The 70,193-nt window shown below is 46.6% G+C and overlaps 7 protein-coding genes across 7 annotated transcripts in view; 1 reads left to right on the top strand and 6 right to left on the bottom strand.

The window, feature by feature from the left end:
• Positions 1-9,726, bottom strand: part of l3mbtl1 (L3MBTL histone methyl-lysine binding protein 1) — a gene marked incomplete at both ends in the record, with an annotated part of 15,324 nt that extends 5,598 nt beyond the window's left edge. The window contains 11 exons of the mRNA XM_079742155.1: positions 107-258; positions 1,680-1,771; positions 2,741-2,876; positions 3,246-3,350; positions 4,025-4,113; positions 5,139-5,187; positions 5,274-5,412; positions 7,113-7,299; positions 8,685-8,814; positions 9,037-9,221; positions 9,492-9,726. Of these exons, the coding sequence (XP_079598281.1) occupies positions 107-258; positions 1,680-1,771; positions 2,741-2,876; positions 3,246-3,350; positions 4,025-4,113; positions 5,139-5,187; positions 5,274-5,412; positions 7,113-7,299; positions 8,685-8,814; positions 9,037-9,221; positions 9,492-9,726 (1,499 nt within the window). The remainder of the gene's footprint in view (positions 1-106; positions 259-1,679; positions 1,772-2,740; positions 2,877-3,245; positions 3,351-4,024; positions 4,114-5,138; positions 5,188-5,273; positions 5,413-7,112; positions 7,300-8,684; positions 8,815-9,036; positions 9,222-9,491) is intronic.
• Positions 9,727-11,917: 2,191 nt separating this feature from the next.
• Positions 11,918-15,585, bottom strand: LOC307079596 (serine/arginine-rich splicing factor 6-like). The gene is made up of 6 exons (XM_079742029.1): positions 15,400-15,585; positions 15,015-15,154; positions 13,513-13,631; positions 13,163-13,335; positions 13,008-13,064; positions 11,918-12,487 (listed from the first exon to the last, which is right to left on the bottom strand). The coding sequence occupies exons 1-6, from the start codon at positions 15,504-15,506 to the stop codon at positions 12,118-12,120; spliced, it is 966 nt and encodes a 321-aa protein (XP_079598155.1). The 5' UTR covers positions 15,507-15,585; the 3' UTR covers positions 11,918-12,117.
• Positions 15,586-16,802: 1,217 nt separating this feature from the next.
• On the bottom strand, positions 16,803-22,598 carry eif2s2 (eukaryotic translation initiation factor 2, subunit 2 beta). The gene is made up of 9 exons (XM_079740708.1): positions 22,503-22,598; positions 21,749-21,932; positions 21,181-21,281; positions 20,249-20,381; positions 19,192-19,292; positions 18,561-18,709; positions 18,347-18,403; positions 17,898-17,983; positions 16,803-17,632 (listed from the first exon to the last, which is right to left on the bottom strand). The coding sequence occupies exons 1-9, from the start codon at positions 22,515-22,517 to the stop codon at positions 17,457-17,459; spliced, it is 1,002 nt and encodes a 333-aa protein (XP_079596834.1). The 5' UTR covers positions 22,518-22,598; the 3' UTR covers positions 16,803-17,456.
• Positions 22,599-22,924: 326 nt separating this feature from the next.
• Positions 22,925-29,101, bottom strand: LOC307079593 (charged multivesicular body protein 4b-like; the record flags this gene model as incomplete). The annotated part of the gene is given in 6 exon segments (XM_079742026.1): positions 22,925-24,332; positions 25,484-25,544; positions 25,546-25,611; positions 26,300-26,414; positions 27,934-28,111; positions 28,918-29,101. Coding segments are annotated over 6 exon segments (678 nt in total). The 3' UTR covers positions 22,925-24,258.
• Positions 29,102-29,444: 343 nt separating this feature from the next.
• Positions 29,445-36,422, bottom strand: LOC307079724 (vesicle-associated membrane protein-associated protein B-like). The gene is made up of 6 exons (XM_079742222.1): positions 36,153-36,422; positions 35,014-35,166; positions 34,537-34,640; positions 33,978-34,058; positions 32,828-33,016; positions 29,445-31,345 (listed from the first exon to the last, which is right to left on the bottom strand). The coding sequence occupies exons 1-6, from the start codon at positions 36,208-36,210 to the stop codon at positions 31,169-31,171; spliced, it is 762 nt and encodes a 253-aa protein (XP_079598348.1). The 5' UTR covers positions 36,211-36,422; the 3' UTR covers positions 29,445-31,168.
• Positions 36,423-37,913: 1,491 nt separating this feature from the next.
• On the bottom strand, positions 37,914-55,470 carry gnas (GNAS complex locus). Its single transcript, XM_079741886.1, has 12 exons — positions 54,022-55,470; positions 51,730-51,802; positions 48,463-48,517; positions 47,967-48,086; positions 46,280-46,377; positions 44,591-44,645; positions 44,396-44,469; positions 43,831-43,889; positions 43,216-43,336; positions 42,676-42,806; positions 41,680-41,747; positions 37,914-41,249 (listed from the first exon to the last, which is right to left on the bottom strand). Exons 1-12 carry the CDS (start codon positions 54,158-54,160, stop codon positions 41,103-41,105), a joined length of 1,140 nt encoding a protein of 379 aa, XP_079598012.1. The 5' UTR covers positions 54,161-55,470; the 3' UTR covers positions 37,914-41,102.
• A 5,177-nt stretch (positions 55,471-60,647) lies between these two features.
• Positions 60,648-70,193, top strand: part of LOC307079773 (piezo-type mechanosensitive ion channel component 2) — a gene marked incomplete at both ends in the record, with an annotated part of 44,394 nt that continues 34,848 nt past the window's right edge. Inside the window, 6 exons of the mRNA XM_079742280.1 lie at positions 60,648-60,711; positions 61,995-62,090; positions 65,508-65,614; positions 67,292-67,456; positions 68,042-68,258; positions 68,759-68,972. Coding sequence (XP_079598406.1) covers positions 60,648-60,711; positions 61,995-62,090; positions 65,508-65,614; positions 67,292-67,456; positions 68,042-68,258; positions 68,759-68,972 — 863 coding nt within the window. The remainder of the gene's footprint in view (positions 60,712-61,994; positions 62,091-65,507; positions 65,615-67,291; positions 67,457-68,041; positions 68,259-68,758; positions 68,973-70,193) is intronic.

The following is a 70,193-nucleotide window of genomic DNA, read 5'->3' as shown; positions in this document are numbered from 1 at the left end:
AACACTATAGATGAAAACCGATCGTATAAATGTATATTATTACACGTATAAACAGGACAATATTTATATCGCGACATTGTTTCCTACTGGTTTGCCAGAGCCTCACCAGTAGTCATAGGTGTCGTCCCAGTTGTCAAAGTGGACCAGGAAGTGGTCGTCCACCACGTCGGTTACGGTTGCTACGCAGATGAGGGAGGGGTTCATGCGGTCGACGGCCTCCAGCTTCATGCCCACCTCGAACCCGCCCGGCATGTCGATCTGAGCAGACAGACGGGTCAGCACCTCCCCAGACAGACAGGTCTGCACCTCAACCGTCTGTCTGTCTGACCACAGACAGACAGGTCAGCACCTCCACTGACAGACAGGTCTGTACCCGCCCGGCATGTCGATCTGAGCAGACAGACGGGTCAGCACCTCCACAGACAGACAGGTCTGCACCTCAACCGTCTGTCTGTCTGACCACAGACAGACAGGTCAGCACCTCCACTGACAGACAGGTCTGTACCCGCCCGGCATGTCGATCTGAGCAGACAGACGGGTCAGCACCTCCCCAGACAGACAGGTCTGCACCTCAACCGTCTGTCTGTCTGACCACAGACAGACAGGTCAGCACCTCCACTGACAGACAGGTCTGTACCCGCCCGGCATGTCGATCTGAGCAGACAGACGGGTCAGCACCTCCACAGACAGACAGGTCTGCACCAAAACCGTCTGTCTGTCTGACCACAGACAGACAGGTCAGCACCTCCACTGACAGACAGGTCATCACCCGCACTGCATGTCGATCTGAGCAGACAGACAGGTCAGCACCTCCACAGACAGACAGGTCTGCACCTCAACCGTCTGTCTGTCTGACCACAGACAGACAGGTCAGCACCTCCACTGACAGACAGGTCATCACCCGCACTGCATGTTGATCTGAGCAGACAGACAGGTCAGCACCTCCACTGACAGACAGGTCATCACCCGCACTGCATGTCGATCTGAGCAGACAGACAGGTCAGCACCTCCAATGCAGGTCGATCTGACCACAGACAGACAGGTCATCAACCGCACTGCATGTCAATCTGAGCAGACAGACAGACAGGTCATCACCCCCACCGCATGTCTGTCTGACCACAGACAGACAGGTCAGCACATCCAATGCATGTCAATCTGAGCAGACAGACAGGTCATCACCTCCACTGTGTGTCTGTCTGGCTACAGACAGACAGGTCATCACCCACACTGCATGTCGATCTGACCACAGACAAGACAGGTTATCACCTCCAATGCATGTCAATCTGAGCAGACAGACAGGTCATCACCTCCACTGCATGGCTGTCTGACCACAGACAGACAGGTCATCACCTCCACTACACTGGCCTTATACCAAGAAACAGTTACTACAGAAAGTAAGAACTGGGTGCCATCATTGTATTGAACTGCATTATATAAATATGTTGTAATAAATGTAAGAGAAAAATGAATTTACATTGAGTATTCCTACAGGATTTGATAACTGTATTCATTTCGTTTTTGAACATATTCCTCCTCCATTACACAAACGCACGCACATGAAAACACACACATGCCCACAAGCACGCACACACATGCACGCACACACACACAAATGAATCATTTGTAATGAGTGTTCCTGCAGGATTTGATAACTGTGTTCATTTGGTTTTTGAACATACTCTTCCTGGAGTTGCAAACAGCTCCTTGGGTGCCACTTGTGCTTTAGTCATCTTCAGGTAGTTGTTCCACGTGAACTCCTCCTCTTTACAGCCTGAAGAAAAGCAAACACACACACACACACACACACACACACATTATACTCACATAATATATGTGTGAGTGTGATTAGCCGTTACAAGCCGTTTTGAAAATCTGGCTAATTATGACATCACAAGTGGGCGGTTTACCCCGATGTGTGACGGTTAGATGAGCAGCGTTTTCAAAAGGGCTTGTAACTGCTAACCACACTCCCACCTGGTGGCATGTCATGGGACCTTTAAGCACAAGATACTCACACTTAAAGCTGTGTTTATTCATGTAACGCTGTGATGGCGTCGTACCAGGGAACATGAAATCGTATCGACAGAGGCAGGTGGCGCCCGTGTCCAATCGGAGACGAGCTGTTTTAATTCACCACGGTTACCGTGAACATTTGGTAACCCTGGTAAAAAGCGTCTTTGAGCGTTTGGAAAAGCGCAATATCAATTTGATGCATTATTATTATTATACTATCGCCTAGGCTAGAAGCCACTTCCTATGGGGAGCAGCCTTTCACCTTGGACCAATCACCTTCCACGATGAGCAGCTCAGGGCGGCAGTGGCTCAGGAGGTAGAGCGGCTTGACCTGTGACCGTAAGGTTGCTAGCTCGACCCCCGACTCCTCCTAGCTGAGTGCAGAGATGATCGAGACGCCTCACCCTGACTGCTCCCGAAGAGCTGGCTGTCGCCCTGCGTGGCTGACTCTGACGTCGGTGTGTGAATGTGTGCATGAACCGTTGTAAATCCCTTTGGACAAAAGCGTCCGCTAAGGTCGCCCCCTGGTGGTTCACCGGGGAGAGCGTGTACCTTTAGGGCCCGGTCCTGACCGCAGCGACCCGGGTTCGAATCCTGCCCGTGGTCCTTTGCTACACGTCCTCCCCTCTCTCTCCCACACCTCCCCGTCTATCTCACTCTACCATAAAAAGGATCAAGCCCTTAAAAGGAGACGCCCTGTTGGAGATGTCCGGGTGCGGGCGCTCACCTTTGGGCGTGTACAGCTTGTGTCCGGTGCTCTCACACCAGCCCGCCTGGTGCACGTCCGGCGAGTTGGCGTTGACCCAGAAGTCGTGGCAGTCGGAGTAGCCGTCGAAGTGGAGACGCAGCCGGTAGCCACAGACCTGAGGGGGGGGGGGGGGTACAGTTACACCAAGAGGTCCGCCGAGGGGCTGTTTTGATTGGTTGTAAGTTTATCGTGTACTCGCTAAGCTGAGCTATGGATGAACACTAAGCTTTTGTCGAAAAGCGCACCGGAAAAAACGTCAAACCAATCAAATTCGGAGATAGAGAAAACATCTCATCGGATATAATCTTCAACTCCGATTTAATCTCTACACACCGGATTCAAGATCCTGACTCTCCTCTTCGTAAAAGAGTGGAAAAACCTCAGCTTCAAAATAAAAGCACCCATTGGGGGAGGGGATGCTGTCTGTCTGTCTGTCTGTCTGTCTGTCTGTCTGTCTGTCTGTCTGTCTGTCTGTGGCCCTCACCTCAGCCACCGTCAGGACGAAGTACATGGAGGGGTGCTGGGGGTCGATGCCCTCCAGCTTCATCCCCTGTTTGAAGCTGCTCTTCACAGTCGGGACGCGCTGGGCCTGTTCGCGCACACACACACACACACACACACACACACACACACACACACACACACACACACACACACACACACACACACACACACACACACACACACATGCACCCACACACACGCACACATGCACACACACGCACGGACACACACACACACACACGCACGGACACACACACGCACACACATGCATGCACACACACGCACACACATGCATGCACACACACGCACAAACATGCATGCACGCAGACATGCACGTATGCACACACACACACACATACGCATGCACGTACGCACACACGCACACACACACACATATGCACACACATGCATGCATGCACGCACACGCACTCGCACACGCATGCATGCACGTGCACTCACGCACACACACACACACAAGAAGAAATAGAACAGACATTACGATGAGAATCAACGTTCAACAAGCAACAGATAACAGAATATTGATGATTTAAAGAATGTATTTATAGAATACATATATATCATCATGTACTGATCGATGTGACTGCTTCAGCCGCTTCAGTTTACCTCAGTTAACCTACATCAGGGAAGGGGGTAAAGAAACAGGAAACAAGAAGGGTCACCCTGCACACACACACACTCACACACACACTCACGCACACAAACACACACACACGCACACACACGCACGCGCACACAGACCTCCTGGAAGAGCTGGTCGGGCGCTGCGATGGCGCTGCAGTCCTGCAGGTACTCGCTCCAGGTCCACTGCTCCGTCTTACTGTCCCCCGCTGGAGGGAGACGGCACAGAGGCCGGCCATTAGCCGTTAGCCGTTAGCTGTGAGCTGTTAGCAGGTAGCAGTTAACTGTTAGCCGTGAGCTGTTAGCCGTGAGGCGTGAGCTGTTAGCAGTTAGCTGTGAGCAGTTAGCTGTGAGCCATTAGCTGTGAGCTGTTAGCAGGTAGCAGTTAACTGTTAGCTGTTAGCTGTGAGCCGTTAGCTGTTAGCTGTGAGCCGTTAGCTGTTAGCTGCTGGACGGACGACTCCACGGCCTTACAGCAAAGGCCCTGACTCACTTCAAACTACATGGACATGGTCACCCCAAGTACCCCATTGAGGAGGGGGCCACCCCATTGACCCAGTACCCCGTTAAGGAGGGGGTCACCCCCATTACCCCAGTACCCCGTTAAGGAGGGGGGTCGCCCCCAGTACCCCGTTAAGGAGGGGGTCACCCCCATTACCCCAGTACCCCGTTAAGGAGGGGGGTCGCCCCCAGTACCCCGTTAAGGAGGGGGTCACCCCCATTACCCCGTTAAGGAGGGGGGTCGCCCCCAGTATCATAGTACCCCGATTAGGAGGGGGGTCGACCCCAGTACCCCGATAAGGAGGGGGGTCGCCCCCCAGTACCCCGATAAGGAGGGGGATCGCCCCAGGTACCCTAGTGTACTCAAATATATCAGGAGCTCAAGGTTACTTGCGGTCAGATGGGGGTTAGGGAGAATGGATGGGAGGGAGGGATGGGAGATGGGCAGCAAGGGAGGAGGGAAGGGAGGAGGGAAGGGAGGAAGGAAGGGAGGAAGGAAGGAAGGGAGGAGGGAAGGGAGGAAGTAAGGGAGGAAGGAAGGGAGGAGGGAAGGGAGGAAGGAAGGAAGGGAGGAGGGAAGGGAGGAAGGAAGGGAGGAGGGAAGGGAGGAAGTAAGGGAGGCAGGAAGGGAGGAAGGAAGGGAGGGAGGAAGGAAGGGAGGAGGGAAGGGACGAGGGAGGGGAGGAATGAAGGGAGGAAGTGAGAGAGGAAGGGAGGGAGGAAGGGTCTTCACCTCCTCTGATGTGTCGGCTGTCCGTCTTACAGTCGTCTGCTTTCTCCTCCTGGGGGGAGAGATGAAACAGAGCGGGGGTCAGCGCGTTCCACCGCAGCGCGGGCGTCACGGCAACAGACTCAGGACCACGCCTACCCCGGCCTCCATGTCCGAGTCGTCCTCCGAGGGGCTGAGGTACTCCTTCCTCTTCCTCTTCCTCATGGGCTTCAGGTGGTCCGGGTTGAGGGAGGGGACGCGGCCGCCCGCCGGGATCTTCTCCACGCCGATGATCCGCCTGGGGGGGGGGGGGGGGGTGTTATTGAACACGTGGGGACGGAAGAGAAACCAGGAGTGGACCTGGGAGAGGAAGAGTGTGGAGGACAGGTTCTTCTCTGCCCTGCTCCTCCGAACCTGGAGGTCCCACCACCGGAGACCCCCTGGTGATACCCCGACCGGACACAGGGCCGGGGGGGGCAGGAGGGTAGGGGGGTAGGCTGGGAGACTGAGGCCCCGTCCACGCGGGCGAAAAACGATCTTTTCCCCTCCGTTTTCCGTGGCTGCTTTTCAGGAATATCTCCGGTATGACGGACTCATTGCAAAAACGCAACTAGCTGCGGAAACGCTGTAGTACGTATTCAAGGCCACTCTGTGGTGCTGGTTCTCCACAAAAAAGGGACGAAGACATCGCCAGAGAATGGCATCCAGCCTGCGCACTGTATACAAACAAACAGTTGAGGAGGAGGAGCAGTTTTTAAACCTTTCAGCTTGAGCAGAAAATAATTTTTAATGTCAGTTAGTAATTCAATTGACCAAGGGGTTGTATTTAAAGCTACAAAAATTTATACAAATCAAACAAAAAATATTAGACAGAAGCCCTAAATGGTGCCCAGCTGGTGGGAGGGCGACGACGTCATCACCTGCGTATCAGACGACCACACGAATCCAAACACGAATATGCATAGGGATGTTTTTTTATCTTTTCCACCCTGGCACCTGGCTTCAAAAAAAGCGTGTTTTCGGCCCCCGGAAACGCACAAGACGACGTGCGTTTTCACAAAGAAACGGTTTCCGTGTGGACGGGGCCTGAGTGTCCATCGGTGAGGTGTGAGAGTAGGAGATGGAGTTGGACGGGAGCAGGGCCTCGCCGGCCTAGCCGCCACACTCAGGATATAGTAAATACAATCCTCTAAGAAGGAGTGTGACTGTTCCATGACGTGATTGTCCTCACGTAAACAATCCACCCTGCTGGAGCTAAGCCTTCACAGTTATACTCCGGCTAGACTTCTACAGTGTTGAGTAGTGTAAGATTCCCATTGATCATTTAGTTTGAGGTTCAGATTAGTCTGTAAAAGGCCATATGGATATGATTATCATCATGACTGTGTGTGTGTGACGTGTGTGTGTGTGTGTGTGTGTGTGTGTGTTTGCTTGTGTTTCATTTTAATGTAACAACCCAAAGCTATAATGCGAGGGAGCGGCAGGTATGCTAACAGTCACTGTTGAGCGACAGGAATCGGCTCGATTAGGGATGAGCATTATGTTGTGTTGTGTTATGTTATGTCAGATATGTTGTGTTATGTTATGTAAGTTATGTTATGTTGTGTTGGGTTGTGTTATGTATGTTATGTTACATCAGTTATGTTATGTTGTGTTGGGTTGTGTTATGTCTGTAATGTTATGTCAGTTATGTTTTGTTGTGTTATGTATGTAATGATATGTTGTGTTATGTTATGTTGTGTTGGGTTGTGTTATGTATGTAATGTTATGTTGTGTTATGTATGTAATGTTATGTTGTGTTGTGTTGGGTTGTGTTATGTATGTAATGTTATGTTGTGTTGTGTTGTGTTGTGTTGGGTTGTGTTGGGTTGTGTTATGTATGTAATGTTATTTTATGTTGTGTTGTGTTGTGTTGGATTGTGTTGGGTTGTGTTATGTATGTTATGTTATGTTGTGTTGTGTTGTGTTGTGTTATGTGTGTCGTGTCGTGTTCAGTACTTCTCTGTGATTGGTTCCCTGCGCAGCTCCTCTGGGTAGGTCCGCTGGGCTCTGGGTTCGTGGTTCTGCTGCCGCGGGCCGGCCGGGACCCCCGCCTTCACCGGGACCCCCGCCTTCACCGGGACCCCCGCCTTCACCGCCTCCACTGGGGGGCCGCAAACCGGGACGGCGGGCGCTGCCGACACGTCTGGAGCGGGACCATGGAAACCGTAGAGCTTTGACCAATCACAGCCAACCAGTTCAACAGACCAGTTCAACAGACCAGTTCAACTGACCAGTTCAACAGACCAGTTCAACTGACCAGTTCAACTAACCGGTTCAACTGACCAGTTCAACCGACCAGTTCAACCGACCAGTTCAACAGACCAGTTCTATATCTATAAATCTATCCTTCAACCCCAAAAAAACCCAAAAAGACTAACATTTTGAGATGTTAATGACATTAATAACTTCAGTATCTGCTGTTTTGTTGGGATTCTCTAATATTTGGACAATAAACACTTAGTTGGCCCTCCATTAGTGAACGAGTGGGGGGGCATGCAGCAACTCTGTGTAAAGACTATATTTTCATGTTGTGCGTCTTAGAATAACAGCTCGACAATTTTTGTAACGCTATGGTGCCTGCACACCAAAATACTTTATTTGACGCAAATGCATCAAATCCGTGTGTGGACTATATTCATGTTGTGCAGCTCGGTATAACTGTCACTCATATTAGAAACGCAACGTGCACACGGATTGAAATACTAAATCTGACGCACATGCACCACAAGGGGAATACACCAATAGGCTAGCTAGCGGTCTTGGCAGCGTGCCGGTTGAAATCCCCTTGCTGCCTTGTATCAGGGTGCCTAGGTAGGCCCACCCCTTACAATCTATTCCTGCGATGCGCACCATATAACTACATTATTTCGCTTTTTTAGCACTTCCCGGAAGAAAAAAACTAAATAAATCTTCTTTCCATGAGCATACATTATGAATTAATATTTAATACCAAAAAAAGTATCCGCGAGTTTAAACACGCATGAAGAAGTACTTTACGATTGTAGAATTAGTCCGATATGGGGCTAAAACACTGTCCACATTAAATATTAAACATTGACCAGATTCACACAGACGTTTAGTGTTTGTTTAGTGTTCCATTCTAATGACCTCTCCGTGACCTTGGGTAAAGTCTGCACAGGGATCATATTGGTACTCGTATTGGATGACAAATGCTCTGACTCACTATCGGACTTGAGGAAGTGGTAACACTGGACCATAATTGGCCCATTCGTCTTACTTTATCTGATCTGGTGGAGCCGGGCCTGGAGGAATGGGAAGTTCCTCTAGGTACTGAGGCTGTGTGTGAACGCCAACAGAAACAAGTCCGTTTACCACCTACCTATCTCACTGTACACCACAATGATTCTACACACAAGTAGAAATATGCATTTGATTAACAGACAATAACAAAAACAAAATAAATACACTGAGATTCGAAAATACTAAGTAGCCCAGTGTGTACTGGTGGTAATCCCAGTAAAAACCATTACTCCCACAGCAGGCTAGGTGAACAACTGGGGCCGCTACCTGTCGTGGTCACTGCTGCCCCCTCTGCAGCTGCAGATTTCCCAGAAGCCCCGGCGGCTGGTTGGGGGGTGCTGGTGGCGATCCCCGGGGTGATCAGCGTGCTCAGTGTTCCCACATCGCCAACACAGAACTACATGCACACACATACACACACGCACACACATGCACACAAACAGGCCCACCGATTCAGCATCAATGGGTTAATAAGAGTCACATTCATAATTCCGTAAAACGGAATTCAATTCAAATTTTTGGTATTGCACTCGTCCGTTTGATTAATAAATAATTCTATATTATTCTGTAAACATGCATGACAACATTACAATCACAGTGCGAGGACGGAAAAACTTACTTTAAGGTTAGTGGTGGGCAGAAGAGTCATTCCCTCCTTCCACTCCAGTACGTGGACAATGCTGCAGGCCCCGCCCACCTGGGCTGTGGGTGTGGTCGCCTCTATAACCCCGCCCACTTTCCCGGGCTCTGCCACCACAGTGGCTGAAGTCACCTCCAGCTTTTGATGACCGGGTAGGACTACAGCTTGGTGGGGAAAAGAACAATCGGGTGAAGTCCTTTAGATACACACAGCAAGAAATAAACGATTTATTCATCTTGAGGAAGGAGCTAAAAGAGAAGAAGCCAGCCTATACATTTTGGTCCCGTACCCAAATCCCAGGTGCCCAAATGGGCTCTCGCCCCTCTGGTTGAGAACCCTAAAGTTCCCCATACATCCTGATGAGGAACCACAGAGTGGTAGTCCCCACCCGGGCAGCCTGCCACCAACACATAGGGGCCAGGCCCCCCCCTCACCTGGAAGGAGCAGAGCCGTGGTGGTCGTCGGGGTCAACGGAGAAGGAGCTGGAGGAGGAGGTGGTGGGGGAGGAAGGGGGCCCTTGGACGTCCCCTCTTTGCTGCACACGAGGATGGTGTCGGTGGGGGGCGAGGGGGAGGAAGAGGAGGAGGAGGAGGTGGTGGAGGAAGAGGAGACTGGTGGCGTACGGTCCGGCTCTTTGGTTGGAACGTCCATGTCGACTTTGGCACTCATCGCTGTGTCCCTTCCGTTCCCCTCCCTCCGGAGTGCTGGAGCAGGGGGGGGGGGGTACACAATACCCCGCGAGTAAACAATCAGCATCCCTACCAACGGATGTGTGCGCGCTCTTGAGGAACAGCCAGCCGGCACAATCACAAAGCGTACAATCAACGGCTGTTTGTTTTAATTAGCCGTTAGAATAGCGCTGCTTAATCCATTATTGTGTCATTTCATTGTTGTGATCGCATAGGCCTACTACGACGGACGTGGAGGTCACAGATTGAGACGGAGCGGTTGAATGAATTGAAGACGTGTGTGCGTGTGTTAACACTGTCAGGGTCACAATAAGAAGTGAAAAGAAAAACCATCATTGCGTCAATCACAGGTGTCACAACACGAATAATGGATTTGTGCATCGGGCCATGTTAGTAGATTTAGCTTCCCTAGTTTAGGCCAGGCCTACTGCCCGAAACAGAGCGATAATTAGCCGTGACACCTGTGATTGTCCTCCGATGACGCCTCTGTGGAAAGGGTTAAACTGGTTAAAATGGCCCAAATGAAAAATGCATTCGCTTTCTCTCCGTTCCCCTCACAAAATGGGAGGAACGGACACCTATACAACTAAGTGTATGGGAGAAGAACAGAAAGAATAGCTCTTTATCCTTGGATGGGTGGATGCAAAGCAATTATTGATGTCCATTAATTGATTTGAAAAAGATTTCCATACACATTAAATAAAACATGCCCTATCAAAATGCAGTCTGTGACCCCGAGCGACTTTTCAAACCGCTCCCACTCCTGCACTTAATAAAACAATGACAGCCATCTCCCCAAAAACACGCTAATAGCCAACGTTGAAATGGCGGGGAATCAAAGCGCCCCTGAAGGAGCATACAGGACGCATCTCAACCCCACGGTAGAAAACCCGTTTACTCAATATTAACCCTTCAACCAACATCCCGGTTGTGCTACAGAATGAATGAGAATTATTTTACTGGCGAAACACCGCAAAAAACAAGTGTCATTAATGCACTTGTCATTGTCTGCGGCGGGCCATGCACTTACTGTTGGAAAATAGGTCAATTAAACCCGTTTCCTTGAACATTGTTAACCCCAAATAGCTTTATGGTGGAGTCTTTTCCCTTCTCACATATGCATGCGTTGCATACGTAACCCGCGGGATAAACACTCGGACATCGTGCAATACAACGCCATCTGGAAGACGCCAGCGTCACCCGGGCTTTGCGGATACATGCACAACATAAATAAATTGATCTTTGCTAATAAATTTGGCTTACCAGCTCAATCTCCTGCGGCTCCGGGTCTCCAAAAGCGCATGCGTGAGCCTGATGTACAGTCACTGCTCATACAATGTCACATTTAGACTTCAGCCGACTGAAACCGCTTACATGCATGGAGATAGATAGGGTGGGATAATGCAATTCAGCATCGATCGCTTTGCCCGTCGTTTCATAGACTGTCTTCTCCGAGGAACGGTATACTCACTGAATCATCTGATCGCGGTGGCGTCCCTGTCCACAAATGTCGCCATTTAGTTCTTGAAATTAATGAACCCTCACTGATAAAGCACTTGTATAATTACACGTTAATAGACCTAACCCGTTCATGTATGGAATAAACACACGTTTATATTAAGACTCGTTTTTTTTATTGATACAATACTAAACATTTTTCAAATGAAACAAAAATCAGGCCAATCTCATACTCCCATAAATGTATCTGCAAATAACCAAACCAATTAGGATGTCTCCGATTCAGAGTAAATGTCTCTTCTACTGCAAGATTCTTCAATGCAGTTGTCTTTATTTACCCTGGAAACTAAAAATATTGGGGTTCCTTCCACTGCTTACCTAGCCAAGAAAAATAATCAGAGTTGTATTTATCCACTGCCCTTCAGAAGAGCACCATGTATGATAAGAAACAAAGAAAACCATTATCAAAAAGACCAGCCCCTTAAACATCGGTTATCCATCGAAATAGTGCAATGGGATTGCACTATTTGAGACATACAAATTGAATATGTTAAAGCGAGTGCAGTGATGAACGCAATGCTTAACTCATGCCTGACAAACTTGTAATTTGAAGAATCAAAACGCCATGGCAACTGCTTTGGATGTGTGGGGTAAACCCAGGAAACTAAGGAAAGCACGTATACATCTATGGGATGTAATGTAATGTAATGTACGCGCGTGTGTGTGTGTGTGTGTGTGTGTGTGTGTGTGTGTGTGTGTGTGTGTGTGTGTGTGTGTGTGTGTGTGTGTGTGTGTGTGTGTGTGTGTGTACAAGGTCTGCATGCTTTGCAGTGTGTTTGTTTTGCAGTGTGTGTGCGTTCTTGTTCTGCGGTGTGCGTGCGTGTGTTTGTGCGCGTGTTTACACATTTCCTTTTTAATCCTGAGAGCCGGAACGGGAGCGGGAAGCCGAGCGGCCGTCCCGGGATCCGGAGCGCCGGGCGGAGTCCCGCGGTGACGTGGAGCACGACGCAGGACGGGCTGCGCCCCCCGCCGGCGATGGCGAGCGACTGCGGGAGGCGTGTCCGGGCCGAGCCTTGGAGCGGCTCCTGGACCTGGAGCGGGAACGGGAACGGGAGAGGGACCGGCGGCGGGACCGAGAACGGGAACGGGAACGGGAACGGCGGCTGGAGCGGGCCTTGGACCTGGACCTGGACCTAGAGCGAGACTTCCTGCCCCTGGAGCGAGACTTCCCGCCGGAGCGGGGCGGAGAACGGCGGCTTCTCCTGTTGCTACGGGAACGGGATCTGTTGGCGAGGCGACGCAGGTGCAAAGCGTACAACAGCAGGATCGGACACAAACACTCAAATATTCACAGTAACATTACAACTAAAAACGACAATTTATGTTTATTTTTTAAGAACGTACGTTTTAGGTCATTTCTAAGTCTATACTGGATGCACCTTCTTTGGGAAATATTTATCAGAAACACGTATTTGAGGTGATTTCAGAAAAAGGAATATATAGTTCACAAGCTTCCCCTAAGGCATGCAACAACGACTTTGGATCACTGGTGATTTAAACTTTGAGGAACGTCAACATCTCTAAGAAGCCCATCCCTCCACTGCTCATCAACGATGCTTCAGTCATGGTCTGATGAACACATGATGAAGTGCAACCTAGCAATCCCAGCACCATGTGTTCATCCATTCATGTGTTAACTGCCGTCGTCAGCGTCTCCCACAGTGAGGAACGTTTGATGAACCCAGAGTGGACCAACGGGAAAGCGTCAAAGAGAGAGACGCTGTATTCCTGTTCCGGTCTCACCTGGAGCGGGATCGGCTCCGGGAGCTCCGACTGCGGGAACCACGGCGACTGCGGGACCTGGAAATGGGCGGGAAAAATCAGAGTTGATTCAAAACATCACCCCAAAGCGACCCAGAAGCCGTTGGGGGGGGGGGGGGGGGGGGGGGGGGCATCACCTGGAGCGGCTGGCAGACACCAGGCGGATCTTGCGTCCGTTGACATCCTTCCCGTCCAGCTTGTCCACGGCCCGCCTCATGTCGGAGCGGCTGTTGAACTCGACCACGCCCTCATGGTCGCGCTCCTTGTGGGCGTCGGCAAAGGTCACCTCCCCCACCTCACGCATCAAGTCCTGGGGGGGGGGCGACGAGATCCTCGCGTTAGACCTCAACACAGAGGGCTGCGGGCGTCGGGTAGGGAACGCCGGGTTGGGAACGCCGGGTCGGGAACGTCGGGTAGGGAACGCGTACCCTGACCCTGGTACCCTCCCCCCCGTGCCCTGACCCTGGTCTTTGTCTGGGGGTCGTACCTTGAGGTCCTGCCAGCTGCAGCGGGTGGACAGGTTCTGTACGATGAGGCGGTGCTCCGTCCGGACGGGGGGGCCGTACTTATCTCTTCCGACGTGACTCCGGCTGCTGTATCCACCGCCTTTAGAACCAGAAAATATACATGGGGCCGGGGCCACAGTTAGGGAGGAAACTAAACGGTGGACTATAGTCTGCCTTGAAGAGGTCAGGATCCCCCCCCCTCCCCCCTCCCCACACAAACCTCGGGATTCGAGCTAACAACCCCGATCCCTCTCTTTATTTGTTCCGTGTTTTTTGGTTTGTACTTTTCAGCGCTTTGCTGACTTTTCTGCCAAAAACAAAAACTCCCTGATCCGTTCCAACAACAAGGTCGGCATCCACCAAAATCAAAACAGGTTTTCTTCCCTGCGTTAAAACAACGTGATTTTCTTTGTTCAAATACCTTTGAATCCTGAAGAAATTAATTAAAAATACCAAAAATAATGCATTATTGTGATGCCATCACGGGCCACATTAGCTCCGTCTGAGGAAACGAACACGAACCGATCGAGTTCTCCCTAACCCCAGGCCTGTCTGCGGTAGGCCTGCCCTGAGACTCAGGAGTTCGGCTAGATCCGCTCCACGTTATTGTCAACATAGAAACCAATGGGAGTCCTCACCATCACCCCTGGTCTATTGGCAAAAGGCTGTTGTCGTCATGGCTTCCGGTTAGGTCAGCCAAGGGTCAGGGGGAGGGGCAAAGGTCACACACACATTGTAAAGGTGAAAGCCGAGGCCTCACGGGATAGCGTCATCTGTCCACCCAGTGGACACTCAGCCACAGGTGGACTCTTTCAAATTGAAACATTAAGGACTTTGTTAATGTTTAATATGAAAATAGATATGATATGGATAGATATGGTACACATGAAAAGGTTCAATCATCTGGTTAGGAAATTTACTTTGTACAGTACAGCGTACATGCAAATAAAAAAAACAAAACGATCCTTCAAACACAAGCAGACATGTGAGTTACTTAACTTGCTTGGAAATAAAAATATTTTTGAATGAAATCTTTTGTATGATTTGTATTTTTTGTAAAGATTGGTGTAACTATAGTCAACAAATAAACATACACAGCGCCTTGATTTAGGCGCGTCACTAAAAAGCGACTCCTTCAGTCGAAGAGAGCTCCGTTTTACCACCAGGTATCAATTAGCCAATACAACAACCGTTCATTCTGTCACGAAGACACATGGAGGCCAGATCGGCCTGCCAGGTATCATGAACCGGTGAAAGCCTTCCACACCAAGACTTTGGGTTTTCCAGGGCATGACATGATTCACGCACGCATGATGCACGGACATTAAGCAGCTAAAGTAGGGAGAAACCATAATGCGCTGCACAAATAGTTCAACGTGACCCTAACGAGGTTGAACAACAAAGCGTAACACGTCTGTGTGCGGTCCACGCGTCCACCAAACAAGGGGACCCGGGGGAGGTCCTACCAACAGACCGCACTTACTGCGTCCACCGCCGTCCAGGTCCCTCCTGGATCCCCGGGCGTACTCCACCACCACCCGCTCTCCGCACAGGTCCCGGCCGTTCAGCTCGTACACCGCGTCGTCCGCATCGCGGTTGTCGTCAAACTCCACGAAACCAAATCTGGGACCAGGACAGAAACAATGTGGCTCAGCTCCGTCGGGGGAGCGTGGGTTTGAGTTGTAGTGCAGAACGGAGGCAGGTTAGACCAACACCCCCGGACGGCTCTAGTCTAAAGTTATCACTTCAAGGAGCGAATTACTGTTTTGATGCGACGGGAAACGGAAGAGCCATTTCTTTAGAGGTAATAAGTACTTAACGGCAGATTCCCAGGTGTAGCCGCAGCTAACGTCAGATTACAAACTCACCCGTTCTTTAAATCTATTTCCATGAGCTTTCCATATCCACCGAAAAAGCGCTGGACGTCCTTTTCTCGGACGCGGGGGCCCAGACGTCCGATGTAAACCCGCGGCATGCTGACGTTTTCCCCGCAGAGCCGTCAAACGCACCAACTTCTGAGCTAACAGTTTAGCCGCACGGCGTCGAGGAGTTGATCCTTTTGTATCGCGATAACTTCTGAGCTGATAGTTGAGCTGCATGGCGGCAGGGAGTTGATCCTATAGTATCGCGATATCAGTTTTCAAAATAAAAGCTTCCCATGAATTAAGAACGGTTCACAGAGACCGGAGGTTGAGTAACACCATAAGAAAAAACATATTCCAAGGCTAAAACCTGGTTACCCCGCGCCGTTATCAAGTATATAACTTAACCACTATAACATTGTTATATTGAAAGGCCTGTTTATTACCACCATTCAACTTTCAGTGATTAACCTAACCAGGGGTGTCAAACATACGGCCCGCGACTTGTAGGGCATACATTTCTGAGTATGTAAAAAAAAAGAAGTAAGTCTCTAGCCCATTCCTGTGAGGAGTTATGCATTTTTAAAGAAATAACCAAAATGCTCTTTCCAGCCGCTAGGGGGCAGCCAAAAAAATATATATATAAAGGAAGGAATTCCACATTTGTCCAGCAGAGGGCACTGATATAACAAGAGATCAGGAAATAAACAGCACATTTTAGCAACGCGGTAAATCCACAGAGAAAGAATTTGTTCACCCAGACCAAAGGTTAAGGAATTAGCCAACCATAGTCTATTCCCTAAAACCTGGCTACCCTTCGGCGTTATTAAATATAGAAATAATTAACCAATAGAATAGCACACTCTTATATTGACAGGATTATTATATTACCACCATTAAACTTTCAGTGATAAGCCTAACCATCACATCAGAAAACTGCTCGGAATATGAATGATTAGTGGGTAGGGCAATTGACAATTTGGCAATTCTATTTTGTAAGAGGTTGCAATCTATGTGCCTGGCTAAGTATAACTTATAAATCAAGGCTCAGATTGCTTCAATGGAACCCGCTAATTGTTTAAAGCTGCGGCAAATATTAACGCCCTGTCCTATTAATTCCTTCTCAAGAGGTGATTTATTAACCTAAACCTCATTGTTCACCACGAACAAAATATTGATGTGGCCGTTCAAACACAATCAAAACAAGAGGTCCACATTCAACCACCTGATCGTTACTGGCCTTTGGTGAAGGCCAGTAACGTTGATCCATTGGGATCCTCATAAACACAGCCAAACTACGTCCCAAAATGTTTAACATTACTTGATGACCCTCCAAGTACCCCCCACTCATTCAATGAGCCACGTTCAACTTTCCAGTCAAAGTAGAAAAACAAATTGAATCAATCCAATATCATTGAAGAGTATCTGTATTCATTGAAGAAACAGAACAAAAACTACAGGGGAAGTATTGATAGCGATGGGAATCAACAACAGAGAGGGAGAGCGAAGTACTGAACACTCCCGCGGCCGGAGCTAGCCCGACTAGGATGTGAATGTGGGTCACTGGAATGCCACTTCCGTGTGTGCGCGCGTGTGTGTGTGTGTGCAGGAGAAATCAGTTGTTTATTCCGTTGGTTAATAACGCAGTTATTTTAATAGATGGTCAGATTACAAATCAACAAAATAAAAAGCACAAAAGGAGGGCGTCTGGCCGGCTTTCTTCAGAGGATCGACCATCCAATCACAGCCAGTCGGGGGGGAGGGGGGGGGAACGACAAAAGAATATCTAATAAAATCATATGGCAAGGATCGTCGGTGGCGACGACAAATGCGGTCTTATGGATCACACAACTCTCTCTTATGACGCCTCCATCGCCCTCCCCCCCTCAGCCCGCTGGGACGCACGCAGACGTTGACCCCCTCCCAGAACGCCCTCCCTCAGTCTGATTCAGAGTCCAGTTACAAAACACAGAGGGGGCGGGGCACAGATCCACCTGTACTCCCTCCCTCCCTCCACCCCCCACCAGGCAGGGTGTCGGAGCCCAGAGTCGAGGGGGGGCGTGTTAGTTGGCCTTGGCGCGGAGCTGTGCCCGCTTGCCGGTGACGGCCTGGAAGCCGGTCTTGATGCTGGCGACAGAGCATCGGGAGTGGCACGTCTCGCACTGCAGGAAGTAGAGGCGCGTGTCCTTCTGCAGGATGGTGTCGGGCGAGCGGCAGGTGTGACACGTCACGTACTCCTCTGCGGTTGGTCGAGAGGGAGGAGACGGGTCAGGAGGGGGCGGAGCATGGAGGCTTGGCGTGACGGGAGTGTCACGTCACGAATGTGAATGAAGCATAACTTTGCAATGTTTTACAATTATCAAAGGGAGCACTTCACTTGACAGTCATTCCCCCATCTGGGTTAATTAAGTTTAACGCAATTAACATTCATATGCAATGTTTTTTTTTAAAGGAAATAGTCTGAGTCTTGTGTGTCTGGATGCGCGTCTGTAGAGTTAACTTACTGATGTATCTTCTCAAGACGTTCTCAATCTGCTTCTGTTGGAATCGGCCTTTGATCACCAGCTGGTTGTTTCCGTCTATGGAGCCACTGAGAGCGAGGAAAGACGTGAACATTCAAATCATATCCAACATCAATCATAATCCTGAGCCACAAAGCATAGGAAGCTTATTGGTTCCTTTCCAGGACAAGCCGCAAATTATTCAAGACATTATGAACACCACACTTTATTCTTGGCCTTACATTTTTCATGGTTTCTTTTTCAGGTATTTACACAGGTGTTTATACAAAGCCCATTACATTTCCAAATAGCCTTTCAGCAGAAGGTGATAGCAGATTAGGGTATATCAATGTTTGACTCGATTTGGAAAAACCCAACGAGGTTCAGCAGACTGATAACGTTATGCGTCTTGACCATACATGTTAAAAAGATCCAAAGCAAACGGCTCATACCTGGTTCCCAACTCAGCCAACAGGAAAGCGAGGAGATGCTTAGGTTGACGATGCAACCTGCGAGAAACAAACCGACACGGCCACTTTAGACGAGCAGCTCCACCCGAACATCGGAGACGGACACGTTGCCCGGTGCCGGCAGAAGGCATGGGGCCAAACAGACACACAATCATCATTCACATCTGGAGTGGTTCCGGGTGAGTTGGTCACTCACAGCTTGCAGATGTCTGTGAAGTTGACGAAGGAGGTTTTCTTGGTGCCCACCCGGACCACCTGGGGGGGCTTCATGACGAACTTGCGCTTCTCCCCGGCCACCATGTCGGGGTTCTTCTCCCTCATGATGTTGAAGACCCTGTTGAGCAGCTGGGAGGCCGGAGGGGGAGACCGGGTCATGTTGGGCGGCACACCGCAGTCCGACCGCGTTCAAACGTGCGCCGATGCAAACATCCGTCCGATACGGACGTCGTTTACAATAGATGTATCCGTATCACAAACCACCCCACAAAATGAGACCAAGCTATCTCCGCATGTTCTTCCTAAATCGTGCCTGTGCGTAATTAAAGATTCCAGGATTCAATGAACTGAATCCGTGTTCTGTCCACTGGCTGTGCAACCGTGTGACGCAAAACTAGCTTAGCTTAGCTTGGCTGGCGCGGGTAGGAGGGTTGGCTGTGTCGATAACAAGCCCCGTGTAAACAAAGAGGTAAAGGCCGCCACCGTTTGTTTGGTAGAATGTATCAGTGGTAGGATGTGATTTCATTGAAACCACTATCGATTAGCATTTTCGACCTAAATTTAAATTAAGGTCGTGCACGGGATTTAATGGTAGGCCACAGCCGCGCTACCTCGTCGTATGAGTAGTCTCTCTCCGTCCCGGCCCAGGCCGGCCCGCTGGTTGAACTGAAGGAGATTCCGTCGTTATTCTTTCCCTCGTCGTCATCCGGCACTGAAGGAGGAGAGAGGACACACGTCAACAGTGCTCCAACACTACAGGACACCCACTAGAGGGGGCAATGGAACCCCATTGTAGTTAACACACAATCAGTTCCCTTTAAAAAGGTCCCATGACATGCCACCCGGTGTGGTGGAATTAGCCGCTACAAGCCGTTTTGGAAATCTGCCCCTTATGACATCACAGGTGGGCGTGTCCAACTAGATGTGTGACGGATAGATGAGCAACGTTTGCTAGGGTCCACTGGGTAGGCTGGTAGACTGATCTATCCAGCACAGATCTAGGTGGACACGCCCACCTGTGACGTCATAAGGGCCGATTTCCCAAACGGCTTGTACCGGCTAATCACACCACACCTGATGGCATGCCATGGGAGCTTTTAAGTACACACACACACACACACACACACACACACACACACACACACACACACACACACACACACACACACACACACACACACACACACACACACACACACACACACACACACACACACACACACACACTTTGGGCTTGTATTTCAAACACAGGAAAGGCCTACTGCATCCTTGTCAGATGACCTCCCAGTACCTGACGTTGAGCTGTGTGAACCAGACTCCGGGACATTTTCATCCCACAGGCCATAAGACTGCTGAACTCTCTAGATCACCATTATGCCACTTTACAACAGTCGACATCTGGATAAAAATGCCTGTTAACATTCCACTTTATGATGGCTCTATTTATACCTTAGTTACTATTATTTTTTTATTTTATTCTAATTATTCATACCCAGTATTGTAGTGTACTTATATATTTTTTAGGATTAGCTCTCTTACTTGTGTTTGTTTTATACTTTTACTTTATATCGCACCGTTGAAGGAGCCGGAGACTTAAGAACTTCGTTGCCAGCGACTGCGTCTGTAATTGCTGTGCATACGACCATAAACCATCTTGAGGCGGCTCACCGTCGTCCTTCTCCAGCGTCTCCAACCCCTCCTCGAACTCCACCTTCTTGTGCCTCTTCTTCTTGAAGGGGAGCATCAGGTCCACGTCCTCCTCCTCCATAGGCTCTGGAGGCTCCCCCTCGATCTTCAGCCCCTGAGGAAGGAACCAGCCGCCGGTCAGAGAGAGAGAGAGAGAGAGGGGTTCCTCTGTGTCTCTGTGTGTGTTTGTGTCTGTCTGCGTGTCTGTATCCCTTTGTGTGTGTGTGTGTGTGTGTGTGTGTGTGTGTGTGTGTGTGTGTGTGTGTGTGTGTGTGGTCCTGATGTGCTGGGTGAAATGCTCACAGACCGAGAAGAGGTTATGAAGAAGGTAGGAGTGTGTATGGGGCCGTCCAATCTTTAAAATAGCAGGATTGACCCTTTTTTATACTGGGAGATGGCATTAACCTATACAGTTCATACTGGGAGATGGCATTAAGCTTGACCATTTATACTGGGAGATGGCATTAACATATACAGTTCATACTGGGAGATGGCATTAAGCTTGACCATTTATACTGGGAGATGGCATTAACATATACAGTTCATACTGGGAGATGGCATTAACCTAGACCGTTCATACTGGGAGATGGCATTAACCTATACAGTTCATACTGGGAGATGGCAGTAACCTATACAGTTCATACTGGGAGATGGCATTAACATATACAGTTCATACTGGGAGATGGCAGTAACCTATACAGTTCATACTGGGAGATGGCATTGAACTATACAGTTCATACTGGGAGATGGCAGTAACCTATACAGTTCATACTGGGAGATGGCAGTTACCTATACAGTTCATACTGGGAGATGGCAGTAACCTATACAGTTCATACTGGGAGATGGCAGTAACCTATACAGTTCATACTGGGAGATGGCACTATACGTTCTTATGAGTGTCAGTGAACACATACCTTGATGTCAACTTCGCCTTCATTATCAAGGAATTTCGTGGGCTTCTTCTTTTTCTTCTTCTGATTGAGGAAGTTCAGATCATCGAGGTCATCGGAGGGCTCTGAAAGAGGACATTGTTTTCATACAGCCGCTTGATTCACGTAGAGGGGTCCACTGGTAGAAAAAAAACTCCTGAACCTCAGCAACAACGGTGACATTTTGGCATAAAAGAGATGTTTTCAACAGTCGTTTCTGACTTTTTATTTATTTATACAAAAGGCATCTCATCTAGTGACATCTATAAAGTAACCGAGAAAACACAGATTCAATTGGTGCATCTATTGGATGTCAAATATATCAATAGAAAATGGAATCAATCATGTAATTCTCAATAGAATATGCTTTAACACACAGTCTGTTTTGATGATCTGTCATTTAACTGTATTTATTTAAACCAAAGGCAACATTCTGGCTTTCGGGTTATGGTAAGTAATACAGGCATTATTTTAACCTGACCTTTTGGAAGTATTCCTACTCTAAATGACTATTGTTCCAATTTAAAGAGCCGTCTGCCAGTTGAGACGTTACCTTTTTTCCTGCCTTCGTCTTCCTCGAAGTCCACCTCCTTATCGTCTCCTCCCTCGGGCTCCACCTCCTTGGCCTCTACCTCCTTCACCTCCTCTCCTGCCGTCCCGTCTCCTCCTTCCTCATCTAGCATGAAGGGCTTCTTCTTCTTCTTCTTCTTCTTGGTCATGTTTGGGTCGAAGATCATCTACAAAAAGAGGCGGAGAACAAAAACCCATTGTGAAGATACACATTAAGATTAATTCAAACAGACGGGTGGATAATTACCAACGTTGATTATATTAATAAAGGGCGTTCATAGACTTTGTGACACATTGTGACACTAGGATAAGGTTGGCAAGGGGGTCGTCATCTATTAACGAGCCATAGCTCTATGGAGGACGTGGATGGACGCTTTAGATCAGCGTGCTCCTAGCAGAGGGAGCTAGCGTTAGCATTAGCCGGTATAACTCTGATCATCGCATGATCCGCATATCGTCCCTGACACGGCCGATCGGTCACATGTGCTGTAACTACATGGCCCGACGTGGTCTGCAGAACACATTTTTTTCGATTTACTCTTGAATGAGTGCTCCAGGGAAACGTCCCCATTCTGCTTTAGCTCGTAGCCATGTGAGCCGCAGGGTGACATGAGAGCCGCTGTCCGGAGGCCGCGTTGAGAAACACGGTTAACACGGACATCTTGAAGCGGTACCGCCCGACCCATGTGTGTGTGTGTGGACGTGCTGATACAGACTCGCTCAGGGCGGTAGCTCACCTCGTCTCCCGACATGTTTGCGGACTTAAATTTGCAAGAAAACGGAGAAGTGTCTGTCCCTCTGTTCCCGTGCCGCTGCGCCTGAATTTTCTTGCATCAGCGGAGACCTCGGAGCGCATGCGTTAAACTGCGAAGGTGACGTCAGTATAATGCGACACTGGATGCTGGACGCGTTCAAGAAGCGTTGTTGCTAAAAATGAAATCGTTATTATTTTTTACACTGTATAAAAAAAGCCAGATTAGTATACTTCCGAGTTAAAATTTACCACGATTAATCCAAGGAGTCAAATGTAGTAAATAGCTGCTTCAGCCAGACATGCACATCACTTTAGTGATGAATATAGAAATGATTCATGCTTAGGATCTTATACTTATTCTACTTCTTTAAACAGAAGAACAAAAAAGAGCAGTCATGATAGAAATACAATTGGAAATTTTAATGATTTTTCAAATAATGTGATAAATAAACGGTTGAAATGTAAACATGCATGTCCATTCTGGTGTTACATATTGTATATGTAAAAAATGTACATCATATTTTAGCAAAACTAAAATGACTCAAATCCAAAAACACTGGAAATGTAGGGAAACTAGTCATAGCATATATAAACCATTATCTCTTTGTCAGTTACATTAATACATTGTGAAATGCTTCCTTTTTCTGCCTATTGTACAATTCTAAATTAATAATAAAAACAACTCTCCCATAGTGTCCCAAAGAAAACTGACGTGACCCAGACAGAAAATACAATGAAAGTATCAGGATAAATCTCTGTTGGTTCAGTCGTGCAATGATTTCAATGCCTTCCCTTTGTTGAAACGCTTCACACAGTATAACCGTTCAAAATACTTGCGGTTGTCAGCAAAAAAACACAACTATAACAAACTGAAAAACAATAAAGGAACACATTTTGGATATTAACATCAAATAACCAGTTGGCGGGAAGCTTCTGGTCTTCTGGGGAACAGCAAAAGCCATTGAAGTGTCACAAGGTACAGGCATAGTTGGGAAAGGGCATTAAATGCTTGAACAAACACAAACAAAACCAACAGCAAAGCAAAACCGTTTGGGAAAAACAGTTAACTGGATAACAAAGACCGTTCCAAGCTTCATAACCAAAGCATGCCAAGTCTCAGTCGCAGCTTTTGGGGAGTGCTTAACCAAATAATAAGTATATTACTAAGTATAATATAATTAATATAAGTATATTATAACATATGAATGATTCTAATGAGTTTAAGAATCATTCATATATTTCCTATGGAAAACACAAAAATTCATGTAGGAAAAGGGGTATATATGTTCGTAACAGGCGTTTCAAGGTTCAGCTCCCAAAGATTCCCTTTTCCATTTGTTATTAACATTAGACTAGAGTCGGACAATAATCCAAATATTGAACCGCCGAACATATGACGCGTATGTTCTATTAGCAGCCTATTGGGCCATGAGTGCCGTTGGGAATAGTTGACGTTTACAGCCTTGATGAGGGACAAACCTTTGCCATGCTCTTTAGAATCGCTGGAAACTGAGGATTTTTTCTCTGGAATCGAAGGCCAGAGGGAGAATAAAGGGAACAAAAACAAAAAAACAATTCTGGCAACTTGCCGCTTGACTTCAGCTCAAGCCTTCAAAAACACCCATAGTCGATGTATTACAGGTCCATTATTCTCTAGGTCTCTCTCTGGCGCCGATCCCCTGGTTCTCTGGTTCTCCTGTGAGTGTGGGATGTGGTGGATGCTGGTCAGGTCGGTGTTCTCACATGGCCTCCATTGCCCAGCGCTGTAGATCCTCCATGTCGTCTTCATCCTCCTCCTTCTCTTTCCTGGCTGCTGTGAAAAGAAAAACACCCGCTGTCAACATAATCCGCTGACATTGCACGATTCACTTTGATCATATTTATACTTTCTGTTCTTGGATGGTGATTGGTCGATAGTCCCCAGCCAGTATGGCAGACCCCCTATAGGACGGAGAACGGAGCCGGTCCCTAGTGGATCTATACGTTGGCTCCAAAATGTAGTTGCAAAGTGGGCGGGGCTATATCGGCAGGTCCTGGGGTAGGATGTAAAAACCTGATTCATTTCCCTCAGTGACACTTCACCTTCTCGGGGTTTGGAGCATTTCTGTAACTCATATGTACTGTACACTCCTTGATAAATCACCACTACAAATGCTTGTGAACTGAACCCTATATATATATTAGTGCTTTCCGTGCTGTTAACGCGTTATTAACGGTGTTAACGCAAGCCAATTTTAACGACGAAACGTTAACGACCCACTGGGAATTCTCCCGACTCGATTACCACTCCGCCACCGTGTGTGTGTGTGTGTGTGTGTGTGTGTGTGTGTGTGTGTGTGTGTGTGTGTGTGTGTGTGTTTGTGTGTGTGTGTGTGTGTGTGTGTGTGTGTGTGTGTGTGTAGGCGTTATTCGATAGCCTGGTAATGTGTAAGGCCTACGTACGGTAGGGATATTCATACTGGTTTAAATAATAAATGTTATAGTATTTCCTATCTTTGCTGAGCAAAAGTTTTGTTCGAACGTTCAGTGATTGAAACAAATAAAAGCCCGGGCTATTGAAGTTTTACGGTAGGCCTACCACTGTCATGCACCCGATGTCAAGTGGACCGGGTTGAATTCACTGCGGGTCTCTCTTCTTACATCCATCTTACCAAATATATTTTATTACTGTCCTTCTCAACACTCTCTGATCTCACTAAAAGGCTAGCAGCACAAAATCAAGGGATATTCAGAAAAATGAAAAAAAGTGAGATTAAATCTCAAGTTAATGCGATTAATCGCGTTTAAATATTTTAATCGCTTGACAGCACTAATATATATATTGTTACTGCACATATACAACGAGTGTTGTATATGTGCAACAAGTGTCACAAGAGAGACTGGAAAGTAAGGCTATAGCACATATTTCTGAGTCCCAGTATACGGTCCTCTGGGCTGTATTCGGTCGGAGGCGGCGGTTCTCACCTGGTCTGGAGGGCAGTGAGGTGGACGGGACGCTGGGCAGAGGGACGTTCTCTGCCCCCCCCGATCTCCAGCAGGTTCTTGTCAAGCTCCTCCTGTTCGAGCTCGTCCAGCTCAGCCAGCAGCTCGTCCTGAGAGAGAGAGAGAGGGAGGGAGGGAGGGAGGGGGAGAGAGAGAGAGAGAGAGAGAGAGAGAGAGAGAGAGAGAGAGAGAGAGAGAGAGAGAGAGAAGAGAGAGAGAGAGAGAGAGAGAGAGAGAGAGAGAGAGAGAGAGAACATTTTACATTTACATCTAGCAGACGGTTTGATCGAAAGCGACTTACAATAAGTACATTTGTCAGAAGAAAGAGAAACAACAATATATCGCTGTCAGTACAATAAAGATGTTCATAGAACCAAGTGCCAAGCACTGACAATCTCTAGGTTAACCCCCCCCCCATACAACAAAGATAGCTAGGATAAGATGCTTCACGATGCTAAGTGTTATTTTTAAGTGCCAGGACATACAACATACAAACAGTGCGCAAGTGACCCAGAGGGGAGACATTAAAAAAAAAGCCAATCCTGGGAGAGATAGAGGTGACCCAGCTCCCTTGAGCCCACAGAACCAAGCTTTGTTTGAACAGACTTGGGGATTATCTGTGGTTAGGTGACTGAACCCTGGAGGGCTCATAATCTCTGTTTAATATTGTGGGAGGAAATGTCTTTAGTGCCATCAAGAGACCTTTTGGTGTAATTACACATCTTAGCAGCAAAATATTTCAACGCAAAACACAGGAACTGCGGCATCTCCCTTGAAACCAAACGCTACAAAGCGTACCTCGTCAAACTCCTCGCCGAAGCCCACTGGTTTGGAGATGGCGTCGGAGATCTCCTGCGCCACCTCCTGCTGTTCTGTGATGTCCTGCATGAGGTCGTCCACCTTGTCGATGTCCCTGGAGCCACAAGGAGAGCAGGAGAGCCGTTAACGTTAAAGGCTGCATCAGCGACGCTGGGTGACGTCACTTCCGTCGGTGTCTGAAGCGAGATCCCCAACAAACAGAGCCCGCTCGCCCCTCCCTTCTGTGTTTCGTGCATCCAGTAGAAACGATCGTGAACGCGGCGCGAAACCCCACAGCACCCGCCCCTTGTTGGTGATTGGTTGGAATACTATTTATTTTGGTTTTAAGTGGTTGGTAGTACCATTTGTTTTTGTTTACGATCTCGGAGCGTAGGCTGGCTACAGAGACGCGTTTCTTTGACGGCCTGCTGATTGGGGCGGGCAGCTAGCGGATCGTGAGGGAAGATCAGATGAATGTGATCATTTATGTTTGGGCCTAGAATCGCTGATACAACCTTTAACAGGGCGGCAAAAAGGAAAAATTATAGATGAGCGCCAATCACATGTTAGGTTTTGTCCCATCAGTGGTCTGACAGTGTCCTAAGATACCCACTGGTTCCAAACCAGTGCTGTTTATAATTATGCCGTGTATTCTATTCAGTGGATCTCATCGAAAATGAAACTTTTTTTTTTTAAGAATGGTATATTGGAATAAAAACTTGTTAGTATATAAACCAATTTTTGTACTTTGTACAAAATTAAACTTGACGTCTTTTAAGGTCAGGTTCGGTTTTCTCCATTGATTCATTTGGAGAGATTCAAGGAGAGGGGTAATGATTGACAGCAGCTTTTGACAGCAGCTACATAATTAGACGTGAATATGGAACACAGTTAAGCAGTTCTTTTAAACAGTTAGTTAAACACAAAATGAGCAGTAGTCTTAATTATAAAATCTAAATGTTTTAGTCTTAGATTATATGTATATTTTGGCTCACACCAGCCAAGCCGACCCCCTCTATATATTTTTAAGTGGAACTTTACAGCTATTTCAACTTTCCTCCACGTTAAACAGGTTTCAAAGACCCCCTTAGTGTGCAGATGAGGGCCCAATCTGCAAGAGAAAGACCGCGACTATATGGTCCGATTCACCCTGACCAATGACCGACTTTGAACGCGAAAGTTCTATTTTGTTTAGTTTCCTTTAGTTAGATGTGCTCTTCCAAAATAACTTGGGACGGTGACAGTTTACTCAGAAACATGTCATTTCGTAGTCCAGGGTCGTGGACATCGGAGGGTCGTACCCTGTCGCCTTCCTCTGGGAGTGGAACACCCTGGAACTAGTACCTAGTCACTACCCTATCCTACCCAAACTATCCTGTTAGTAACACGTTACAGGAACTGCACCCGCTGACGAAGGGGGCTGTTCCACTGACACCTCAAGACCCATCCCTTCTCCACTGCCTCCTCCTAGACCCCCCCACCCCCCATCAACTTTGCATTTCTTTTTGATTATCTATTTGTTGTTTGTTACCTATGTGAAGAGCTTTGAGTACGAGAAAAGCGCTACACAAATACCATGTGTTATTATTAACTGTCCGCCACGGTGTCGACTAAGTTGTCGTCCTTTTTCTTACATGTTTTCGTGGGCCGACTTCATGGCCTTGGCAGCGAAGCCCATGTTCTTGAGGACCTCGGTGTTGGTGTTGGCGTTCTCCAGGGCCTCCCGCTGGAACTCGATGGTGGACAGCGTGCCGTCGATCTGCGCCAGCTGCTTCTCGTAGCGCTTCTTTCTTTTCAACGCCTGCAGGGCCGCTGCAGAAAGAGGGAGGGAGGGGAGACGGAGAGATTAGCAAACGGAGGACATGCAACCATTGACACTAGAAAATAATTGATAGTTGGGCGGTCAGAAAACAGCAGGAAAACAACAGTCGATTGGGGGGGTGTAAATATGATTTAATGGTAGGTCCGGGTAAAGGCAGCATACACACCTTAAGATAGGCTTATCTACAAACGAATAGACGCGGTGTGCAGCTTCACAGTGAACTCTGCACTATTCCTGATGTGAAAGCTGAGGGACAATACAATGACTCCCAGCCGAACACAATCACTTACCAAAATATATAAATTAGAGTGTGTGCAGAAATGGTCAACGTGATAAGTCTTACCATGCAACAATCAGTGATCAATACACTAACACATACAGATAATGACATTACCTCATTAAAACCTCTATTTGACTTAAGAGTGATCTTTGGATTTCGTCTTCATTAACAACACACAGTCATGCTATTCTGCAGCCAGAAAACAAACAAATAAACCACATTTTTCTCGTCGTTTTCAGATGCACATCAAATCTGATTGCATTTTCCCAATAGATGTGTCAGCAAGTGGAGGAGTGTGTGTGTGTGTGTGTGTATGTGTGTGTGTGTGTGCGTGTGTGCGTGTGTGCGTGTGTGCGTGAGAAATGAACCAAGTCAGGACACCAGGTGAACCCTTCTGTGGGCAGGAGTCCGCCTGGCAACAGAGTTGGGAGCAGCAGCACCAATAGCCGACCGATGTGGACGATCCTTATTATAAAAACGTATGCAACGCGTTAAACATTTATTTTGACCACCCACCTCGCTTATTTTTGGTGCCGTTTTTCTTCGCAGTCACAAGCTCCTGGTCAATCTTTTTCTCTAGAAATTCCTGCTTCTTCGTTAGCATATCCTCTGTTTCTCGCAGCTTCTGGATCGCCTCCTGCGCGCTGGGCCCCTTCCCTCCCTTTCCCCCGCCGCCGAATATCTTTCCAAACAGCGACATTTGCTTGATGGCGAAACACAAATAAAATGTTAAAAATATTGCCAAATATGAGGGAAACCCTTGCTAGCTACCTATGCTACACTGTCACTTCGCCTTGGCCCAAATTATTTTTTTTCTACTTCCTGGGTAAGGCCGGATGACGTAGGTCTGGGTGTGGGGGCGTGGCTAACAAGCTCTTGATCTCTTCTAGAAAGAGAATAAAAAATAGGAATTAATTTCCTTCTCAAGCCATGGGTAGGCGGGGCTTGATATTTAAATTATACATGTCATCATTTTACATGACTTATAAATCAGGTTTATTCTTCAATTCCGTAAACGGCATTTTGTTAATAACTGACAGATCTCTTCATCATTTGGTTTATTTGATGTATATACAAAACAGTATCCAATTATTCCGTGGTTACATGTGTGGCGGTTATAACTTAATCTGCAAGTATAAGCTGTGTTACAGTTTTTAAAGTGTGTGTATTCAGTCTTAGCAGCTCTGCAAGCTTCCTTCGGCAAGGAAAATACAAACAACAAAATTACTTTAAAATGCTATTTGAATTGCGGGTCACTTGAACTGTATTTTGTTGAAAAATTAAAACAAACCATAATTTTCACATACCATACCAACCACAATGTAGGTGGTCCCTTTTAATTATTTGAACACCCCGAAAAATAATAAATGCAGTTTATTCCATGCAGATTGCAGCGTGGAACAAATAGAGCCCAATGGAGCATTGCAGCTATATGGATTTCAAAAACAATACATATATATGTAGATATAATATCTATACATATATATAGAGATAACAATACATATATATGTATAGATATACATATCTATACATACATATATATATAGATATACACACTATAACCATCAATGGGCAGAATTGAATGAGACGCCAAAGCTACTGTTGTACAGTGTAAAGTGGGGTACTGTGAATGTCCAAATAGGCTTTGCATAACAACTTTTCAGACGAGCAGGCTCCTTATGTTCAGACTGCGCTTTCTTTCCGTTTCAACCTGAGGAAGCAGCTATCAACAGTCTAAGATCACACACACACACACTTTTAAGTGGGCTATACCGATGCCACAAAAATGCAAACGTATACAGGATATATTTTCATGAACTGCTAGGTCACTGTGCAACACGAGAAGATATGCCCATGTCTTCAAGAGCCTGGAAGAACAAAAAGTTCAATTAAAACGCAACAGCTGGGGCAGATATACTTTAAATACTTTTTTAAAATGAGTTTGGGTGCAATTAGGATTGACTACACATGCCTTTTGGTGTGTAGTAGAGGGAATCTGATTGGCCGACCATTCTCTTAACAGAGCCATGGTCACTGTAGCCACTTTTAGCATGGTCATTAACACATTAGCCTTTGTGCTCTTCCTACCTACACAAAACACACAGTTATCGTAAAACTCCTCCACACAGCACTCGCATCTATAGCTAGAGTAAAATAAACCAAAACAAACAAATGTCTTCTACTCGCTCACATTTTTAATCAAGATGCTGTTTAGGCGACAATATGTAGTTTATTTGGGGTAAATAAAGTCTTGCATTGAAAGATTTTACTTTTACTTCAAGTTCATGTATTGTCAGAATCAAACGGAAGATAACATTACATGGCGAGGCGGTCGTCCTCTGATGCATTCTGTGTAGGTAAAGTGGGGAACCAGTGAACTCATTGATATATTAAGACGGGGCTTGGGGATGGGACACACCCCACTCCCTTCACTACATAAAAAGGTTTTCTGTGCAAGTTATAGAAGAAAGGATCGATAGGTAGAATGGACGGAGAGAGACAATCAAAAGATGGTGACCAAAAAAAAAATTTTGTAAATACCTGTGCCTAAATAATGTGTTTGCTTATGGTAAAACACGCCTTCGTTTTTCTTGTCATACATTAAATATCTTTCCCTTCCTACTCAAACCCTCTCGTGATATTGCATCAAATACTGCAAAGAACACACCAGAAAGAACAAGACAAGAGTAGGAACAAAAGGAAGAAGGACACAGAGACATCTCCACGGGCGTCGTCACCCAAGCGGCTTAGCGTCCGTCCCCGGCCTTCACAGAGCCAGCTTGCCGATGATGACCCCGAGGACGAAGAAGAGGACGCAGAAAGCCAGCAGGCGGGTGCTGAGGCCCTCCTCCATCACGCCGGACGTGGCCATGGAGGAGGAGGAGGCAGGGGGGTGGGGCGCCGGCACCGACGTCACCTTCCTCTTCCGCAACACGTCGTCCTCCTGCGACACGTGGAGGTCAAAACATTCAGGTCAAAGGTCGCCAGCGGTGCCACTCGTTCATGCGAATCAATCACGTAGCGTACAATTATAAACCAGGCTAGTTTATAAAGTGTCCGTTTAGGTATCCGAGCTTGGATCTCCCAGGTTATCATGACTAGAGACAGCTTGATGGTTGTTTTGCCAGCTACTGACGGCGCCAAGAGTTGCACAACAAACAAGACTCATTCCTTCAGACACACCCCCTGGGTGCCCGTTCCATTGTCCATTCAACCGTGCTCAAAACAGTGTCAATCATCACCTCCTATTGGCTGCAATTACTGCACTCGGGAAGAATGTCGCTCGCTCACCCGTTGCACAAGTATCAGCTTCAAAACAATAGAAAAACGCTGCTCTGCTTCAGATGTGTCCTGAACAGCTGGTTTAAGGGCTGCGTCATTCAAGTGTGTTCAACCATTCCAGGCCATGCGTAAAGGGGTTTATAATACAACATATCGCTCATGGCTGGTGAATCACAATGAATGAAAGTATATAGAAGCGGTATATTGGTAAATTCAATATAATGCCATTAATGTTACATTAATCCTATAAAAAGAAAAAAAATAATATATATATGCATACAATAAAAAATATATTTTTTAATTATACTGAATCACTCAATGGGTAGCACACACTTTTTCGTGTTATGTACTTTTTTCTTACAACCACTGCAAAGGACGAACTGAGCATGTCTGAGCGGAGTCTGATGTACTACAACCCCCGGACACTTGGCGAGTGGGCGGAAATATGCCTTTCTGTCCTTACACAGTTTCAGACATACTTCCTCAGGTTGTGCATGGTCCGATTTGCACAGCCACCTTCAGAGGGAGCACCACGCAGCCCGAACTTTAAAGTTTCCCCCAGTATCAACCATTCTAAAAGCTGGGGAACAAACAGCAGCTGCACTTCACGACACCGGCCTCTAAGCACGACGTGGGTAACGGAGGCAAGTAAGTTGGACGTCTGATAGCATAAAATGGTTCTGAAATTAAACTACAAAAGTTCAAATCGTGTCTGCAGGTCAAACGTCTCCGTGTCGTCCCAAACGTCCCATTCCGCCGGCCATTCAAATTCACCCTGCAGAAGGGACTGGAGAAGGGGGTCAGCCAATCACCACGCTGGCTTTTCCCCCCGGCGCGCTATCGGCTGGTTTGACACAACGACGACAGGGAAGCGACGGCGGCAAGCAAGCCAATCGCGTACGGAGTCGTTTGAACTAGGCCCCGTTGATCAAGGAAATGACAGCAGCTTCCCCAGACCAACGTGCAATCTACGACGGAGCTCGGTCTGGCGATAGCCAGGCTAGCCGTTCCTCGGCCCCGGGGCCGAGGAACGGCTAGCCTGGCTATCGCCAGACCGAGCTCAATCTACGACAGAGCTCGGTCTACGACGGAGCTCGGTCTGGCGACGGCCAGGCTAGCCGTTCCTCGTCCCCCGGGGCCTCACCCGGATCTGTTTGTTCTCTTCCCGTAGTCGCTGGACCTCCATCTGCAGCCTCTTGCACTCCTCCATGATCTTCTTGACCTCGCCGTCGTCCAACGCCGCGCTGGTGGCCGACTTGGGCAGCGGCGCCCCGTGCTCCGTCTTAACGGGGGCGGGAGAGGACACCGACTGTTGGAGGCTGTCACTGTCATGCTGCGGAGGAGGAGATGGGGGGTGGAGGAAGAGGAGATGGGGGGGGTGGGGGATGAGGGGGTGAGGGGTGGGTGGGTTGGTGGAGGAGTTGAGGGGTGGAGGTGATGTGGGGTGGTGGTGAGAAGGAGCGGATTGGACGTGGTTGGAATTGGGGGTGCAGAGATATGGAGATGAAAAAGAAAGGATGAGAAAATGATCAAAGCAACCAAAATAACAAGTGTAATGGAGGATTCTGGGATGCGATGCTAAAGGAAGTGAATGCTTGTGGATACGAAAGAGAACTCGGACTGCAACTAAGAAATTGCTTTCGTTTTCTATGGACTATTTGGTTGGTGCAGTGGGGGCTTTTTTTCTGTGTTCTCGTTCAAACGATTATCCCTGGACCATTAAAGCGTGTCGACCTTCGTCACGTTAACTTTAGTAATCATAAGGCCACAAAATGCCAGCAAACAGACATCCAAAAGGATACTTAATTGTAATGAGCTGTTAGCACTTTAAAACTAGTTAAGGTCACCTTATTATAGAGATTTGACGTTGCAAATTAATAAATACACACGGTATAAAAAATGCCAGAAATAGATTTCTATTGGCTATTTTTGCATCAGTAATCACTGGCCAAGGTGTTAAAAAGGCATCCTAAAATACACCAAAGCTAACTAGTAATTCTTTGATATAGATTTTTAAAAAGACAGCACCCATTCAAAAACGAGTGCCCATGTAAAGTGGAGAGCCCTTGTAAAGCCCTGGTTCATCCTTTTAAATGTGTCCTTCCTTATGTGATGAAATGTTAATGAGGTGTACTTCCCGACTATCCCGATGGAAAGCACGCAGACCAGGGCTTCCTGGTGGCTTGTAACAGTAATCACGAGAGAGAGACGTGCGATGCTCGACGCTCGGCAGAGACCTTGGACAGTTACAGTTCAAGGTCTTGAGAAGCTACTGGGAGTCCTTGAGAACTTACGGTTTTATCGTTTTCCAGCGGCATGTCGAACGCACACCTCAGCTTGGAGTCCATCAGCTCTTCGGGTTTCGCCTCTTTCCACTGCACACGGGAAAAAACAACCCACAAAACCAACGTTTTATTGTCCACGTTGGGCTGTCAGTGGTCCGCTCGACACTCAGGTCAAGTGTTTACTTCTCTGTTTAATAATTATGGCAAAAGGACATCGCACACAGATTGCAACGCACGGAGAATCTTGGTGAAGAAATCGGCGACGTTGCACGGCACATTTGAAAATAGTAATTCTTAACTTCTACTAGGTCCGTCTTCCAATCATTTCTACCAACGTACGATTGTAAACGGTGCCACCAGGGAAACTAGGTTCCCCTACACACACATGAGTCACGACACCGTCCACAACCATGAGAGTTTAACCTGGTATAGGCAAACACACAACTCGGATAAGGTACAGGATGGAGGAATGCACAGACCTATGCAAAATATCTGAAGATTTAAAAGAGAGGTCTTACTAAATCATTTCACATGACAAATATAATAGAATATGTGCCGGGCCACTCACCACTCCCTCCATGTCCGTCATATCGTATGGGGCCAGCATGGACTGCACCATGAATTTGTGCTTGCTTTTCTCATTGGGGTCATAGTCGAAGGGCTGTAGCATCACTGTGAAGAGCAACAGAATCAAGCACAAGGAGGAGGTTACATTAAGGATACCAATGTTTATGCAGCCTGAAAAGGGAAGCCAGTTATTTATAGACCAATGAAACCCTAACATGCTCATAAATGGCAGACATGTTTTTTTTCGTCTCCTTAATTACATCATCCACACTTTAGAATGTTATTTTTCCAGTTTCTATGGCTGAAATATCTAGGTTGAACAAGTGTGCCATTGTTTTATTACTCCGTGTCCCAGACAGGCCCTGAACCAGCTCCACTTGGTGGAGGCTGCCTGTTGATAAACTAATGAAACACTCGTCAGTTCAGCGACTGGCAGGCAAGCGGCACACCTCACACACAAAAAGTATTTTCTACAAACCAGACACGTTTACGGAGTCTCCAGCATCGATGACACCGCTGTTGGGACGCACGCAATACCGGCGTGGCGCGGTCGTCTTGACTTTGAAACACACATTTCTGTCTGTAGGGTTGCCCAACTTCAGAGTGGCAGTGACAACATCTGTGAATGGGCCTGGACAACACAACCATAAACACACACACACAACCATTCATTAGACGATTAGGAGGAGCACTTCCTGTTTCAAATCAACCACTGAAATAAGAGTGCATTTCCCATATATAGCTTATCAGCTCTCCTATGTCACTTAAACAGTTTTCTGCATACGACTAGTATGGAGAATGTAGTAAGCAGGTTTAACATTCATCAGTGTTACCCAATGGTGATTAATCCACTAAATTCCCCAGCCTATCCCTGATATTGCAATGAACTCCCAAATCAAGGTGTAAACATTTCAAAAAGCAACTAATGGTGCCCATATTCAGGGATATTCAATTCATCCTATCAAACTAAACAATAATAAAAAATATCCAACAGCAGTTTTAAGACCACGTCAACTAGGCCACTATGAGCTGCTAATCCACTAGGGTTTGCAGAACCTTACATTCTTGGATATGCAAAAGGTAGCAAATTATTCAGGCTGGGCCGTCGTTTGAATAATCTCCAAGATCCCCTCCAGCCTCCTTCCTCATGATATTGTGAAACCTCCCTGCCTTGCCCCCCCCCCAGGGCTCCGTGGTTGTGGACATTTCTAGAATAGTCCAAACGTCAATACGGTGACTTGGTCGGCGAATGTCAACGCTTTGCAACACGCACAGCAGGGAGGTGTGAACGGATACGGGCGGCAAATTAGCGGCAGGGCAAGAAATAGCCCGAAAGGCCCCGCTTCACATTTGCAATGACAGCCGAGCCAGTCCTGCAAGCTAGCATCTTTAGCTCGATGCTATCCACTAGGCTAGCATCGTCACACAATCCTGGTTCACCTGTCATTGGCGCAACGATCAACAGTCACACCGATTGAAATCACCGAATCCCTTCATTTTCAGACGCCCCCAGTTCGGAAAACAGCCGCGCAAGGCGACACACGCAGGTATAAACGGAGGTATTCACACCGATGGTTGGTAGCCTGCTAGCTGGCTCCTGGGTGTCGGGGCCCTTACCTCTGAACCTCAGTTCGTGTTGTGGCTCTAGCACTAGCACTTGTTCCTGTCTAGCCATGTCCCCGGGCTGAGGGGGTCTCTTCTGTCCCGCTGACGGAGAGGACGACGGGCCACAGCTGTCAGGGAATGTCGGTATCGTATGCAAGGTGCTGGCTCTCCTCGGGAGGAGGAGGGGGGAGAGTACTACTAAACGTTGCACCGCAAACGACAACTGCCTGATAACGTAATGCTAGGCTAGGCTAGTGAGCAGCAGAAGCGGCAGCGTAGAGAGACGAGAGGAAGGGGAAGGAAACGCCAGCTGACGTCACGTGAGGGGCGGGGAGGAACGTTGGTGACGTCTCACGAGGGGCGGGGCCCTGAGGGGTGACGTCAGGCGAGAGGCGTGGCCCGGTGGGGCGACAGCCGGTGACAGGCAACAGCATCCAGCTGCAGTCCCGGAGCCGAGGCCTATCGTGTGGCAATTGGGCCTGTGGTGTGGCATATCCGTTTTTTATCCGTTATTTTCCCTCTATGTATAGATATATATATATATATAGCCATATATATATATATATATATATATATATATATATATATATATATATATATATATATATATATATATATAGCCATATATATATAGCCATATATATAGCTATTGGCTGCAATATATATATTTATCTATATATTTTTTAATTCGATTATTTATTATTAATTAATTATTTTATTGAAATTTAAGAAGAAAAATGATCTTTGAAACGCTCGACTTGGGCAGTTAGGGGCCGACTGTGACGCAAAACGTCCAAACCGGACCTGCCACACTACAGGCCCCATTGCAACACCATAGGCCCCGCCCACGGGCTGCAGCTGGATCCTGCTCGTGACAGGAGAATACAGGAAGAGCCTGCGTCTGTGAACGAGATACCGATGGAAATGTAACAGATGATAGATAATGGAGAACCGGTTTTACATTTTTGGATGCATGATGAGTCTTTGTAGTGGCAGGCCCTCATAAGTATAAATAAAATAAATATGTATGCGAGTTTTTAATTTAAAGACCTTCATCTCTCCTTTATTCAGGCTCGTGCTCTAATTAAGGAATGGAATATTTGGATTCAGAGTTGATCTCCTCTGCATTGGCAAAAGGGTTACGCGTCGTTGTTTTGCCTGGTCGTGGTTCATAATGTGTATGCTAGTCTAATAGTTGCCTCTAATAAATGAGCAATGTTTAACATTCAAGTTGAGTACAAAATATTTCTAAACATTAAATCGGACGCACATGCAAAAAGTTTCCACTTTTATCTTCCCAAACATCAAAGCTATATGAATCGAAGTAATTGGTGTGTGCAAGAAAACTACAGATTCATTTTTGTCGCCTATAATGCAAGTGCTCTAACAGTTAATTATTAATATTTTCACAAGTTGATTTGAGATCATTTGGTACCTTGCACTAAACGAGTCTGACTAAACCTGCCACAGAATTAAAGCATTGTCATTCAACATGAAAAAGTTCTTAAGTAGGCCAGGTTGGTGTTATGTGGAATGAATGTAGTCCATATTGTGTAGCAAGTGTGTTATGATGAACCGTGTCCTGTGCAGAAGTTCTGCTGAAATTGTCAACCAGCCTAAACAAACGCATCAATGGAAGTCACCTGTATTGAATAAAGGAATGAAAGTGTGTGTGTGTGTGTGTGTGTGTGTGTGTGTGTGTGTGTGTGTGTGTGTGTGTGTGTGTGTGTGTGTGTGTGTGTGTGTAATGACGGATCTGTTTCTGTCTGCACCAAAAAAACTTTTATTTGTCGGAGCTCCTGTTCAGAAAGTAGAGAGACCCATATCTGGTCTACACAGTAAGATGAAGACTAGGGCACAGAAGTGAAAGATGTTAATACTGTACAGGCCGCCTGTCGCGCAGGGCCGGTCGGAGCACACACCCCCCCCTTCCCCCATCAGAAAATAATAAATCAAAATCAATATATATATTTTTGTGTTATTTTATCTTTCCGTAGCAAAAGAAAAATAGTTTGCGTAGAAACAAGCATCGATTTGCATGTGGGTCTTTCACATCACCATTAAAGTAAAAAATAAAATAGAAAAGACAGAAAATAAAATGGTAAATGACACTTGACTCCTCTTAAACCCTTTAAAATGTATTTTGCAGATGTTCCAGATGAAGCAACAGAAACCTGAACACCGTTTTGTTTGAAAGGACTTAACTTAAGTTATTAAGTTATTAACTTAAGTTATTACATAAGTAGTACACACACTACTGAGTGTACAGTTAGTCAAGGTTCATTCAGATTCTAATAAAATACTTTTTTTTTTTAAACCCATATACATTTCATATATCTCATCTTTTCTGGGTATATGGATCCAAAAATAGACATTTAAATAATAAGGACAGGGGGTGGAGAAGGAGGGAGAGAAATAACGAATTGGATGGTTGTACTCCCTGGGGGGGGGGGGGGGGGGGGGAAGAGAGAGAGAGAGAGAGAGAGAGAGAGAGAGAGAGAGAGAGAGAGAGAGAGAGAGAGACACCGATAAAGGGTGGACAGTTAGGAGGGAGGGGATTGGCCAAGCTATACAGCGCAGTGGGACTCCCACGTTAGCTCATTATACACGTACAGCCGTGATCAAGGCACAGGGATCTTCTAAAAGTTCATGTTTTTATCAATAAAGTTGTACAAAATAATACATTTTACAGTCTGTACAAGAATAATAGTTCAGCAGTAAATTAAAGCCGGACACACGAAAAAGCCGCGGGGGGGGGGGACGGGGGGGAAAGGGGGACGGGGGGAGGGGGGGAGGGGAGAGGGGGAGATTAGTGTCATCGTTTTGTGTCATCCTCTTCAGTTTTTTTATTTAGTCGTTTTTTCCGTTTGAAGGATTCGTTTTTTTTCCCCCCACACAAACAAGAAACAAAGACTCATCAGCTGCTCAGTGGAGGAAGTGGTGGTGGTGGGGGGAGAGAGAGATGGGAGAGTAGGAGAGAGGACACAGGATGGAGAGGAGGGGAGAGGAGAGAGGATGGAGGAGGAGGAGAGAGGAAAGTAAGCGAAATGAGAGGAAAGGGGATGAGAAGCGGAAGGGAACGAAAACCTTAGGGAAGAAGAGCAGACCAAGGGAGGAAGGCAGGAAGGCAGGAACATACAAGAACAGGCGGTAAAAGGTGGTTAGGGAGGAGGGGGGAGTGATTGATTGAAAGACACAAAGGCTGAAGAAAAGACTGATAGCTCAAAGGCTACAACGGCTGAAGAGTCCACACAGAAAAGAAAACAACAAAATGAAACATAAAAACCGAGCGGACTGGAAAGTGAAACGGGGTCGACCAGGACGCGGGCTCTGGACCTCATACGGTCCTGTGGCGTAGGAGGCGGCGATCTGCTCTCCCTTGGACCAGTTCTGTAAAAGTTGGCGGGTTTTTTTCGTTTTTATTTATTCTTTATTTTTTTCTTTTTCTTCCAGGAGGAGTTTTTTTTTTTTTTTCAGTTCAACACGACACGACACATCTCGGTTCGGTTCCTCTCTCTCGCCACGCTGCGCTCTCCCACCAACGCAAAGTCCACCGGCTGCACGATCGGCCCGGACCCCTCCCCGGTCAGACGGATCAGTGATCAGCGTCCTCCTCCCTGTCAAAGGGGTTCAAACACCGCACCCCCCCAATGTCCCCCAAACCAAAAAAACAAAATAATAATAATAATAATAATAATAATAATAATACATTGCTGTGGGTCCTTTTTCTCCAGATCGGGACCCGGGGGCCTCTCGGAGCTCAGTCTCCCCACGGTCCTAGAGTCAGTCCGTGGGCGTGGAGACACTGGGGCCCTCGGCGGCGTTTGGCGGCGGGTTCCAGCTCTCCCCTCAAAGCGCTCCGCTGGGAACAGCCCGCCAACCTCCCAGTCGGCCCTCCCAGCTGGACCAGTAGGGGCCCCCGGTGGGCGGCGGTGGCTTGGAGCCCAGCACAGGGTGTGGTTCAGGGCTCCGAGGGGCCCGGGGCCACGGTGCAGTCAGGGATTAAGTACGTGTGTGATCGTTTCTGTGTGCCATGGCCATACTGCGGGTTTATAAGTGTAACCTGTGTGAGTGTGTGTGCGTGTGTGTGTGTATGTGAAAGTGCATGTTAAATGCCAAGCGTTGGCGTTGCCTGTTCATGTTTCTGCCGAGAGATCACTTTCATTCCTGGGCACAGTGCTTTTTTTTTTTTGTTGTCTTTTTTTCTTTTTAGTTTATTTCTTAAATACAGTGAATTTCAGCTGATCTGTGGTGACATGTATATACTCTATATGCAGGATTTCAACAATAATCTCTTTCCAGGTTGCACTGCATTAAGTAGCTCTCTTTTCAAATATTAAAAATCTCCTCCTCCTCCTCCTCCTCCTCAATATGAAACTGAACTCCGCCTTTTGAACAAACAGTGGCGATGAAGTTGGCAGGGGACTGGGATGGCACTGGGATGGCACTGGGATGGCACTGGGATGGGGGAGATGGTCACAATGAGGGGAAGATCATGGCAGAGTGGAGGGGGGGGGGGGAGTCGTTGGCCCAAAGGTGTTGATGTCAGAATACAGCGGAGCATCTCTTTAGCCCTCCCCATGCTCTGCATTAGACTTATCTTCTTAGTGTGGACAGGGGGTGTTGGGGTAAGGGGCTTAGGGCTGGGTGGTGCTGGGGGTTAGGTAGTGAGAGATGGGTGGTGTTGGGGGTTAGGCGCTGAGAGATGGGTGGTGCTGGGGCTTAGAGCAGGGGTTCATTGCGCTGGCACAAGTTCTGAATCGGCAACGTTTCTTTTCTGTGGGGCTCGATTCACACGCTCTCCCCTGCGTGGCTGGGAGAGAAAGAGAGGGGGGGGGGAGGGAGGGAGGGGGAGGACACTGGAGGGGTCGGAGGTCGGAGGGTTCAGAGTACAATCTGTGTGGGTTCTGTTGGGCGGCGCCCGGATCCCTCGGCGCCGCGCCCGCCGTCCTCACCGGCCAATCACAAGAGCTCGTACTGCCGCAGGTGCATGCGCTGGATGATGTCCCGGCAGTCGTTGAAGACGCGGCGGATGTTCTCCGTGTCCACGGCGCACGTGAAGTGGGGGTAGCAGTAGTGGCGGCCGTCGCCGCTCGCCGTGCTGATCCTCTGCACCGCGCGCACACAAGGACGCACACAGGGAGACACACACACACACACACACACACACACACACACGCACAGGGACACACACAGACACGCACACAGACACACAGAAACACAGACCACTCTTTAAGTCATCGTGTAGTGGAGGTTGTGCGCAGGCGTTTGCCCTCTTCTAACTCTGCACATCGACACCTAATTGAAGGACATGTTCCACACACACACTAGACCTGGGCCGGGGCATCGAACCTCCAACTCCTGTCAGTGTTAAAGCCATGTTCCACCAGCGGAGCTGGACGAATGGACATGGGTATCCAGCATCAATATGACACAGTCTCAATACAGCCCATCCATGCACAGAAGATAGTCTGCCACTCCTTTATGCAATAAAGACAGAGGCACCATTCATGTCGTTTGTTTCGGCTCCGGAACGTACCAGGAACTCATCTCTGATGAAGTACTTTGCCCTGGTGACCCGCGGATCCTCCCCCTGCTCCGGTGCCGCTGTAGAGGAAGACGAGCAGACGTTAAAGCATTCATGAGAATCATAACGACCTGAGATCTCCCATCTGGGATGAGGGCCACAGAGTCAGGAAGACGTCTCGGTGTCACCGAAGCGAAAGGGAGACGTTGTTTTATAATCCTCGTGATGAGATCACTGAGGCCGGTACACTCTCTTCCTCTAAAGCACATCAGACTTGAGGTGGGGCCGAGACACCGGCGTCAATGCTAGTCTATTCAAGGCCATTTGCAGGCACTCACATCGATCCGCCTGGATGTCCTTATGGCAACGTTGGCCGGGTGGATAAAGAAAATCTTTAGATATACAATTACAGCGCAAGAGAGACTGCACTCGCTTCTACGGGACAGAAATGGAGGCAGATGATTCTTTACAGGAGTCTATTTTAGAGACGTATCTGGGACGGTGTCTGGAAGTGGGACACCCAAGCACCTGTTGAGGCTCACTAGTGTTTACAGCTGGGATGGCCCCAGGCAGTGTGGGACGTCTGGTCATCCCACTTTTACAAAACGTCATGTCTGTTCGTTTCCTCGAGGGTTTCGCTCATAAACAAAACATGAAGTGTCTCCGTTTAGGGGGAAAATCCATTTATATGGAAAAGAGTTAATCTTGACCATATATGTGTTGAAAACACCGAAAATGAAATGCAAGGGCATAAATAACTTACTATACTGGGTAAAGGAGCCAAAACTAAGCCCACCGTCAAGTTGGGATCAGTTGGACTACCGTTTTTACTTAATCAAACACTTGAATGCCCTTTAAAGTCGCTTCCTATCCGATTACAGCTCTCTGTGGGGGCACATTGGCTCAGGAGAACCACACATAGCTCTAGGTACCACACTGTGTACTCATTTAAACACCCCGGTGCCGGCCTTGAACGCGCCTCAGTGCAGGTCTTGGAGCGCCACTCACCGTCGTCCGGTGTGGTGTAGCGCGCAAACTCGGGAAAGTATTCTTCGATTTTGGACTTTCCCGCCAGAACCTTGTCGGCCAGAAGGTCCTGCTTGTTGAGGAACAGGATGACGGAGATGGTCCGCAGCCACCTGGAGAACGCACAAGGTTAGATCCAGTCGTGTGTGTGTTTGTGCGTGCGTGCGTGCATGCGTGAGTGAGTGAGTGAGTGTTCGTTTGAGGGAGTGTGTGTGAGAGTGAGTGAGTGAGTAAGTGATTGTCTTTGTGAGTGAGTGAGTGAAAGAGTGCCTCTGTGAGTGAGTGAGTGAGTCATTGTCTCTGTGAGTGAGTGAGTGAGTGAGTGAGTGAGTGAGTGAGTGAGTGAGTGTCTCTGTGAGTGATTGTCTCTGTGAGTGAGTGAGTAAGTGATTGTCTCTGTGAGTGAGTGAGTGAGTGAGTGAGTAAGTGATTGTCTCTGTGAGTGAGTGAGTGATTGTCTCTGTGAGTGAGAGAGTGAGTGATTGTCTCTGTGAGTGAGAGAGTGAGTGAGTGAGTGTTCACCTGTTGTTCCAGATGTTCTTGAAGAGGTTGAGGGCCTCCTGTAAACGGTTGGTCTGGTTATCCTCTCTGATCACCATGTTGTAGCTGCTGCTGGCCACCACGAAGATAATGGCCGTCACGTCTAAGGGCCACAGAGAGAGACAGTCAGAGAGAGAGAGACAGACGGGCAGAGGGAGAGAGACAGACGGTCAGAGAGAGAGAGAGAGAGACGGTCAGAGAGAGAGAGAGAGAGACAGAGACAGGCGGTCAGCGGGAGAGACAGACAGACAGATGGTTGGTCAGTGTCATGGGGAGAGAGAGACAGTCATGTTCATGGAGTCATGGAGCCAGACAGACAGACAGACAGACAGACAGACGAAGCAACGAAAGAAAGAAATGAAATAGGAAAGAGAATGAAGGAAACAATTTATGAAGAATAAAGGAAAAAAATAAAGAAACAAATGAAGAAGGAAAGAAAAAGTAAAGAAAAGAACGAAAAGAGTAAAATAAGAACAAGAACGAAAGAAAGAAGGAAGGAGTTTACAAGGACAGCAAATACCCGAATGGGGATAAAAGGCAGCAAAACAGACACAAAAGGCCAGATCAATCATTCAATCGATCGCTGCATCAGGTTACCGTTAAAGCACTGGATCCATTTTCGGCGTTCATCCCTCTGTCCCCCGACATCGAACATACTGAGTGGGTCAGAGAGGGGGATCATCAGCTCAGCACAGGAGAAACAAAACAAATGGCTCCCCCTGGTGGAGAAGCTAGGAACCACTGTGTCGCTGTGGCTCAGGGTGCCTGGGAACCCATCCCAACTAAACATGCATCTACATTTGTCTTAGTGTGTAGTGTGGCTTTGAAGATGTTTGGTGAAGTTGTGTTAGAAATTGAGCTTATTACTTGGCACCGACTCTGGCACTTAAAAATAGTACTTAGCATTGATAGTCCTTATCCTAGCTATCTTTGTTTTATACGGGGAATGGGTTAACCATTCCGATTGTTCATGCTCGGCACTTGGTTCTATGAACATCCGAACTGTACCGACAGCGATGTATTGTTTTTTCCTCTTTCTTCTGACAAATGTACTTATTGTAATTCGCTTGCTTTGGATAAATGGTCTGCTAAACGCCCTCAATGTGATTGTAAATGTGAATGTACCATTTCTTAATTGATTGTATTATTATTTGTTACTCACTGGAAATTGACCTTCTCCACTTGGAATCTTGTCTCAAAGATCCCGGAGGTGAGCACTCTGCATCTGAGTAGATCCTGGGAGAACGACAGTACATCAGACAACTGGTCTCTTGCGTTAGGGAGACCGGTCCCATCACAGAACGGTACCCCGAGCACCTTGCCCCCACTATCATGGTACCCGGACAGTGGATCTCACCTGGTCTGTGGGAGTGTAGTCGTTCTGTTTCACAATGTCGATCTTGTCCAGAAAGCTGTGGAGAGCAGAAAGGAGCCTGGGTCATGTGTGCTCTAAACAGAGACTCCACTCAGGGCCTTCCAACAATTCATCGGCATGTTTGTTCCCTTTCAGCGGACAGATAATAAACATACTTTAAAAAAAATCGCTTGTTATTGTATCTGGGCCGGGTATAAATATAATAAGTAAAGAACATTCGGTTCAGTGTGAAACAAACCGGTTAAACTCAAGACAGACAGACGCGCTCGGACAGACATACAGGCACAGGAACACACATCTCCTGTGTGCCGAGACACACACACAGACAGACAGACAGACAGACAGACAGACAGACAGACAGACAGACAGACAGACAGACAGACAGACAGACAGACAGGGACGGACAGACATAGACAGTGACAGACAGAATGAAAGAGTCTGTCTGTCTGTCTGTCTGTCTGTCATTACGGGGCGGGATTTCAAAAATAGCCCCCAAGCGCCCTGGCCCGCAGCGGGGTAACCACGGCAACCGAACCACGGGGACTATTCTTAGGCTATCGGTTCACAATCTACTTTGGCGGGATGTTTGTTTTTTTTGGGAGAGTTTTTATTATTTTAAGACGGACAGATTGTAAGAAAGAGTGAGACGGACGGACAGAATGCACACGAGAGAGAGAGAGAGAGAGAGAGAGAGAGAGAGAGAGAGAGAGAGAGAGACACAAAGGAAGTGGAGACAATGCAAAAGCAGGATAAGTGTGGAGCCCTTGTGTGCACAGAGGGACAGACTTTACCATTTCAGCTACCTTCCAAAAAGGAGTCTATTCCTCACGTGAACAAACCTTTACATGCAATAAGGAAACCCAAGCCACTAAGATGACACGCCTGTAATAACCACCAGTCCACAGGGGGACTCAAGCCAGTGCGTTGTGGTCTGAAAGAACTGATTTAGTCCTCTTCCCCCCCCCTCCCACACACTCCCATCCAGTCTGCTCTCCCTCTTCTCTTCAGATGACTCAGCCTCCGCCATGTTGGAGCCGGCCTGCTCCGCTAACTGCTGTGCTCCGCCATGTTGGAGCCGGCCTGCTCCGCTAACTGCTGTGCTCCGCCATGTTGGAGCCGGCCTGCTCCGCTAACTGCTGTGCTCCGCCATGTTGGAGCCGGCCTGCTCCGCTAACTGCTGTGCTCCGCCATGTTGGAGCCGGCCTGCTCCGCTAACTGCTGTGCTCCGCCATGTTGGAGCCGGCCTGCTCCGCTAACTGCTGTGCTCCGCCATGTTGGAGCCGGCCTGCTCCGCTAACTGCTGTGCTCCGCCATGTTGGAGCCGGCCTGCTCCGCTAACTGCTGTGCTCCGCCATGTTGGAGCCGACCTGCTCCGCTAACTGCTGTGCTCCGCCATGTTGGAGCCGGCCTGCTCCGCTAACTGCTGTGCTCCGCCATGTTGGAGCCGGCCTGCTCCGCTAACTGCTGTGCTCCGCCATGTTGGAGCCGGCCTGCTCCGCTAACTGCTGTGCTGCCTGAGCCCAGTTTCGGTTGAACAGCCAACCGCAGTCACAGCGTGTTCTGTATGACCCGGTTGTACCATTCCACGCATCCACCGAACCCCAAACAGACACCGGCGTCTACGAGGGTACAAGGCTGCCGTCGTCTTCGAGCAAGGCATTTTGTACTTACTATTGCGCACAGTCGATGAGCTGATACTCGTTGGAGCGCTCGAAGCAGGCTCGCACGCCGTTGTCCTGCCATAGTGACTTAGCATGGTCGTAGAACTCCTGAGAGAGAGCGAGAGAGAGACAGAGACAGAGACAGAGACAGAGAGAGAAACAAAATAATGAATAATTGCTGCTTAAGTGGAGCACTGTGAGAGGCGAGTTTGTAAGTGAAAAGGGGAGGGGTGTGGGTACGGTGGCTGCGAACCGTCCAATCAGGTTAGAGGCCAGGGAGGCTGTGTGTTGACAGCGAACGCTATGCATCTTTGAGTAACTGTGAGGTCTGTGTGTGTCCATGTGTGTCTGTGTATGTACCAAAGTAACTGTTTGTTTATGTGTTAATGTATCTGGGAGTTTCTGTGTGTATCTGTAGCTGTGTGTTTCTGTATCTGTGTGTATACATTGCTATGGAGGACATGATTAATCACACTACGATTATGAGTGAAGACTGCATGTGATGATCATTGTAAGAGAGATTTGTGTGACACAGCAACGTTAGATTTAATTATTGTGTTTCATCAAGTGCACGCTCAGTCTCCAACGTTGGGATGATTAAGGATTTCCATTATTACTATTAGGACCATATAGAGGTGTTGGTACGACCGTGTTTTTAAGAACACACAACTTCTGCATGTCTAACCGAATATAAAGGGCCACCCTAAAGACATGACACCCACTGGGAGTATACGACACGCAGACAATCAATCAGCAGATCATTAGTGAACCTCGACTCCCACTGCACACCTTTACCTGGGCGGAGGTTTGGGAATACAGTGCACGGCGTCGACTGATGCTGATTGAAGCACACCGTTTTAGATCCCATTCGTAGACTAGAGCAACAGGTAGAGTAGGGCTGCTCGATTATGGAAAAAATCATAATCACGATTATTTTGGTCAAGATTGAAATCCCGATCATTCAAATGATTATTTTTGAGTTTGAAAACATGATGTATTTATTCGGCATGTCTCTCCCAAAAACACTTTGTAACTGAGAACTTTGAAATTTCGTCTTAAAAATAATACACAAAAAGAAAATGTTCAAATCTAAAATAATGTACAGAAATGTATCCAGCTGATCTTCGCTTTCTATAAAACATAAAAAAAAAATAATAATAAAAACAAAATCTAAAACTCGATTATGTTAGTTTTGTGATCGTCTGACGCTGAACTCGCAATCGGGATCGAAATTCGATGAATCGCCCAGCCCTAAGGTCGAGCCTCCGGTGGGCCGGGTGAAGACCCTCGGAGGGTGCCTCAGACCTGGGTGCAGGTCTGTGTACAAACGTACTCATTCGTTGCCGCGCGCGAACATTTCTGCGGCCCGCAAAAGAGATACCCATCGTCCCACCAGGCGACACGTCTCCCTTTGCACTACACTATTTTCTTTTGTCCTCCCATTGCTAGTCGAGTCATACGTTCACTGTTCAGTTTTACTTTCTCTTCCTGTTCCAGTCGTCCCGTTCTGGGTGGGAATCGTGTGCAGATCCACCATCAGCCTCAGGGCTTGTATTTGCGTGTGTTCCCGATCAGGTGACCGCTCCGAACCCAGCTCTGCTTTGAATGAATGACTCGGGTTTGTGCGAACGTGCGTGTTGAGGAGAATCAGAGGGAGGCAAAGAGCAAGGGAAAACATTCACCATAATCCAACTCACAGAAGGAAACTCAAAGTCTTTCTGGCTGACGAGTTTGAGGACGTATTCGAGCCGATGTTGGTTCTGTGGGCAGGCGAGCAGCACTGGTGGTCTGAGGGTACTCATAGACGTTATGATGGTCTGCAACACACACACACACACACACACACACACACACACACACACACACACACACACACACACACACACACACACACACACACTTTAGGAAGGAACTGGATTGAGAGCAATTAAGTAGGTAATCCAAGGATGGAGAGATCTTCTGATGCAATGGTTAGTGCAGTGTCATTATGTCTTCATATCAGATCTCGTTTAATTACGTTGAGATGACAAGCCCTATAAACGATCCTTTAGCTCAACGTAATGAATATTCAAGAATATTCTGTGTTTAACAAGGAGAAAACGTGTGAGGCGTTTACACCATCGTTGTTGTCCAGACATCCGATGCTATTATGGTGTGGCGGTAGGCTGGAATCTTTGGTAAACTGGCACTTACCTCAATGGCCTCTTTAATATTATTCTTAATGTCGTGTATTTTCTGTCTTTTTTCTCTGAAAAACATAAGCAAACAAAGACAGAGGATCAGTGACATTGTAACAACACTGAAACAAATGCAGAGTAAAAAAAGATAGAAAGCAGAACCAAAAAAAAATGGCATAAGTTACTTAAAGGCAAGACATGTAATCTCAGCTTCAAGGTTCCGTTTTCCAAAACACAGTGCGATTCAGGGGCCCCATAGGAGCAAGGCCCCTGACCCTGTTCATTGTAATGGAGTCTTTACACTTGATGAAACACAGATGGTTCACTGAGGATCTCCCGCAGGTGTTTGAAGGAGGGCTGGGAGATTCACCTGGAAATGTAGGCTTCACAAAAGTGAAGGCAGATTGTTGACGTTTTTAATCCAGATTTAGCAGACGTTTTGATCCAAAGCGACTTACAATAAATAAATTTGTCAGAAGAAAGAGAATTCACAATACCGGTAGAGTAAGGATGTTCATAGAGCAAAGTCAAGCACTAACAATCGCTAGGTTAACCCATTCCCCGTATACAACAGAGAACGCTAGGATAAGATGCTACATAATGCTAAGTACTATTTCTTTAGTGCGAGAAAGCGAGATCCTAGATGTCCATTAGCTCCATGCCAACATGGCCGCCTACTGGCAGAGTTGGTTTCTAGCTTTGCATATGAAAATATTTAAAAGTTTAAATGGTCGGGCCGCCTCTTAAAAACAGTGAAGTTGAACATCTCTCTGCCTGACTCGGTTATTTTCTGTGCAGTATACCTGTCACAGCGACCGGTTATCTGTCACAACTCAATTTAATTTATGCCAAATCATCCATTGTGTTGATCTTCCTCATTTGAGAACAACAATGGGTGATGTGTCCTCTTGATCCTCATTTAAGTTATAGCTTCTCAAATACCGCTTCCTATTCCTATTTAGTAGACGCTTTTAAGAAGTGACTTACTCAAAGTGGCATACAGTAAAGTCCTACGCATGTCATTTGGTAGCAGACAGCGTTTAGGATTTAGTCTCTACAGGGTAGTCTGTGGATACCTTTTCAGCTGGAATCAAACTGCCTTAGCCAGTACCCTACCCCACACCCTACCCCACAACCACAAAAACTCTCTGACGGCAACCGCAGTTCATCCTGAATTACCTTCGAGATGCCATCAACCCCAACCTTACTTGCTCCTCTGTTTAGAGACTGTTACAAAGGCCTAGCCTTCCCGCCCAGGACATTGGTAAACAGCACAGCAACACCGTCCTATCTAACATTGCTGTCACAGGGTTTCCCTCCATTCAGGGTGCCTAGCAGGACACAGAAGTCTACCTGTAGGCCTGACATACAGCGGCCCAGATATCAGTTAGTTCATAATATCGTTGGTGTCAGTGGTCCAGCAGGTTAAGTTAGGGCCTGGTCATTGGTGAATAACACTGCACACGTTTCCCAGGCTTAAACTGAAGCCAGATCGACTATTTGCAGTTAGGGAATGTGGAGAGTCATGGCCAATTGGAAATCCTTGAAAAGGTTTCTACTGCAGGGGGACACTTAACTAATCTTCATAACGTAAAAGGTCCAAGCAATGCATCAAAACATCCCTGTTTTAAAGACAAAGATGTTTAACTTGGGGATCTTGTGAAATGGCTTATCTAATGAACAGGTCAGAGCGAGCACAGACTGAGGATGTAGCCGTGAGATCCAGGTAGATGTGTTTGATCAGAACATAGGCCACCTCATTTAGACCGCGTCCATTCAATCGCTCAAAGCCACAGTGAGGTGAACACACATAAATACAAACCAAGGAATTCATGCGCTACTATAAAGAGAAGTAAATTATCGATTTGAGATACTTTCCTAAAAATCCGGAAGTGGCTTTTCTTGGGTTCATTTTTTATTTTATATATTTTTTCGGATAGGGAGTCAGACAGAGAACTTAATTCAACAAGTACAGCAGCTATGTACACATTAATAATTAATACCCAATACTTTATGAGGAAAGCTTTATAAAGACTTATCCATCGTAAAATCCTCATAGCAGGATAGTCTGGATAAGCTACCAAATCAAATATACATCAATATATAATATGGCTACCTGGATAAACAGATGGTTGGAGTCAAACTCAGATTTGACCACTGTGCTCTAGATCTGAATCTTTTCCCACTAATCCTAAAATGACAAAATAATCTCACTTGGCACATTTAAGAACACAATAAAAATGCGACTTAACGACTTAAAAATAGGTTTGATTGCAAACAGACAATAATCCACAAACATTAATGCGATGAATTTGAACATAATAACTAAAGAACATACAGGAATAACACTTCACACACAATAAACCACATAGTTTCAATTATTTCAGAGATGGGAGAATAAATTACACAAAGCTCATTGAGGTGGAGTCATGAGCTCGGTCACAAGCCACACACACACGCGCATGCACACACACACACACACACACGCACACACAGTTGTCTGAAACCAAGAAGCAGAATATGATAATGTATTGGCATGTGTTAAAATAACATCATTGTACTACGATGTAATAGTTTCAATCTCAACCCGCCTCACTTGTCTCACCAAACAAGCTAACTTGCTAAACCTTCCCAACAACCCGTCCACATGATTTAATATGAGCTTCATCGTTCAGAGTAACAGTACAAAATAAAAACATACTATCTTACTTCAATAAGTAAATATTGTAAGTAGTAAATATATAAGGATCCCATGTGCCAGTGTTTGAACTAGGGTTCAAAGGTCATGTTTCAACCAAATGGCTCCTGCTGAAAACAGTTCAGGTAGGCCTACAGTTTCCTAGAGCTCTTAAATACGTTTTCTGACCGAACGTGAGGGATGGAGAACAGGACCAAGAAACAAACATTGAAACCCTACCAGTCAACAGAAAACACATGAAGCAAATGTCAGTTGTGGGCGACAGTATATTCTACACACAACCTGTGTCAACACAGCTGTGTGAGGTTTCAATCACAATGCATCATTTGTTTGTGTTGACAACATGTTGTTTTCATTGTTTCTGTTATTGTTTTCCCGCCTCTCAGAAGGGGTGGGGGAGGGGATGCCTGATCAATAAGGGATATTGATAAAGTAGGAGAAGATTCACAGTGAAGACTCTCTAGTCTCCTATATACCATAATAATACTAACACCTCATTATGTATTTAGTGAATTAGTAACTTTGTCATGATCTAACTGCCACAGAGTTAGTCTAACAAACACATTAAGACGTCAATAAACTTACTCTGCATTGAAGCCGTTTACGTGAAGAATCCTCATCTGTTTGACAATGGTGCTCTTCCCTGACTCCCCAGCACCTGAGAGAGAGAGAGAGAGAGAGAGAGAGAGAGAGAGAGAGAGAGAGAGAGAGAGAGAGAGAGAGAGAGAGAGAGAGAGAGAGAGAGAGAGAGAGAGAGAGAGAAATGTTATGAGACTGATGATACGTGAATCAGACGAAAGCATGTGGCTGCGTATCAGAAAACGAGTTGGGCCAAAAATCACTTAGATGTTCTAGATTGAGTATTAACATAATACAGAAGGATCTCCTCAAGTTAAACTTAACAGTTGATTAGCAGGAGGGGGATGTGATATAACCGACCAAGTTGAGGCATACATTGTTAACTTGTAAACCACTGCATAATGAATAACGTACATAATGACTTGTTCTTTGCCATAGATAGATGATAAAAGGTTAATGTTGTTATTATTAATATAGACGATCCAACACAGCAAACGTATACAAGACCTACAATGTGCTAGCTGGAAGAAGTTACAAGCCTATCCCGGATGACATACCTGGAGAGGTGTGTAATCTTTGAAAGAAATGGCATGCGGCATGTAAACATATCTTCATATAACCGTGGGATGATTGTACACATCAAAAGGCCATTGATTAAATTATATGGGATTAGATTGAGAAATAACATCTCAAATCGTGTTGCACTTTGTATAGCCTATACCGGTAAATAAGCATATTAGTGTTCCTAATGGTTAGGTGGTCTTTAATATCATTCAGTACATGTACTGGCCAGTGCACATGGTATTTTGTTCTTTCGAGAAATAATGACTTGCTGGTTTGCTTCAAACACAATTATTTAAAGGAATGACATGGGAAAGCACTGCCATGCAATGCTTAACGAGTTCAGAGGAAATACAGTGCAACAGTCTAGGCAACACCCTCAGCTTGTGTCATAATAGCAAGCTGGCTAACTTTGGCTTTGAATCACGGCAATGAAATCTAAATAGAAACTTCCAAGATCCCCCAAAATAAGTGTAAGATATAGGGACATGTAATACTTTGTATACTTGTCCACATACCAGGAAAACCTCCTCCTGCACAATTGAAGTTCAAATGTAGTCAACACATTTTGCCTATTTATCAAATGGTCAAAGAAAATATATAGGCTACGAAAATTCACAAAATAATTCTGTGGTTTTCGTTTTTCCACAAATATGGACGCCCAATGCTAGCCAAGGATACAAAGCTATCCTGTGCCCTGTTTGTGAGTTGTTTATTCCAACAGGGAACAGTGAACAGGAGTACTATACCAATAATCAAGTAGACTAACTTGGTACTAATATGCCAACTAAACAGGCTAAAAAGATCAGATCATAATTCTGTAAAGCCCATCCTGTAGGCTAAATGTGAAGGACTACAAAAAAAAAAGCATCACTAAGCAACACTCATTGACTTCACAGCACACGTTAAGAACACATGTGAACTAATAACGTGTGGTTTGAGTCAAACCAGCATCTTATACAGTATAACGGCAAGGTAGGCAAACTGTTGATGGCAGACATGTTTGTTTGGGCTTTCTGGTGGACTGGAGCCTGCTATGGGGTCCTGTCCTTCTGCTTTCCAAAGTCATAACTTCCTCCTCGACATCAATACGTGCATGACACCCAGTGCACATGCTCTGTGGGCAGCGGCTCTAATCAATTATTATGATTCCCAGCAGGACATGGTGACTACTCTGGCACGGGGAACCAGGGTCAGACACATACATGGCCACGGTTCAAAGTGGTCTCGTCCATTATGAAAGATACAGGCAGGTAAAAGTCACAGTATCTCTTGCATAACAGGCCTAGTATACAGTCCCTGAAGCGCATTCAATAAACACAAATAAAACACACCCACCCCCATGCGAACCACATGTTGAACCGGATACACGTTCATGCCTTTCGACTCAGTACAGTCTCGTAACGTCACTGAATTTAAGTGTTGGGACTATAATGTACAGTGCTGCTCAGTACAAGAACTATCATATTATGCACGTTTGTCCCTTGAATCGTCGCGTTAGCATCGTGTGTGGCATTAGGGTGTCAGTTCACAGCATAATGTCACTGATCAAGACAACAAGATAAGACAGCAACACAATCTACGGCATGTTCTACAATGGCAAAGTGACCATGTTTAAGATGTGTGGTACAAAACAACACGGCACAGAGAGATCAACATGACATAGAGATCAACATGGAACAGGGGGGGGCAGAGACACACTGTGGGATCAAGGGCTATGTCTCCAAACACACTCACCCAGGAGTAGTAGTCTGTGCGTGGCTCTGTATATCTGCTTGTCCTTCTGGAGCTGCTTGTCTATCTTCTTGTTCGCCTCCCTCTGTGCCTTCTCCTCGTTCCTCTGGTCTTCGGTCTTGCTGTTGCCCAAACAACCCATCTTCCCGCAGCAGAGAGAGCAGGGGTCCGGGGGAAGCGGGACGCGGCCGGTGAATCGATAAATCAACACGAACTCTTTCTAGATTCCCCTGTCGGTCCCGCGCGTTATGGGGGCACAAGTGTCAGCCACATTCACGCGGTTCGACGTCTGCTGTGGTCGGGGTTTGGTAGAGATATTGTGGTCGTCCCCCCCCCTGGTTGTTGTTAAAAACGTGTCCCCGTGTGTTTTAATTGTTGATGCATAACGAGTACGTTGTGGCTGTGTCTACATAACGAGTGTGTGTGGAGATGTTGGTCAGCAGCAGGATACGGCTGATGACGACACCAAGGCCGCCGTCTCTCTCAGTTCGCTACTCCTCGGCTTTTCCCTTTTCCTTCACATGCAATGTTTATTTCTTAACCCCCGTGCCAATACTAAGTGTAATCCGGTGATTTCGAGTCTATGTGAGGACTTCGCCTCTTCGGCTCTCAGATTGATATAGCATTAAGGAGCTAATTTGCATCCCGCGGCCCGGGTCTTGCGTCTCACTGTCGCCCGTGACAGGGACACAAGCTCGGCATGTCAGAACGACTCGCCCGTACGGTGGTATGGGTCTTTTTGGCACGTTTTATAATCCACATTTCGTTATGTTTAAGTATACTTCCTATAGATTTCCCCCAATGCCCGTCTTTGTCCGCGCAGAGACGAACAGTGGACACAAGGAAAATATATATTTACACTTAAAAATAACTACATGGGTGATATTTCCATCGCTTCCGTCGTTATTTAGCCTCGTTTTATGTGCACTAAATCACCCCGGGGATCTTGGATCCAGCCTCGGCTTCTCGCTGATCCCTGGAAATGGTTAATTTCAGCGATTTTCCTTCTTATTTATGATGGCTGTTCCTTGCTGTTTTTTTTCAATCCAAAAGGGCCTTCTCTGCCCTCGCTTTTGTTGCTGAAATGTGTCTCCCCCCTCGCATCATCAATGCTCCGGATTGCGCACAGATAGTCCCCCCATCCTTCTTGGACGGGCTCCGATTCTTTCAGATGTGGCGAAGACGTCCAAATCCTTCGAAATGGTCCCGTTTCTTGGAGGTAAAGCTCCGCTGTCAGCCTCAGCTCTTATATTCCCTTTGAATCCGAGAGGTGGGCTGCGACTACATGTGCATTTACATTCACAAATAGGACACAGGTTGGAACAGCACATTCCACCGCGAAGGCCGCTTCCTCACGGGCTGGTGGTGGAAGGTTTTAGATAGGAATAACCAATCTTGAAGGTATTATTTTCCCCCTTTTCTCCCGGAATAGTACACTGGATAGACAGCGCTGAAGAGACGGGGTGGGGCATACAACGCTCATTGAACCCTGGGAAGGAGCGTTTCATCACATGATTGCACAGAGCGTCAGCATGGCCATATTCTGCGGAGGAAACGGCGCCCTCTTCAAAGAAACTACAGATTCGGGGGACCCTCGCCACAGCACATCAGCACAAATGGGGAGCAGGGGGGCTCGATCCGGGGGGTATTCTGGGTCTCATCACGGGAGGGGTCCGCTTTTCTGTTTCTCAATAATTTTGTATAGTTTGGCAGTGTAGTCCTTATTGTGCGTTGCCTGTATGCCATGTCAACAGTTTGATTGCCGATTCTAAAGTGTGCTATTAACTTGAGAACTACATTAGAAATTGCATTACCAAATGTTATTTGGGTGTCCGCGCCGTGCTCATACATAGATTAAAAAACGATGAAAGATATACTATAAAGTCAAATATTGTAGCATTTATTTTGAAATAGATTCTGCCTTTGAAGCTTAACCTTCTACTTTACGCTTATTTTTACTTTTCAGTTAACTTGTTCACATGATCCTTTGAAACATAACTTATGTGGATATTGGATCTGCACACACTATACATATTGAATGTTCAAAAAGCACAAATACCCTTTTTCTAAATATCTACGCTTTACAGTTATAAAATAACGATAAAACCAGTATGAAATAGCTAACTGCATTTTAGAAAAAGTTATACATTCCCAAGCAGATAATTGTGTTCAGTTTGGCCTCTTTGCCACCAGGTGGCAGTAATATCTTGGCAGTGAGAAGAGAATAACTTTAATATCTCTTGATTCTCAGGCTAATGATTATTACAAGTCCTCCCCTCATGACCTCGTTTTTGCCAGATTCACATTTGACCAAACAAATTAACAAACAAGCACATAATTTTGCACAAATGAGTAGAATACATAATCCTCAATCAATCAGATAAGAAATTTGATTATAATTCGGACACACACACACACACACACACACACACACACACACACACACACACACACACACACACACACACACACACACACACACACACACACACACACACACACAACACACGCGTAAACAAGCTTGTATCTCTGTGCAGGGCCCGCCCATTTGCCATGAGGCTAACATGCCATCCATTATTAATCATCATCGTGCCCATGACCCCAGAGCCAAACTTTTCTCCGGATCGTTTCATAATAATATTCGGATACAATACTATCTTTTCAATGTCCCTTCCAAGTATCATAACTTCTGGGAACTTTAAAGAAGAAATGATCGAGTGTCTGGCCGTTTCTTCTGAACCTTACGCTTCGAGCGACAGTCAGGAGATCATGGGATGGCGATGTTTTTGAGATAATTGGGAGCGAAAGGAAAGGTTGGAGTCTAACGGACCGCGTTGGGGATGTGAAGGGGAGGACAGCGGGATGTCTCCACTCTGTCGCAATGGGGATGTGAGGTGAGGATTTCTAAAGCTATAAACGATTAATTAATCTATTCCATTATCACTATTCTAATCGATATGACCATCAATCTAATAATCACCATTTCGACCCTATTTGTTTTATGTAATAGGCGCTTACCGTTCCTTCCTCTCCCTCTAATTATCCTCTTTGGAACAATAAGCACAGCCTTTTAATTGATAAATGATTAACCCTTAATACACAGTAATTGGTCCGCCAGCAGGGGCGTTGCCACACCAGGGGAACGACCCCAAAAGGAACTCTACTATTCCCACTGGAGCAATCCCAGACACACACACACACACACACACACACACACACACACACACACACACACACACACACACACACACACACACACACACACACACACACACGCAAAAATCATATCAAGTATGATTTCGACCAATGCCAATGAATTGCTGGTAGGTGAAGGAAGCAGTTCTTGATAAATTAGTCATCTAGGAGACGCGTAGCTAATCAAAAGGTCGTTACCGTGGCTCCAGATACATGTCATCGTGGAGGAGCGGGCTAGGCTGGTTATGAGCCGACAAGCAGTCCCGTTAGGGGATGGAACCCAGTTCCGTTAGACTGGGAGTGGAACGCCCGTTGCCTCCAGTGTACAGTCCGCCTCTTATATTAGTCGGGGCTAATATGCCATCAGTTGGTTTAAAATCGTTTTTTTTACTCGTTGAGGTCTAGACAGATTCTCCAACTGTGTTTCTATTGGGATGAATCTAGAACGAACGTCCAATGCAGAGACCGGTTTGAAGGCCCTCCCTAGTAGAATTGTGTTTGAAGGAGCAGAACCCATTGATTCTGTCGTATTATGGGATGGCCTCTGTTTTGTTTTCAGTGTCCCCTTGGTGTTTGGACCTGAAACACTTTGGGGTTCTGCGTGCTGACTAAACAGCATCTGTGCATTCTCTCATTCTACGCAATATTGATAGTGAATACAGTGGTGCATATTTTGCAGTACAATATAAACATACAGATACATACAAATGCTGATGGAAAATCGATTGTAAAAACTTTATTTTATAATTGTATTAAATACAGTAATACTGTAGTAATACAAGGATCTAAACGTATATGCTTTGGAAATCAGTCTGTTTAAAAAAAAATCTTTTTGATCCAGGATGATTGTCTTTATGTATTTTTATTTTGTGTCTTTATCTTGTCTTTATCTGACATTTCCTATCTACTGAGTGCATGTCAACTAGATTCCCAGAGCACCGTTTTGTATACATTTAATATATTAATATTTTATTACACACAGACAATGCCATTTTTATTTATTTGACTGGCATTGACAAATATTGTGACTTGTCGAAATTGTTTAAATTGTTCAGCTGAAGGAAAATTGAAAATGAGTGATGGTATTATGGCTCTCTGAGGGGAACAGAGTCTTATAGCTCAGTTACTTTCCAATACCCACTCAAAATAACAGTATAAATATATATATAAATAATGTGTGTTTTGGGGGGGGGGGGCTGGGAGACACTTCTAAATCTATATTCATAACCTGCTTAGCTATAGGGGAAAACGTTGAAACAGAGGGCTATCTCATCTGATACATACCTACCTATATCATTTATTATATTGTTAGTATGTACATGGTGAACGTTGTTTGTTAACACCTTTAAATTATATTCTTGCTTCGCTCACTCATTTTGCATTAACATTGATAGAGCCTCTCTGGGAGTGTGGGGATACTTTGTGAATCCCACACACGCCTACCAGTATAGGCGTACCGCGCCCAGACTGTCTCCAATAGATCGACATGATACCAATACGGTGACTGCTCTACGTTTGTGAGTTTGTTGCGTTCAAAAGGTCACCTCGAACCCATTGAGGGAGAATAATGGAGTCTTTGAGTCATTGTTGAATTGGTAAACATAAGAACAAAGGATGTGCCCTATGTGCTTCGTAACTGATCGTGTGTACCAAACTCAAACTCAGAGATGGTCCTTCAACAAGCAACGTGGACTCCTCTAATCTCGGGCGGCGCTGGCACATTCAAGCCCGTTTTCAGAAAACCATCTACACTTCCGATGGCTATAAGCGAACAGGAATAGTCCTGCGTGTAGTTACTCTTGAAGATTAAGTTGGTCTTCTTGATGTTGCATTCATTGATCAGCCTTCTGTTAGTCACCGTAGCCCCTAATGGCCCACGGCTATGAATATTAGATCCACTTCCCCTGTGATGGGATGAGCCGGCCTGCAGAGAACAAACAAAGTGCCGTGGATCTCAAAGCGTCGTCCGATGTGTCAGAATAACATCTTCATACGTAAAGCGATACATGCCGAACATGCATGTGAAAACTGACTTACAGGTGCAGGCACGCATACACACAAACACATACACATTTTCCTCTAGAGGGTGTGAAGACGCTTTCTTGGAATATCGGCACACATGTGCACAGGCACACATGTATACAAATGTGTTTGCGTCCTTTGAGGTAGAGATAGGTGGGAGTGAATGAACACCCACAAATGCACAAAACAAACACAAAAAACAGACACTTCACCAACAGGTATAAAGATGCAGAATTGGTATCTCAGCACACATGTGCGCGCACACACACACACAGATTTGTTTGTGTCCTTTTATTTGGGATACGTGTGAGTGCCAGCACATACCCCCCCACACACACACACACACACACACACACACACACACACACACACACACACACACACACACACATATGCTCACACAGGCTCACACATACACATGCTCACACTATTTTAAACTTCAACGCATGATTTATAACTTACACATTGTGAAACAGACAATATTCAGAAACATATACAAATGTGATGGTGAAAAAATCAAAACAGCACCAAGATAAAAACAAGATAAAGTTCCAAATGTCCAAATTTTTAGATCATTTCAATTTCTTTTCAATTGTCATATTGTCACACGATTCCCATTGACATCACTGCCCACTGCTTCTCTGGGTTACATTTGACCCAATATTTGCACTCTTCTATTTTGAGTGGTGTGAGAATTGAGCGGTTTCCCTCTGAGCACACATCAGAGTTATAAAAAAGCTCCCTTATAATAACCCATTATGCCAGCTCCTGAGAGAGAGGTAGTGAGAGAGAGAGGGAGTCAGGAGGAGAGAGATGGAGACGGGGGGGGAGGGGATGGAGAGACAGTAAAGGAGGAGAGAGGAGAGTGAGAGGTGGAAGGGAGGGTGTGAGAGACAGAGAAAAGAGGAGGGCTTCAGCTTGAAACTATTTCATGTTGAGCAGAGGAGCTCTCTGTTCCCCCATTGTCTTGTTTGTCTCCTCTACTGGACTGACACCATCCCCTGCTCAGGGGTCTTCAGGTTGTGCCGTGAGACTATCACCATCATTTCCCCTGTCGCTCTCTCTCTCTTTCTCTCTCTCTCTGTCTTCCCCTCTGTATCTCTGTCTCTCTGTCTCTCTCTAACTCTCTCTCGGTCTCTCTCCCTCTGTCTCTCTGTCTCTTCCCGGCTGTCTCTCTGCCTTCTCGTGGAACGGCCGCCATGTGGGGCCGCGTGGAGCCGCTCCAGAGAGATGTGTGAGTGGGCCAGAGTTCCGCTCTGAGACGTACCCAGAACGGAGGGCTGTCCTGCTCTGCCCAGACGGGGCTTCTTATCCAGGGACTTACAGGGACTGGCCGGCGGGGAGTGGACTGCTGCTGCTGCTGCCGCTGCCGCTGTTGCTGCTGTTGTTGGGCTGGCTGAAACAAGGCAGGCATGGCTGGGGATCTGATGGTGGGCGTCCTCCACAACCTGGTGATGCCACTGCTGCTGCTGGCCGGTGAGTGACAGACCAGCGGGGGGTTCAGGAGACACTGAGCAGGGCCTGAGGTATGGGCTCCCGGATTTGTGTGTTCTGGATTGTATTTGTGTGTTTTGTTTGATAGCGCTCTGTTGGTTGTGGTGTTGTACTTCTGTTTCCATTGTTTCTCTACAACTGTCTTTCTGTCCTGTGTGCGCGTATGAAGGAATTATTGTTTAAGGGCAATATTTGCGTTGTATGTTAAGACAGGTTGTGAAATAACCAATTGTCGATCATTCAGATGTCAAGGGATTGTATTTGCAATGTTTGCTTTAAAAAGGAGGCCATCCGATGTTGGACCTACGAGACCGATTTCGATATTGATATTAAGGATTGAATATAGTTTTATTATTTTAGTTACAAGGAAACATTTTTAGCAAAGATCGAAGATAAATGTAATTATCAAAAAGTACTGAGAGGTGATATCATCACCAACAGTGGTCTCAATACATATCTCCTCTAGAACGAGAACAATATATATATCCTGAAGGTCGGAGATTTTACCATAAAATCATAGTTTGTTCACAAGATTCATATAATACATTCATACATGTAAAAAAATTATGATTGAATGACTACTTATTACACAATTCATGATTAGAATGTGTAAATGAATAATAACTCTTACTAATACAATGACTTTAAATAGAAGTATACATTGAAGAAAGTATGAATGCCTTAATATGTGGCATATGGTTCTAAATAATCCTAATCTCATCTGCTGCTTCTCTGCCCTAAAAAACATATATTTTTAGCTCTTTGCAATGATCAGATAACAGTTTGACTAATCTGTCTTTGGCAAGCCATGACAGCAGCACGCATATTGGTGTTCAAATCAGTCGGTGACAGTTCTGGTGAATCTAAACTGGTACGGATTGAGGTTTAGTTTGGGTAAATAAAGTGTGATGTTAGTGAAACAGCAATAGGGTTAAGAAACTATTAAGTTACTCTAAACACTGAGGATGCTTTGATCTGCCATGTTCCCAATACCTTGTTGCATTAATGTTAAAATGCAAAATACATACGTTTAGAATAATACAAACCGGAAAACTTACATTACATTTTTTGCATTCATAATAATTTGTACAATAATAACCTTCACAATACAATATAGAGTGTATGATTATATGACTGTATTATATATTCTTCACATTTTCATTCACATTTTATATAATAGCCATAGTGTAAGCTCTCCTTGTCATCCCTTGTCACAGTTGAGCCGCTCCTTAACGAATGGTAACGATGTGTTTCTTTATCTTCAGCCTCGTCGTTCCGTTACAACGGTCTGTCGGTGGTGTATTTCCTCTTCTTGCTGACCCTGCCTCTCCTACCTAGCCCCACCCTGGTTACCATGAAGGGTAAGACACGCCCCCTAGCAACCACGACTCTCGACCACGACGGACGTTATCCCATTATCAGGATAGCATTCCATCAATGATAAGCCATTTGGTGGATTTCTTTTAACCAACGGCTTCTATAATATCATAAGTTCGAGCTGGGCGATTTAAATCTGTTTTATATCGAATTTTTGATTTGAGACTAGATATCGTCTTCAATTTTGGAAGCCGTAATATCGTGAGCCGATATAAGTGTTGTCTTTGCGTGGTTTTAAATGCTTTTTCACAGTAACGAGACGTCAGACTATTCTAGAGGTAACCTTAGTCAATGTATCCAAATTACAGATTATTATTATCCAAAATATCATTGTGTAAATATTAAGTGAAATCAGCAATAGTCATCCTTACAATATTGTTGCAGTATCAATATCGAGGTATTTGGTCAAAAGTATCAAAACTCTATTTTGTCAGTATCGCCCATCTCTACGGTTACCGCATCTATTCTTGGCACGAGTGGGAATCAGTGGGAATCGAACCCGTAACCCTGATGGAGTTGACATTGTTACCAGAAGAGTGAAGAAAGGGCCTGCTCTAGGAAGAAGATGAGGATTATCATTATTTATTATTATAACCATTATTAAATATGGATAAATTCGAAGCAGAGTGATGACTTTCCTCTAGGCTATGCACAAGTTAAAAAGAGGCTTATCCTTTGTTTGAATCATTTCTGGAGAGGCGAGAAAGAGGGAACAGGTGTGAAAGACAGTTTATACAGACCTGATGTCAGGCCCTGATGCCAAAATATCACCATCTTCACGTAGATCCTCTTCACCGAGAGGAGAAATCAACCTCTACATGACGTGTGCTTTATTTCTTTGATCTAGATACTTGAATGGCATGAATGTTGGTGAACAAATGTGTACCGTTTTCCAAGATATTGAGCTTCACCATTGAAGGACTTGTCCGTCAAATATTGACCTACACTCATTCACTGTTTGGGAGTGTGTGTATAGCATAGCCATACTACTATATACTAAAGTATTACGGTTGGGCCTTTTGGAGACACTGTCTAGTGAGTGTTGAGTGTGTGTGAAAGATATTTATGCTGGAAACAGGGACTCAAACAGAGATAAAGGGTAACCGTGGCAGCAGCTTGTATGTTTGCTGATGTGTCTTTTTGTTAAAAGCTGGTGTGAGTGTGTGAGTGTCTGTCTGTGTATATGTGAGTGTGTGTGTTTGTGTGTGTGTGTATGTGTGTGTGTGTGTGTGTATGTGTGTGTGTGTGTGTGCGTGCGTGCATGTGTGCATGTGTTGGGCCATCTCTGTATTGATCAATGCATAGGGATGAATTAAAGCATCTATGCCTTTCCCTCAGAGTAGTGCTTTGTAAAGGGATGCGGTCAGATCAGTCAAATCAATTATACATAGCCTGGTAATTACTGCATGGAATTAAAAGCTGTGGTGTCAGCATTTGGTCGGGGCTCTCTCTCCTTTTCTCTGGGCCTCACTTTCCATGCCTCTGGCTCCAGCGGCCGGCTGGGAGATTCAGCCGGTGTCTTCGCTGCAGTCACACCACAGAGTTTTACTTCCCATCACTGGCCCAGTGCATGAATGACTGTAACGAGGTGTGTACGTTTTCTCTTGTCACTGCTCCCCAAATACAGGGAATAAAGTAATTAATGTATTCATTTAACAGGTAGGAGTTGTGCCTCTTGTATTTGAAGGCTGTTGAGTAATCGAACCGTAAAGTTTAGGCTGAGAGTCATTGCGTTATTCCATTACACTTTCCTGAGCCTGTGTGTGTCCGGCCCATATGTGGGTCGTTGTCTTTCAGTGTGTGTGGTGTGTGTGTGTGTGTGTGTGTGTGTGTGTGTGTGCGTTTGGTTGCGCACATACTCATGTGGGTCTGTGTGTCGCTGTGTTTGTATGTGTGCGTTTGGTTGTGTGAGTCTGTGTGGGTGTACATGCCTGTGTTTGTGTGTATGTGCTTGCGCGCCTGCGTGGTTGTGTTTGGTTGTGTGTATGTAAATGCGTGTGTTTGCGCGTGTGTGTGTGTTTGTGTGTGTGTTCTGGGTGAGTCCTCCTGCTTGTTCTTGTGTGTGCGTGTGTGTGTGCGTCTGCCTGCGTGTGTCTGTGTGTGCGCACCTGCATTTGTGTTTGTGTGTTTGTGTTTGTGTGTATGTGTGTGTATGTGTGTGTGTGTGTGTGTGTGTGTTTGTGTGTTCTGTGTGAGTCCGCCTGCGTGGGGCCACATACTCATTTAGTTTGCATGAAGCCCATTGGTCAGTGTGCATGTGAGTGCGTGTGAGTGCATGTGAGTGCATGTGAGTGCGTGTGAGTGCGTGTGAGTGCATGTGAGTGGGTGGGATTATCAGGGTTTAGTGGTGGGGGAGAGGGAGGAAAGAGGCGAAAGGGGGCTTTCAGTTAAAATCCTTATCATCAAAAACACATTTGCTGACTGGGCTAATGTTGGTCAATATCACCTTCTAATGCATTGTTCCTTCATGCTGTCAATACCCCACAGTCCCACACAGCGGGGGGGTGTTTGCCGGCCTAGACTGAAAACAAATGTCTCTGTATCTGTTTAAAGTTACAATACAGACAGCCAAGATGCAATTCTGGGCAATTTTCATGCTTTTTAGATTCAATTCAAAGTCATCAGCAATTGTGATACTTTGATTAATAACCGTTATCCTGTCATAAAGGTTATGTGGTAAAGTGCTATGTTTTCTGTGTTTGCAGTCTGTGTGTCTGGCTCTGATTTAAAGCAGGTTATATTACATTCTAATACTCCTGAATTTTGTCTTCTCTAAGTCTTATAGTAAAGAATGGTAAAAATATTAAGATTAGTGCTATGCATTTTATAACCGTCAAATGTTTTGAATCTAAGTGGATTAATATCAATGAATCATTGAAAAAACGAAAAATATTTGAATATTATTATATCACGTGCTCAGAAAACGGGGTGTTTGTAGTCGTTACACTTTTCTTCTCTAATTCTTACAGTAAATAATGTCAGTAAAGTGGATTAAAAACATAAATTAAAAATATATTTATATTTTTGTGATATGCTTGATATGCTTAAATGTAATGTTTACATTTAAGCATATCACACGCTCAGAATACGGGGTGATTGAAGTCGTACCGCATCAGGATGACGTGTGTCTGTCTGTCTGTGGATCAGTGTGACGTGTGTCTGTCTGTCTGTGGATCAGTGTGAGGTGTGTCTGTCTGTCTGTGGATCAGGGTGACGTGTGTCTGTCTGTGGATCAGTGTGACGCGTGTCTGTCCAGCAGTGGATCAGGATGACGTGTGTCTGTCTGTCTGTGGATCAGAATGACGTGTGTCTGTCTGTCTGTGGATCAGGATGACGTGTGTCTGTCTGTCTGTCTGTGGATCATGATGATGTGTGTCTGTCTGTCTGTGCTCGGTGCCCAGGTAAGACGGGCGGCTTCCTCCGGACCGTCGTCTACACCAGCCTGACGTTCCTGGCGCTCCAGTGCTTCATGCAGATCCCCTTCGCCTACGTCCCGCGCAGCGGTAAGGTCCGCACCACGCACCTCAGGGGCTGATTATGGTCCCACGTTCCCGCAACGCAAGGGGGTTACGGACCCCTTACTAGTCCCTCCAGAAAAACGCGATTATGCGATCGCATAATTCAACGCATAATCAGCCAAAGTCCGCATATTCACGCGGGGGCCGCATTTTTTCAAATATGCCGCACTTTCACCGCATAAATTGCCGATTTCCGCGCAAAATATGCGGGGCTTGCATGATTTCATAATCCCCGCATTTTCGTTGCAAAAAAGTCACATATATCTTAGCAGAAAGTTGAAAAATGTTGCGTTTACTTCACACAAGAGCAGCCATTTCCCCTTGTTGCCATGGGAACGTTATGAAGCGACGTAATTACGCGACGTGAACGTCTTTTTAAGAAAACGTGCCGCATAATCAAGGATTTTTGGCCGCAACATTCCCAAAAAAACTCCGCATTTTTCTGGAGGGACTGCCTTACGTACTTGCGTCCACCGCAAGGGTCGGACGTGCGCCTCCCAAAAACCGTAACCTTCCGTCGAGGCGACGCAGCAGCAAGGGCTCTGATTGGTCCGCTCACTAAAACCGGACGCAGAACCATAAAGGTTCAGGACTGCGTCGGAGCGTCTGCGTGGTCGTTGCGTGAACGTGGGGCCATAATCAGCGCTTCAGGGTCCACTCGTGATTCGTCCGTTATCGTCCCGTCAATCCAACGTGGAGGCTCCTTGAGGGGGCGGTCTTGAAACACTCATGTCCCAGACTGATACACTCGTACGAAGTTGCACAGCGATGTAACGCGTTGAAAAGGTGTTCGCTGCCTTAAACCACAAGTAAAATTGCAATTCGTACTTATTCAGGAGAAATTACAGCCTAACATCGTTGATTTGATCACATTTAGGGTAGTGAGCGAACATGCAGCATTTCAAATTTTCTTCTAATACTCACACAGTTTGTGTGAGCTTCCAATTAGTTGGCCCAGCCAAAATAACGGACGCGTAACGCAGGTAAATAATGCACCATATGCCTACTGTGTACTGTACGTGCTTAGTAGGCTGTTCTTAATAATCCACTGTGCATCCTGTTTACTCAACAGACAGCGCTCACTGGGATGTTGTCCTTTACCATTTGGGAATTGTAAGGTACGATTTCTTTTTGAATATCTATTATTTCCATATTCACAAATTTGTATGTAACAATTTTACATTAACATGCTTAAACAAAGTTATGGTTGATGTGTGATGTGAGCGTGTGCACATCTGTGTGTGTGCGTCTGTGTGGTATGCGTGTGTGTGTGTTTTGCACCTGTGTGTGTGTGTGTCTGTGTGTGTGTGTGTTTGTATGGGTGTGTCTATGTTTGTGTGTGTCTTTGTCTTTGTGTGTGTGTGTGTGTTTTGCACCTGTGTGTGTGTGTGTGTGTGTGTGTGTGCGTGCGTGCGTGCATGCTTGTGTGTGTGTGTGTGTTTTGCACCTGTGTTTGTGTGTGTGTGCGTGTGAGCAAGCATGTGTGTGCATGTGCGTGTGTGTGTGTGTGCGTGCGTGCGTGTGTGTGTGTGTTTTGCACCTGTGTGTGTGTGTGTGTGTGTGTATGTGTGTGTGTGTGTGTGTTTGTGCGTACGTGCATGCGTGTGTGTGTGTGTGTGTGTTTTGCACCTGTGTGTGTGCGTGCGTGCGTGCGTGTGCGTGTGGAGCCCAGGTTCAGCACGGTGGACCCCGGTAACGTGGTGCGCCTCCTGGCCCCGGACCTCTTCCTGTCCGCCGCCTCGCTCTTCGTCCTGCGGTTGCTGGGGAAGCTGCTGCACCCCGCGCCCCAAACCGGTCTCCATGACAACGGCATCCACCTGTCGGACCCCGAGGTCCACACACACACACACACACACACACACACACACACACACACACACACAGGTGCAAAACACACACACACACAAACACACACACACACACACACAGGTGCAAAACACACACACAGACACACACACACACGCACACAAACACACACACACACACGCACACACACAGACACACACACACGCATGCACGCACGCACGCACACACACACACACACATTTGTGCCGACACACACACACACACACGCACGCAGGCACACACACACACACACACAAACACACACACGCACGCACACACACAGACACACACACGTATGCATGCACACACGCACACACACACACATTTGTGCCGACACACACACACACACACATGCATGCAAGCACACACACAAACACACATTTGCGCAAGCACACACACCGGCCACGTGACCGGTGTGTGTCTGGTTTGCTTCCGATTCTAATGATGGATAATTGTAAACGTTGTTAGCTAAGTTTGATTTAATAAAGCGTCAAAGTGACATGAGGTCTGACGTAAAACTGCAGAACAACCTGGTAGGATTCAGCGCGTCCTGATCGTGCACTACCCCGCAGGAAGCGGAGAACTCCGACACGGAGTCGGAGGGAGGAAGTGACATCACGGGGGGGTCGTCCTTCGACAGCTCGGACCAGAGCACGGCGGCGGCGAGCTCCGGCCCCCCCGAGTTCGTCCAGAAGCTGCTGGTGTTCGCCGCCGGCCTGAGGCTGCTGCTGTCCGCCATCATGACCACGGCCGGGAAGGTGGTGGTGACCGTGCTGCTGGGGCTCGCAGGTAGAGGTGGTGGCGGGGGGGGATCTGTGCTCTGTCCCGTGTGCGTGTGTTTGTGTGTGTGTGTGTGTGTGTGTGTGTGTGTGTGTGTGTGTGTGTGTGTGTGTGTGTGCGAGTGTGCGAGTGTGAGCACGGAGAAGATTCCGTAATGTTGGATAAAACATTCAGCATCACATGATAACAACAATTGCTTGGCGAGGTGATTTTGTACTTTTCCGAACACCGTAAAAGTTCAACAAAAAAAAAAACGAAAGTGGGACAGAGCATCCGCGTGTGTTTCAGAAAGTCACTCAAACACTTAGGTTGTGTTTGAACGTGTGGAAATCTTTGTGAAACTGTGTGTGCATCTTGCATGCGTGTGTTTCTTCCTGCGTGTGTACGTGTGTAGTGAAAAAGAGTCCATGCCTCCCCATACACGTGTCTCCCTGAATGACCTCCCCCTGACCCCTGACCCCCGACCTCTCACCCCCTGACCCCCTGACCTCTGACCCCCGTGACCCCAGGCATCATGCTGCCCTCGCTGACCTCCTGCGTGTACTTCCTGGTGTTCCTGGGGCTGGTGTGGTGGTGGGTGTTCCACCGCGCCCTCTCCCTGCTGCTGTTCAGCTCTCTGTGCGTCATGCTGGCCCTGTTCAGCGCGGGCCACCTGCTGCTGCTCTACCTGTACCAGCTGCCCCTGGCCCAGGCCACCGTCCCGCCCGGCGACATCTACGCCAGGTAGGGCCGCACCGGGTCGCCTTTTATCTGTGGATGCCTTTATCTCATTTGTGTTAATTGTACGACAATGTTTCTACGTGAAGCACTTTGAGTCTGCCTCGTGTGTGAAAAGGGCTATATAAATAGAGTTGCCTTGCCTTGCCTTAGCTATACATATTACTGTATACGGCAGTGGCTCAGGAGGTAGAGCGGGTTGACTTTTAACCGTAAGGTTGCTTGTTCGATCCCCGGCTCTCAAGACAGGGAGAGGAGAGGACGGGAGGTGTATTTAACAAATGTTTTCTTATTCATGTTTTGGTCGTCTTTTGGAGTCTGATCTTACAGGATGTCAGTTGTAAGGGTTAGGGTTAGAGTTAGAGGCAGAGTGGGCTGACTGGCAACTGAAGGTTGCTAGTTCGATCCCCGGCTCCTCCTAGCTGAGTGTCGAGGTGTCTCTGAGCAAGGCGCCTCACCCTGACTGCTCCCGATGAGCTGGCTGTCGCCCTGCGTGGTTGTCACCACCGTTGGAGTGTGAATGGGTGCATGAATGGTTGTAAGTCTCTTTGGATACAAGCGTCTTCAGTCTATTTTGAAAAGTGTATTTATTCATTCAGCAGAAGCGTTTGCCCAAAGCAACGTAACCGTGAATGAAACCTACTTTTTGCTGTTACTATTTTACACATTACTTACTATTCTACCAGTTTGAGCAGACACTGTTTTCCAAAAAGATTTGCACAGAATTTTATATGCATATCACCCAGAAGCTCAGGGTTAGGGGTGAGGGTTTGAACATCCTGCTCAAGGGTCGCTGACGGTACACTGTGGACAGTTCTGTTTTCTCAACTTTATAATGAAGCACAATACACTTGAGTGCTTTGGAAAAATGGAAAGCTTTTTGTAATTGGACCATTGGAATCAGAGATCATGTAAACAACGGAAATACTATGGGTATGATGGAGAATGGACTGCATTCATACACTAACCAGTGGCCACTCAAAGCGTTTTACAATAAGAGCCTAACATTCACCCATTCATGCACACATTCACACACCGACGGCGGAGTCAGCCACGCAGGGCGACAGCCAGCTCGTCGGGAGCAGTCAGGGTGAGGCGCCTTGCTCAGAGACACCTCGACACTCAGCTAGGAGGAGCCGGAGGTCGTACTAGCAACCTTCTGTTGCCAGTCAACCCGTCCTACAACCTGAGCCAAGAAACCTTCATCCTCTAAGACCAGGCTCCAAA

Source organism: Pollachius pollachius (genome assembly GCF_949987615.1).
Source record: "Pollachius pollachius genome assembly, chromosome: 8".
NCBI lineage: Eukaryota > Metazoa > Chordata > Actinopteri > Gadiformes > Gadidae > Pollachius > Pollachius pollachius.
This window is presented reverse-complemented; position numbering and strand designations above follow the sequence as displayed.

What these genes read in the sequence shown, in the direction of transcription:
- gnas (XM_079741886.1), bottom strand. Translation starts at nt 54,160, where the DNA reads ATGGGTTGTTTGGGCAACAGCAAGACCGAAGACCAGAGGAACGAGGAG. An exon ending in ATATTAAAGAGGCCATTGAG is followed by an intron (nt 48,087 to 48,462) that starts GTAAGTGCCAGT and finishes TGTGTGTTGCAG; the next exon opens with ACCATCATAACGTCTATGAG. An exon ending in TCATCAGAGATGAGTTCCTG is followed by an intron (nt 41,250 to 41,679) that starts GTACGTTCCGGA and finishes CGCGCGGTGCAG; the next exon opens with AGGATCAGCACGGCGAGCGG.
- eif2s2 (XM_079740708.1), bottom strand. An exon ending in TTGGCTGAGTTGGGAACCAG is followed by an intron (nt 17,984 to 18,346) that starts GTATGAGCCGTT and finishes CCTCGCTCTCAG; the next exon opens with TGGCTCCATAGACGGAAACA. An exon ending in CGTCTTGAGAAGATACATCA is followed by an intron (nt 17,633 to 17,897) that starts GTAAGTTAACTC and finishes GACCAACCGCAG; the next exon opens with AGGAGTACGTGACGTGTCAC.
- LOC307079724 (XM_079742222.1), bottom strand. Translation starts at nt 36,210, where the DNA reads ATGGCTAGACAGGAACAAGTGCTAGTGCTAGAGCCACAACACGAACTG. An exon ending in AGACTCCGTAAACGTGTCTG is followed by an intron (nt 34,641 to 35,013) that starts GTTTGTAGAAAA and finishes TGCTCTTCACAG; the next exon opens with TGATGCTACAGCCCTTCGAC. An exon ending in AAGAGAACAAACAGATCCGG is followed by an intron (nt 31,346 to 32,827) that starts GTGAGGCCCCGG and finishes CACGTGTCGCAG; the next exon opens with GAGGACGACGTGTTGCGGAA.
- LOC307079596 (XM_079742029.1), bottom strand. Translation starts at nt 15,506, where the DNA reads ATGCCGCGGGTTTACATCGGACGTCTGGGCCCCCGCGTCCGAGAAAAG. An exon ending in CCTGGACGGCGGTGGACGCA is followed by an intron (nt 13,632 to 15,014) that starts GTAAGTGCGGTC and finishes CTGGTTCTAAAG; the next exon opens with GCGGTGGATACAGCAGCCGG. An exon ending in GCAGCTGGCAGGACCTCAAG is followed by an intron (nt 13,336 to 13,512) that starts GTACGACCCCCA and finishes CCCCCCCCCCAG; the next exon opens with GACTTGATGCGTGAGGTGGG.